The sequence below is a fragment of the Marmota marmota genome, unplaced genomic scaffold, assembly GCF_001458135.2.
Source record: "Marmota marmota marmota unplaced genomic scaffold, marMar, whole genome shotgun sequence".
NCBI classification, from domain to species: domain Eukaryota; kingdom Metazoa; phylum Chordata; class Mammalia; order Rodentia; family Sciuridae; genus Marmota; species Marmota marmota.
Genome location: NW_026000108.1, coordinates 17124956 through 17197044, shown reverse-complemented (window position 1 = coordinate 17197044; position 72089 = coordinate 17124956).

Here is a 72089-nt window from a genome sequence, read left to right as displayed (position 1 = left end):
TATGGATAACAGTCGCCATTTTTATATGCTAAACCACACTTTTCATGCTGCCCAGCAATGCCACACACCCAAGAGAAATAAAACATGTCTACCTAAGGATTTGTACACAAAACATCATAGCAGCCTCACAATAGTGGAACACAAGAAACAGCCAAAATCCACCAGCAACTGAAAGCATCAGCAAATTGTGACATAGTCATACCATGAGATGTTGCTCAGTATTAAAAAGAAACAACTCCTGATACACAGAACTTGGATGAATCTCACAGATGTAATTCTGAGGCAAGGAAACCAGACACTACAAACTTAATTTATCTGAAGTTTAAGAGCCGGAAAAACTAATAATAAGTAGATATGAACAAGGATTGTTCCTGTGTTAGAGCTGGAAGGACTTATTGGAAAGAGACAGTGAACACATTCTGGAAATATGGAAATGTTTTATATTTTGAAAGGGGTGTTAGTTATAAGAGAGGTATTACTTTTTCAAAATTGTACAGTTAATATTTATGCACTTTTATACATGTAAATTTAAACATTTAAAAAACTACAGAACAGCAAAATTAAAGATATTTTTATCTTAATAAGAGTTAATTTTAAAACAGGGTTTTGTGTTACCTTTAAGACATTTTATCATCCCAAGTAAGGAAAAGGACAGCCCCAGGGTGCCACTGTAATTAAAATCATCTCTAGAGTGTTATCCTGGCCACTGTCTTGAGAGGAACTTTGATATAAAGCATGTCCAGGTCATAGAAATGTGGATGACCAATTACCTAAAGATGATGCAAAATTCTGTAAGTAACTGGTTATAGTTTTCTAGGAAAAGAGAAAATGAGAGGAACCACAATATCTATCTTCTGAGACTTGAAGATGTGAAATTTGAAAATACAGACATACTCTGTATACTTCCATGGGATAAAAGTAGCAGACAGGATAAACTTGAATGCCTATGACATTGTACTTTGTGACACAGTCACACTGTAGAGGAACAATTGGCTTCATGAAGTAGAATGTTCTCCATCAGTGAGAGTAGCAAACAGAGGCTTCCGCCATATTTTCTCCCAGATGTTTCACAGACAATGTCTGCATTGGAGGAAAGTGAATCCTCTAAGATACCATGATGATGAGCTGTGAAAGTTTGAAATTTTAGATTTCATGGGTTTTAAATACCAATGGGATTCAAAGGTGAAAGAAGTACATTAATGAACTACATTAATCAGTATGGATAGAACAAAATAGTGCTGTTCCATTAAAATATCACGGCAATGGCTTTCACCAATTGAAACTATTTCTTTAGGAGAACCCCAACTCCCCAGCTCATGCAGCCATATAATCTCCATATACCTGCACATCATTTTAGTCTTTGAAATAACAGATTCATTAAATTAAGCTATCCTATAAACACAGTTTCCATATTTCTTTTTTGCCATTCTTACTGTTCAACCAAAAAAAAAAAAAAAAAAAAAAACTCCTCTGAAATTATTTTCTTCAATGTGTTTATCTCAATAGAATAAATGGAGATACCATAATTTTTCCATCCATGGGAAATTTTCAGAGGAAGTGTCATGTAAGCCCAGTGTGGAGTTATTTTTACAATAAGGTCAAATGTTTTTTCCATTGCATGTTGGAATTACTAGGTCCAATGAGGTCCCTGCTTACAACAAGTTGTATGTGATAGAGAAGTATTTTTGTAATACGGGAGACCTTAAGATTGATTTTTGTGTACAACTCTATTCACAAAGCATACTCATTCTATAGTCTTCCTCATATAGTCTTCTTTCATTTCCTATTCTTCAATGAAGTCAATTTAGTTGTTAGAAGCTTCTTAACCAGCAGTACATTGTTTAAATGAAAGAACACGTGTGAAAACCACTTCAGATACTACTTTCACAAATGTAAGATATTTGAAATGAGTGGTGATATAGTTTATGTATCTGTGAAGACAGAATTTCCTCCATTAGTAGGTGTAATTCAGTGTTTACTAACTATGTATGAGCTCCACAGATCACTTTAGAAATTATGAAATTTCTTTGCACATGAACCTTTAAAATTTTTTTTCAATGTTTAATTTTTTTTTGTTTTGAATATTTAAAGAAAAGAGTCATAGAAATATTTTAAGCTAACATGAGTGAGTGGAAGATTTTTCAGATTCCACTTAAAATGAAGCATTCTTTAGCCTGTGTATTTGCCTTAAACATTTAGCAAATCTGAAATTATAAAATGACCTCTATAAAACCATTGGCTCTGAAAATAAAAACAAGAAAATTTCACTGGAACCTGGTAGAGATTAGATTTGAAGTAAAGAACTTATAGAGTGGCATATATTGGATAAACCTGTGAAAAGAAATAAAGAAATGTAATTTTAAGCCTTATTTTGTGACAGGGCATATTTTCCATGGAGAGATTTTTTTTTTCTGGTGGAAGTCAAGGTGAGCTTAATGAAATTGTAGATCCTTCTAAAATCAATGGGCCTAGGCATATAATTTCAAGCCTTTTTTCTTTGAAAAGTTGCCTGCCCTTGTTATCATGCTTTTGTGAAATCTTAGTGGTGCTGGTGATAAATCTTTATGTGCTTGGTAGTGTAAAACAGACCTCTAGATATACTGAGGAAGAGTGTTCTCAACATCCACTCCACTGTTTCAAACGGGATTTCCAGAGGATATAGCAATTCCATCACGGAAACACAACAGGTTAAAATATATATATATATTAATCTCCATTAAAAGCCTCAAACAAAGGAGTCTCTCAATATATTCAAAGCAGTTGTGATTATACACACTTCGAAATTGCACTGATTTATTTTCCACCATTATGGAATTTGTAATGATGACTTGGTTGGTAAATCTGGAAAAAGTTTTCTAAGTAATTAAGTAGTATAAAGTAGATTGCTGGGTTAAATCAAGTGTAGCAGTTAGTTTTGAAATATTAATACAGAGGCAAAAGTTTGTCCAAGTTGAAAGGCATCTAGCACTCAATACGCTCAAACTACCTTGTATTCCTTCCAGTGTTTGTAGTTCTCAATGAAAGCAGTCGTTGTCAATATTCCCATTATTTTCCATTTCAAATTCTTTAGCAAATCCCATCCATTTTATATACTAATCATCTCTCATGCCTATGTCTCCCTTCTCCACTACCAGATCATACTTTTGACCAAATTACCATCAATGCTTTGTCTGTATTTCTACAAAAAATTTTACCTTCCTCCCCCAATTCTTTTTCCTTGCCACAGCTAGAAATAGATTTTCCAAAGGTCACCCCAACCTATACCTTTTAAATCCTTTTATAGCTTTCTATTAGTCTTAAGATAATGATAGACTTACGTGAAGTCACATCCAAGACCAACCTTATGTAGAATAGCTCTGTCTACATCTTCTTCTCTTAGCTAGGACTACTTCCTATCCAGCTCTTGAGAGGAAAACTCACTTCCTCCACTCCCCTCTTCCAGATCCTGCACTTGGGGCAATATTGCTGGCTTCTTATGCACTCCTTCTGCCAGAGAGTAGGTAGAGTTCACCCCATAAGAGCCGCTCTGGGGGGTTCCCTCTTCCTTCCATATCTTTTCTTTCCACTTTACTCAATTCTGAGTAGAATTTAAAATAACAATTAAGATAATAATAAAAAATCAATTTGATGTTATTTCTTTAAAATCTATACACCAAAATCTGCACACTCAGATTTTGCTCAGGTGGATTATCCTGAGGTTTAGATGGGAAAAGGAAAAGAAGAAAGAGGTGGTACTATACTATTAGAGAATTCACTTGTCCTGAACCTCGGCCAGTCATCCAACAGGGTGATGAGCAGGAGGAAGGAAGCTCATATTTTGATATCCATCTGCTGCCTCTGTCTCTCTTGATTGGTTCTGAGTTTGCTTAAGGAAGAGACAACAGTTCAATGTGGACCAGCTAACATGGCAGCAGGTTTTCTTTATTCTCATTACTCCGGCTTCCTCTCTCCTACTACACATTGTTTCTAAGCTCTTATTTCTACCCTGGTCATATCCCCTTCTCATCCCTTCTCAAATCACAGTTCAAAGTTCTTCTCTTTGTCACTGAGGTAAATATTCCCTTTATAAGCTTCTCTCAGCGAATGGTGAGTTGATAAATTTTCCATAACAATCTGGGTTATATACTTTTTTTTTCACTGTTCTAGAAACTTTTCAAAGGCAAAGAATTTGTAGTTTTGTTCTCCACTGAATCCCCACTACCTAGCACAGTGCCCATAATTATTTTTTGGATTGGCTGAATGAATAAATGCATGCATTTTAAAATAACAATTAAGATAATAATAAAAAGTCAATTTGATGTTATTTCTTCAAAATCTATACACCATGAAATTAATGAAATAAGGGGAATTCAAAAGTTGGAAGGAACTCTGGGAAGCTTTAAATTCAGCAAATACTTTGATTCAGACTCTCTCTCCTTAGCATAGCTCCCTATACACACACAATTTCATATTCTACTTCATGTTAATAATTAAATATGATGAATGCCAAAAGAGAGGGCTACAGAGTACTTCATCAATTGATTCATAAAATATTTGTTAAGTGCCTATCTTACATTTGGACAAATTGCTTACCTTCTGACAGATCATTTTTATTCCCTTAAATGTGGAGACAATGTCTGTATCACCTTACAACCTTTAGTATTCAAGTAGATAAAATATGTGAAATTGCCTACATATCATCCAAACTTCAGGGGCACTCAGTGATGTTTTATTATTGTTCTTATAGACATTTAATGCAACTGTATTTGATTATTACAATGAGAAGTCAATAAAAGAATTATTTTCATTATATCAAAAACTCTAGAGAATTTAGGGGACTTGTCTAATGCCACCTGTTTTGGTTTAGATGAGTTGTCTTGCAAAAGCTCATGTGTGAGACAAGACCAGAAAGTCTAAGAAGTGACAAGACTGGGTTGTGAGAGCCTCAATCTAATTAATGCATCGATCCTCTGATAGGGATGAACTGGATGATAACTGTATGCAGGTAGGGTGTGGCTGGAGGAGGTGGGTCATTGGGGTGTGCCTTTGGGGTATATATTTTGTCCCTGTTGAATGGAGTCTCTGTCTGCTCCTGGTTCCATGTCCTCAGCCACTTTCTTCTGCCACACTCCTCTGCTATGATGTTCTGCCTCATCTAGGGCACAGAGCAATGGAGTTGGCTGTCGATGGACTGAAACCTCTGAAACTGTGAGCCCCGAATAAACTTTTCCTCCTCCAAAATTGTTCTTGTCAGGATTTTTGTTCACAGCAAGTGAAAAGCTGATAAAAACACCACCCAAGTATTAGCAACTAAACCCAGGACGGGGAAAACAAAAGAAAAAACAAAAAACAGTCCTCCTGATTTCTGCTCCTCTATATAGTTATATATAATAAGGGATATTGTGGTCAGATCTTAAAATGGTCCAACCTAATTCTTATCAGTGTTCAGAACAGAGAGAGAAAAACAAGAGAGAAAAAGAGAGATTGCTGTCTAGTAACTATGGAGATAACCTTTGGGCCTGATGGTCTATTTTGACATTTACAATCAGCTGGGCTAACACTTTTTTCTGGGTTTCAAAGATTTGCAAGTAAAATAACCTCTACAATTTAAACAAAGCAAAACAAATAAATGAAAACAATAACTACTGCATGTCACCGTTTCAGAAACAGAAGATTAAGGGTAAGAAACTGCAATTTACTGACATATTTTGCCTTTAATTATTTCTTTTTTACTGATCTCTTGAAATATTCTCCACTCGTATTTCCGGCTATTTTGTTTCAAGAGTGTATTTCCTGACTCTTCCATCTGAATGATCTCGCCTCTCCAGATACTCCCTACACACATATTGCAATTACCACCCGCCCACTTCCACCACTGCATTGCTCAGATGTCTTGTTTGGTTCTTGTCACCGACCACAATTTTTGTTGGCATTTCCTTATCTGTGTCCAAAACAATGAGTCTTCCATGCTTTGTACAAGATTAATTTAAGTACGTTTTATGCAGTACTCACTGCCAGAATATCTGGTTCCTTCCAATCATTAAAAACACAGGAAGAAAGGATAGTCATCTCCAATGGAAAGCATTTAAATGATTACAGTAATTGGAATTCTATTTTCTGTTCCCTTTGTTCTAATCTTATCTACTATTGCTTATCTATCTTTCTCTATTGCTGCCCTCTTTTCTCTAATATTTATTAAGTATGTGCTATGTTCCAGGTTCTTACCTCCTTGGAACTGGAAATTCAAAGATATTAGATGGTAGAAATAGATAAACAATAGTTGATAGAGAACACGCGTATGTGCATATTTTGGTGTGTGTGTGTGTGTGTGTGTGTGTGTGTTTGCCTTGCTCAGAAGATCAGAAACAAAAATAAATATTTACCAAAAATATCAGTGAGAACAGATTATAATAATTTCTTTCTCTAATGACTCAGTATTTATTATGCTGAACCATATGAAATTGCCAATATTTTAGTATTTATGACCACCCAAAGTACAGACCTGTCCTATTGTTTAACATAATAAAATCATTAAAACCATTTTCCAAAAAGTGAAAATTGTAGTCCTCAAACCAAACCCAGTTATTTTGTCATTGTGAACTCAGATAACTGAGTTATTTCACTTTTTAAAAAAGTTAATGAAATTGACTTGTTTGGTCCTCCCAAAGAAGCATTTTAATTTAAGCAAATTTTTCTTTCAATGCTCCTCTACTCACTTATAGATTGTAGCTAATACAAAGCCAAAGGACAATGACTTGCTAATTAGCCACCCCCTTGCCCTCTCCAGGTGCAACAGGATGCAGAGGACCAGAGAACAACATTCTGCCTGCCTATCAGGCTAACACCCCCGACCTCAATGGTGCTGCCTATACCTGTCTCTCTGATTGTGCTCCAAGGCAAGTTTAAACAAACGTTTTTTTTTTGTTTTGGTTTTTGTTTTTTTCCCCACAGTCAGGCAACATTTATCCTAACCAACATTTACCCAAATCGATATATTTTAATTGAAACTAATGGCAGTTAGCTCAAACCAACAGATTTTTTAGTGGCCTACGTACATTAAATCAATATATTTCTCAAAATTGCTATATCGCATGTAAAACAATGCATTTTCATTTTATCCAGGACACATTTTTATTCTACTCTAATCTGCCAACATGAAGAGTCAGACTGAAGTAATGGATTTCTTTCTCTCCTACCAGTCCTAAGATCTAGAATGAAAGAAACGAATTAATCATTCAGATATATGAATTTCATTTCATTAGGTTTAATGTAACAGACTTTATTGAGCACCTACTGTTTGTGAGATACTATGTTTGACATTCTGGAGGGTACAAAGTGATTAAGATAGAGTTCCTGCCCATGGGAGCTCATAATTCAGTGGTGAATACTTCCATGGACAGAATTAATTATAGGAAGACAACAGCTAGGGAATCGCAATGAAGGAAGATGCTCACGGAGACCCAGGGACTCAGGAGGAGGTGTAAAGATGGCATTTAAACTCCTCGTTGAATGATGGATACCTATAGTGGAAAGAACAAGCAAGACAGACTGGACAGACACAGCTGTGTATGAGGAAGGTCATGCCAGCTACTCCAGCCAACACACCCCATATTTTCAGAAGCTTGACAAAATGGAAAATAACTTCTCACTCCCATGGCAGACAGCAGTGGCTGTTCTTCACAAGAAAGCAATTGTCCTTACTCAGTGATGCTTAGATGAAGCATCTTTTCCTGTGATGATTCCAACATCTTGTAAGACTTTGAGACTCTGCATTGGGCAGGTAGAAGGAGAAGGAGCTTGAGAAGGCACACATGCCTCCTCATGGCCTCAGAGAAGAAGTGATAGAAATGACAGTATTTATTTTCTATTGAGGGGATTTGGAGCCTCATGCCTTATCCCAAATGTCTGGAATCTCCCTGGCTTTTTCAGAGAAGACACATTCTCATCATAACTGCATATTATAGAAGCAAAAATATAAATTCAAATAAAAATAGTCATTTTACTACAATCAAAGACACAAGATCAGAAAAACAGGGGATTATAAATGTGGAATGGAGGATATAGGCAAAATATGATAGGAATTAGGGACAGAGTAGAGAATCCTGTATGATTCTAATGTTTCAATTCTGCACATAATGGCAGCTTCTGGATACTTGTGAAGAGAGGATATTTTCATAATTATAAATGTAGACATAACCATTCTCTAATGGCTATTGTAGAAAACCAGTAGTGCCAAGAAGACACAGGAGTGATGAACTACTTGTGGACATTTCGATGGTCATTTCATCTTCTTCAGCTTCTATTTCTCCTTCTATAAAACAAGATGGCTGGTCTAGGCCCTGGATTTTTTATTTTATGTCACTTTCAACGTATTTCTTCTACATTATTATTAAGCCTCCTCTGTGAGCCAGAGATGTTTCCAGGTTTAGAGATACAGGGATAGAAATAAAACATACAAAACATACAACATTTCTCCTCTGATGGAGCTTACATAGCATGAGAGGAGACAGACAGCAAATACAGATATTACATATTATACGTGTAATAAGTATGTATGTTGGTAGCTTCATGTGTCACAGGCTGTACATCTGGCACGGACTTGGCTGGGAAGCCAGCTTCCTTCTCAGTGTTTCTCTCATCCCTGCAGCAGGATAGCTAGGTGGTTTTCACAGCAGAGACAAGGGTGCTAGAGTAGGAGCAGAAATACACAAATCTTTGCTTGCATCAAGTTTGATTTGGTCTCATTGGTCAAGCAAATCATGCAGCAAAGCCCAGACTCAGTGTGAAAAAGCACATAGAGCATGCAATGAGGGGAAGGAAGGGGGAAATGGGGTAGTAATGATGGTGGAAGGAATTAGACATCATTACCCTAAGTACATATGTGAAGACATGAATGGTATAAAGATACTTTGTGTATAATCAGTGACTGAAAAAATGTGCTCTATATGTGTAATATGAAATGAATTGCATTCTACTATTGTATATGACAGATTAGAATAAATAAATAATATAATAATAATAATAATAATAATAATAATAATAATAATAAATCTTGAAGGAAGAAACAGGTATTCTTTTGGTTGTAGATCAGTATCTTTCCTGCTTTCCATCTCATCCAATAGGTGGGGTTATCTATTGTTAGCTGGTTTCTCTGCCCTCAGGATGGTGAAGATAACCAGGGTGGGAGTGCTGTTCCTGGTTGGAGGGCACCTGGAAATGGGGTATGGGGCCCCCTCATCCCTAAAGGGAGACTACACCTCAAGGGTCTCTTTTTGGGTCCACTTGTGTGATGTGAGCAACAGGTCTTCCCTATCCCGCCTGAAGACCTCTCAGGACCTGGTCTCTGTGTTAATCTCTAAACTGTATCACACTAACTCTCTCCCTTACTACTTCCTAATGAGGGACCTTTCTTTCTGGGGCTCTTGAGCATGGCACTTTGTGTTGGGCACTGTCTGTACTGGGTTAGTGGCTGCTGGGGGGGATGGGTGAAGTCAGAAATTGGGTACCTGGCCAGCCGGAGTTTTAAACTGGGAGTTTCCCCGACTAAAGATGGTGATGAAGGTGACCCAAGATGGAGGCAGTTGCTTTTAGCTATGGGGTGTTGGGTCGGGTGGGGGAAGCCGGGCGATGGCCTTGGACAATGAGTTTAGAAATGAGCTCTGTGGTGTGCAGTGTGTGGCTACTGACTGTCTTCAGAGTCTGTGTGAAGTTCCCAGGTGAAGACAGGCTCCTGCTCATAGGGGACTATCACTGCTGCTGCAGAGTCCAGGGGAACCCCATGTTGGTGGATGGGGGTCCACAAGGGAGTGCTGGCCACAGTTCCTGTGCATAGGAAACTCCAGAATGTCCTGTGTGGGAGCAGCATCTGTGATTTCTGCTTGGATGGGTGGCCAAAAGTTCTACACGGGTGGTGACATCAATGGTCCTGCTTGGGCACCTGGTAGTCCTGCATGGCGAGTAGTTGGGAGACCTACTATGATGCTGAGGTCTGGAATCCTGCACGGGGACTGTGGCTATGATTCCTGCATGGGAGCAGGAATGTTACTTGCTGAGAAGCATTATTCTCAGTACTCGAGTCCCAGGTCATCGAGCCACACAGAATGCTGCCTCCCTCTGGCCCGCCATCTTGGATCCCTCCTGATAACGTATTTTTATATCACTTAGGTTATATAAGCTCAAGAAGAACAATTAATGATATAATACTGCAGTCTCCACTTTTGGAAGAATTACTATGTGCTAGGTGCACTGCATACGTTGATTCTAACCCTTATATATATGTTCAGCCCACCTCACTTTAGGATTCACTTCACCTGAAAGGTTGGGCTTAGAATAGGCACCTCATCTTCTTTCTATGGGATTTCAAAAATGTCGCTATGATGTGAGTGAACTGCTTAAAGGCTCTGTTTTTGAACAGGTACACACATTCTTCATTGAGCAAAGTTGGCAACTGCATGCCTAGTTGGGCACCTGATTGTGTACCACAAACACACCAGCATTTCTAGCAGGCGGGGACATAAGAAATGAAATTAACTCTTACTTTGACAAGAGCCCCAATTAACTGGTTGGCTTTCAGCCCACCAATTGAAAGTTGGTCGTCTCTTTGAAAATTCAAGTGCACATATAAGATAATTATCTGTTGGATTGTTTACCTAAAATTACTTGAGAATTTATTATGTGATAATGCTTCTTAAAAATACACCAGGATTACAAAGCTTTGCAGTTCTATTTTCTTTCTGTTGAATTCCCAAGGCATAATGTGTGGTATTTACATTGACCATAGTATATACATTTTATTTATTTATGAAAAGTATTAAATTTTCTAAAAATGAGAAAAAATGCTTAATTCTCACACCTCAGTGCATTACCCACTTTGCTAAATGCAGCGTTCCCCCCACATTCTGTCTCCCAATGGGGTTGATTTGTTATGATCAGTTAGGAAGGAGCTCCCTTCCTAGTTCTTGTTTTGAGTTGATTGGGTTTTGTGTTTGTTCTTGTGGTTATTCAGGTTTATGAGCCCAACAGTACTTAATTTTCAAGGTTTAAGAAGTAGATAATGCTAAGTAAGCTTCCTGCAGGCCACTAAGAACCTCAGCATAACCAAGGACCTGAATTTGATGCATTGGCTTGATTCCTTGATATGAATCTCAAAATTCTAATACTGGTTATGGAGTATAAGTTTAGAATTTTTAGAATTGGTCACTATATAAAATTCTTGTACTTTTTACATAAACGTGGAAGTACTATGCTACATCTGAACATTGAAGGCTACACTCTGGAACCAAGTGTCTGCTCTTACTCTACTGATCACTTACTGACCATGCAATTGAGGAAAAAAAACTACTGAGCCTGTTCAACTTCATTTTTCTCTTTCATGTATAATAATAACCTTTAGCTTATAAATTATTTGGATAATCAAACATAAAACATAATAAGGAATCTACAATGTTACTCAATAGTTTTAAAATGTTGGAATTAACCTGTATGGCCATATGACATATGTTTAATGATTACATATTAAGATTTATATGCTATGCTAAATATAATAACATATATAATTGAGTGGAATTTTTCCTTTTTCCTGGATTTAGTGCATGAGACCCAAAGCTGAAATCAAAGTAATGCTGAGTTCCCTACATTCTAAAAGAGAACTTTCAACAAGTATACCCTACAACTCCTGCCATGTATTACTTAAATATAATAAAACTGGCCATATTACCAGCTGTCAAAAACAGAATGGTCCATAATATAAAACAATAAGATGGTGAAGAAGAAATTTGAGAATGCCCAACCTGCTAGGGAATGAAGAGTTTATGATTAGAAAGGAAGTGCTCTTCCACACTTCAAAACTAAGTCATGGTGTTAGGAGAAGAACTCCACGTGGAGGTTGGCAATGCCTGCAAGAAAGCAGACTTGAATCTATGCCCTGTTAAATAATTGATGGACCTCAGAATCCACCAACATGCAAGTCAAAGAGTTGGTAGAAAAGACAGCTTGTGCCTTGCAAAGGTTGGGAGCTTCCATGAACCTACAGCTAGGGATCTGGTTATTGTCTGGACACTTTTGAATACAAGAGCCTTGCTTGTGACAACAAGAAAAAGGAGCTTACAACATAATAAGCCCATGAAGAAGATGGGGCAATTTCCTACCTCAACCCAGTTTCCTGCAGTCCTAAAAGGGCCTTGATATGGAAATCAGCTACTTCTGCTTTCATAGACTCAAATGCTTTGAGGTAGAAGCAGGTATTCTGGACTGACCAGGTTTTAAAAACTAAGAGAATGTGTTGGAGACATGGGCCTCAGATAAGAGCGGACTACCTAACAGAGATTAATGCTAAGCATGGCTGTGACAAAAGTGGATAGTCTCCCAATGGAGACCAAAAAAATTGACAGACACCATCAACGAGGGATGGAATAGACCAAACCAGAGTGGCAATAGGGATACTTCCCTGCAAACATTGAGAAGGTGGTCTCTTTCTCATTCTCTCCCTTCATTCAATAAAAGAGGTTTTAAAAAGGAGAAGATGTTAAAATAGGATGGAGCAGGGCAGTAATGGCCCTTCCCAGCCTCAGTGCTCTTTCAGCCATGTCTTAAGTACGAGATGATGTAGGTAATTTTATTATCTCCATTTGATTGCTGAGCCAATGAAACCCATTTGAGTTTGAGTAACTAACACAAGTGATTAAACTAAGAAACGAAAGCTAGCAGATTGTAGTTCCAATCCACTCTGGCGCTAGTCTCTGCAACTCTGAAACTTGAATTCAAAATTTTAATGTAGACTGAAGTTTTAATAACCCAAAATATACAGACTTTCAGCAAAGGAAACGGGAAATAACTTTGACAAGAGCAGGTTTGAAGACAGAGACTATAAAAAAATGAAATCTTCTCAAGCTTATACCTCACAAAGTTAAAACTACTCAATAAAGTCTCAATAAGACTAATTTTAAAGGCTAAAAGTATACATGTATATATTATACATTTATCAAACATATTTAGAATTGAAGGCTCATAAAGATCATCTAATAAATTTTCACTAGAAATAACAACTATTGCAATGTGTACAATTTGCATAATACATATGAAAATTCTAGGCTAGTATTAGAGATACATATTGGTAATAATTGAAATTATTGATAATAATATATTGGATTTATTTTTGTTTCCTAGGTGTTCACCATGAGGTTTTGTTATTGAAAAAAGACAGAGAGGATAAACATAGATGCATCCTCTTAAGGAAACTGCTGCTCATTCTTTATATTTATGTCATTACAATGGAAATGGTAGATGCTTGATCACAAGGGATGTTTAATATTAGATTGAAGAAAATATTAAAAAGTACAGCAAACTGTCTAAAACAAGTCTGTACTGGCACTGGGGAGGGTACTGGTGACATGCTAGGCCTTCTCCATATCTAATTTTGATAATATGATTGATGATGTGATTTCTCATAAGTGGTGGAAAGAAACAACATCAAAACTAATCACATTATGCTGGCATTTGGAAGTCTAAATAAAAGGTATGTGAACTCATTACAGGAAGATATTTTTTCATTTGAAATTTAAATTTGCCAGCCCATCCATATTTGTCTGGAAAAACTTGTGAATTTGTTTGTAGATGAAAATGACCAGAGTTGAGTAATCAGTTCCAACTGATTACTGTTTATAACAGGCAGCCAAGGGACTTCCTGGAAGCTACGGTTATGCCTTTATAAATTTCAAGAACAGGGAGGATAAAGTAAAACCCTCAGTCTCCATAACCATGTTTCTCTGCCCCTTCAAGGAAGAAATGCCCCCCCTCAGATGCTAATGGAACTCCTCTTTGCAAATTTAGCTTCCATGATGGCTTGATTTTTCTTTAAAATGGAAATGTTTAGAAGTTTTAACATGAGAGGATAGAATGCTTTTATTTTGTAGACTTTTCAATGATGCGATCCTGGCTGTGCAGCAGTCTCTACCAAGGGGGAAATTAGCTTTAATATAAAAACATGCACTAGGAGAGCTCAAGAAGTCTATCATTTTTCCAATATGCAGTATTGAAGCCCCACAGTTACAAACCCTACACTTAAGCTATCAAGAAATTTAGGCTATTTGAAATGTTACAAATGTGCAAGAGATACCCATTATCCTAGATGGGCAATACGATTTATGGAAGATATAATAAATAGAGGGAAATTTAGCATGTTTGTTCAATATAGAGTAGGTAATTGAAGTACAGGATCCAAAGTAAAACCATAAACAATAATTAGATAGTGAAAATGTGGAGAGTTGACCGTGACCTACATAATAATACAGCTGAGCATCAGCAAAGACAGAAGCTGGCTTGCAGTTGGAAGCAGATTATAAAGGGAATGTATGCTTAATAAACATCTGGAGAAACTGTGATAATATCTGAAGAAGAATCTTCTGAAGAATGGAGCTCTCTAATCTTAACCTTACAATCTTCATTTGTGGAGGAACATATGATTACATAGATGTTATTATGTACATCTGGAGTGGAGTTAGTCTGATGTCTCTAACACTCAGCATTGAGCAAATTGAAATAAAAATGTGCTGCATTGCTTAGTACATCTAGTATATCACTAAGAGTTTGCAAGTTAAAAGTTTTCTCCAAGATTGTACTATGTAAGTTCTGGTGTGCAAATAACAGAAATAGATTCTGTGAATTTTAAACAAAAATACAAGTTACTGAGGGATTTGAGGTGCTCACAGCATTACCAAAGGGGTAAAGGGCTGGGCTGGAAACTGAACAGGGCAGGGTAACAGGAACAACCTGGATAATTTATCACCATTTCATCTGCGATATCTATTTTTCTAACCAGTATGTACCATATGCTTCAGAATCGATGTACCAGGAGAAAATATCTGATGGCTCATGTTGAATTATGTGTGTCCCCCAGTTTTTCTGGGATGAAGAGGGGTGGAATATGTTCTTTGGGATTATGTGCCTTTGAGTGTGTAAAAGATTTCGCACTGTATAAGAGACACTTGGCTACACTCTAGGATGCAGAAGCATTAAGCTTAGGATGCAAAAATTCTGCCTTTAAAAAATTTTTTATACATGAATTCTTTCAGGCATGAGAGAAAGAAGTACAAGACAGGTCCTGAAAAGATAGATACTATATTCTCATTTTTTATATCACGAAAGAGAAGCATAGAAATGTAGAGCAATGTGCCATGTTTCATGACTTAAAAGAAGTGAATATCATGAGTTGTGAGTAGTGTACAATGAGACAATTAAGGGGTCATAATTTATTGATCAGATGGGAACATTTTGAGAGCTAAAGGGGGCACTATTATTATTTATGTCAAGACAACAGGCTTAAATAGAAAAATCATTGGCATATGAGAACACAATAGACCTGGGAATGAAAGCATTATATAAAGGACAGTACGTTCCGGTTTTTCACACCAAAATCAAAAGCACCTCTAACAGTGCTGCCAATAGCACATTCCCTTGAAATGTGTTTGGTATGACCAAGGAACCAAATTTTTCAATGTATTTAATTTTAAGTAATGTAGATTTAATTAGCCACAATAGCCTAGTGACTACCAGTGAAGATAGCTTAGAACTAGACTGTGAATGTAACTTGCAGGCTGCTGGACTTGCATAGCTCTGGATGTCAATAAACTACAAAGAGTTTAACTCAGAACTCTGGCAAGACAAAGAGGTTAGTGGTTGTCATAGGCTGAAAGGGATACAATTGATAAGGGAAAATATATGCACAAAACATTGCCAGTGTTACATGGTAAGTTTCTGATATTGATTTCAAATTCCACTTTAGGAATTGTGAAACTCTGGATGTCCCTGTTTTTGTGCTGCGGTGTTGTGAGCCCTTTTGCTGCTGCTGTTGCTGCCCCTAATCCATGACTGATGACTGAGCCTCTGCTCTGGAGGCCTTGATGTTCCCACCCAGTGTGGTGTGAAATGCTGGCTATTTGCCTTACCCTGGGAATGATCTCTATCAATATGATGCTAAGGTCCTTAGCTCCTTTTCTTATCTATCTGCTTCTCTGTGTGTCCACCCTGCATCTTTTGGATAAAGGACTTTTATACCTCATTGCCTCAGTTCTTGTGGGAGGAGTTAGCTGAGCTCCATCAAATGGGTCACCCATTGAGCTAAGGTTTTAGATATCATTAGGCACTATAACAGTGTGGTTGGAATAGATTCTCAATGTTAAACAGAATTCATTTAAAAAGCAATTTAATCAACTACTAACTGAATAATCAGGAAATGTATTTAACCTCCTTAAGTCTTGGTTTCCTTATGTATTATATAAGCTTGAAAAATTCCTTTCCTGGTTGAGTTATCATGGGACTGTGCATGTAAAGCACCAAGCATAGTTAATAAGCTATAATAAGCATTAACTCAATCAGCTAAATTATTGTGAGTTGGTTAGAGACACATGCAACGGGGCTTATAATTTGGCAGGACAAACTTCAGGAGAGGGGTTCCTGACTTTGTGGTAATATATACTATAACTGGGGAAGTATTCAGTTCTGAAAGAAGATGTTAAGGGGGATTAGGGAAGAATTCCTGGAAACAGACAAAACATTTCTGAAATTCTGTGGGTTTGACTTGAGAACTTTGCATGCAGTCAGTTCCCAGGAAGTTAAGTTTCACATTCACAACTGAATCTACATGTTTTCCTTTTTTGTTTTGGCCTTTTTTTCCTTTGTAATTTGCATGTTTGTTGATTGTTTAGTCATCTTCAGAAGTATGTTCTTATATAAAGAGCCAAAATTGCATAATCATTAACTATACTGTCATTTATTTATATATTTATTGAGCAAGGATTTATGGAGTATGTAAGACATGACCAATACTACATTAGTTACTAAGATAGACATTGGTGAATAAATCTTATAAAGCTCCTGTCTTCTTGTTGCTTATAATCTAGCACTTAGCTGATTATCTACATTCCTAATTAGTGTGAGCAACCTTCTTAGGCCCATGTGAAGTTATACTTTTTATGCAAATCACATCATCTGTGTGTAAGGCAGTAGTTACCAAACTGTAGTGAAGGGCTAATTTTTTAACCCATTGCACTTGTATTAATATGTAGTTTTCACTACATTCAAATCACTATATAAGAGAGACAACACTAAAATCAATCAGCAACCTGTGTAGTAAACCAAGTCTACTATCCACTGGCTTAGATGTCACAGCAATTGCAAATTGCCAGAAGAGTTTCCAGAAACTTTTCGTTTGTGTACTAGTATTGGTGTATGGAAAACTCCTATCTAGATCATATGGTGAGGGAGAGTGGAATGGGCTACAATAACCAAGAATAAATCTATTATGTTTATAAAAGCTGATATAGAGAAGGAGGAGGAAGGGGAGGAGTTAGCATTCCTTCCTTGCATTCCCATTGCAATGTTCTGTGTACTCGATACATGGTATCTCATTGGGACCTGTTCTAACAGAGGTTGTTATGAACCACGCATTACAAGTAAAATGGTCCATTATTCAGCTCCCTGGAACCTCACCCAGCAAATCCAGATGGAAACACTATGCAATTATTATGGTTTGGATGTGAGGTGTCCCCCAAAAGCTCACGTGTGAGATAATGAAAGAATGTTTAGAGGAGAAATGATTGGGTTGTAGAGTCTTAACCCAATCAGTGAATTAATCCCCTAATAAGAATTAACCAACTAAAGTGGTAGGGTGTGGCTGGAGGAGGTGGGAATTGGGGTTGTGACTTTGGGGCATATATTTGTATCTGGCAAGTAGAGACCTTTCTCTTTACCTCCTTATCATCATGTGAGCTGCTTCCCTCTGCTACACTCTTCCACCATGATGTCCTGCCTTACCTTGAGCCCTGACGAATGGAGTTTGCTGTCTATGGACTGAGACCTCTGAAACCACCAGCCCCTAAATAAACCTTTCTTCTTCTACAGTTTTTCTGGTCAGGCCCTTTCATCACAGTGGCAAAAAAAAAGCTGCCTAAAACAGCAGCTTTTGAGGGTAAGGTTGAGGAAAGAAGTTCTTAAGCTCCATTATGAATGAATCAGACAGGAAAATAAATGGGAAATATATACCTTTCTAATTAGAAGTGGGGTGAAAAATCAAAGATAACAGGAGCTATTGGATAGTAATTTAAGATCCCGAAAGAGAAAATCAGCTAATCATTTCCCTGGGGAAGGTTAATATTGCTGTTGTAGTACTCGATTACTCCCTACTTCTGCTGATGTAGATTACCAACATCATCAATTCAGATCACATCCTGTTAGCTATCTTTCAGAAAGGAAAGATGAATTTAACAAACCAATGTGTTTTAGTAAGTTCTCCATCACTATGACAAAATACCTAAAAGAAATTAACTTAGAGGAGAAGAGGCCCACTTTAGCTCCCAGTTTCAGAGGTTTCGGTCCATGGATGGCCCAGTTACTTTGGGTGGATGTTGAGGGTGAGCAGCATAGCCATGGGAACAGCGGTGGAGGAGGCTGCTCACCTCATGGCAGACATGGAGCAGAGAAAGAGCTTGCTTTTATAACAAAGTTCCCTCCACCCAAACCCACGACACGGTGAATTCGTGAATGGGTTGATCCATTTATGAGATCAAAGCCCTCACCATCTCATCACCTCTAAAACACCCCATTTCTGAACACTGTTACATTAGGAATTAAGCCCTCAAAACATAAAGTTTTAGGAGACATTTTAGATAGAAACCATAACAGATAGAGGTGAAATGATAAGATTATGAGAGCTGTGACCTAATCGGTCCATCCTAGTTTGAATGGATGAAATTGGTGGTAATTGTAGGTGGGGTGTTCCTAGAGGTCACTGAGGGCATGTCCTTGAAGATTTTATCTTCTTCATGGCTCCTTTCCCCGTACCTCTGTTTCCTGGATGAATAAAATAACTTTACCTCACCATGCCCGTTGGCCAGGATGCTCTGCCTCTTCTTGGGTTCAGAGTAGTAGAACTGGTCAACCATGAATTCAACCTCTAAAACCATAAGCTAAAATAAACTTTTCTTCCACTAAGTTGTTACTTTCAGTTGTGGTCATGGCAATGAAAATCTGACTAACCCAGAAATTGGTACTGAGAATGGGGTAGTTGCTTTAACTGACCTGACCACATGGTTCAGAAATCTTTGGAACTGATTTGCAGAAGGAATTTGGAAAAGTTTGAAGGTGCAGGTGGGACAACCCTTAGAATACTGTAAGAAAAGTTTAATAGCTAATTCTGTTGGGAACTCAAAAGATCAAAATGCCAGTAATATTATGGATAATAAAGACTGGGCTCATGAGATTTCAGAGGGAAACAGAATTCGTCAGGTATTTTGGTCACAATGACAAAAAGCTGACTAACATATATCAGATGTCTTACAATTTTTTTTTCCTTTATAAAACTAAGATGAAATGAGTACATAATTTTATTGAGATTAATCAGGAAAAGATCACAACATTTAATTTGCACAGGAATATTTGTATATGTCCACTATTTTACAATTGCTAACATTTATTTTTGATAATTTCACACTTTAGAAAATAATACCTTACTTTTTAAAAAAATTTGGAAAATAAAGAAAAGTAAAATCTCAAATTATGCATAATTCCCACATTCAAACTCAAATACTAAAATTAGCTTGTGGTATAGTCAGCTCTATTCTTTCCATAACACCAGTTCTGTGCTGGAAATAACAAGGCCTGCATAACACTTCTAGTAATAAGTTTCTTTGGCAAATTGGGATTCAAACATTGTAGCAGAACTTTGAATAGCAAGCCCTTTGTTGACTCAACCACTACAAAGTTTGACTATATTTGGTCTTGTGAATAAAACCCTGATATTCACAAAAGAGAAAAATTATCTGGAGCTTTTTAGCTCAGCAAGAATCAATTCTTAAGCCATATCTGAATTCCTGTAAATTCAGAATTAGTGAGGTCCAAGTTAATACGGTTTGATTGTATCCCAGGCTATTGATAAAATTGCAATGCCGCAGATTCAATGCAGTGACTCCCACTGAAGTTAGATTCATTGCTACTTCAACAGGGTTGAAGAGGGCAGATTCTTCCTGGTACCCAACATCAGCGCTTTTTAATTACACTATTATGTGGTATAAGGTGGACCTATAAGATGACCTACCAGAGGAAGTCAGCACTTTTTGAGTGAGCACCAGCATATTTTTTTACTTCTCTCTGCAACCCCCTATTCACTTTCAAATGGATCAGGTTTCCTTTCTTTGGATCTGTAACTTTTGTCCATTAGAGTTTCCCCAAAGACTACTTTGTCAAACAAAGCAAAACACTTTAGAAAAGACTAAGTTCTTTGCAGAGTTATAGCCTGTGCTTTGTTTATGTATTGTGAACACTTACTGAGTTAACGCTCCCCAAAGAAAAATAGAGGGAGAAATCAGAAAAATGTTTTCAGTAATTGCTACTTGGTTTGATCTCCTGGTATTTTGTGGCGTTTTATGCAGCATTAATGTTATCACCTGAGAGTCTAAGGACACAAATGAACTTCTAAATACAGGTCCACCATCAGATATAAGGGAGCAATTTCAAACCTCTGAGGGAATCAAGTGAGTTGACATTTAAATGCTGCTTTTGGAGGAATATGACTTGTGTGTGTGTGTGTACGCGCGTGTGTGCACATGCACGCACACACGTATGCGTATACAACTTATCACAAATACTATGGATAAAGATCCAATACTTCTCTGTTAGACAGAACTTTCTAATCAAGTTACTTTTTTTCTGTCGAATCAACCAATTAACTTTCAGTATCCTTCTAATACATGTTTGTAATTTATGTAAATTTGGGAGCTACTGAGAAGCCTTTTAACTTCATTTAATTTAGCCTAAAAATTGTTATTTGGAATCTCTAAAGGTTGATTATTTCCACTCAAGAATATTTGGGAGAGTGACAGAGGAGACAAAGTCATGGACAAGTTTGTGTCATTTATGACCTTGGTTGGTGGCTCACTACCTCTACTGTCCTAGGCCCAACTCTTCTCCTAGGCCTGAAACCTAGTATTTACCAATGGGCATTAAAAATGCCCATTTGCTTAATGAGGATATAAGTGCATCCCAGTATCAGTAACCTTCAATACCACTGTCTTTTTATCCTGTATCATATCTTTAGTTTGCTGTGCCTTTACTCTTAGATATGCAAAGTGCATGCCTCTAGGCTATTATTGCTCCAGGCAGATTCTGTCTACTTGGAGTTGGTTTCTAGTGCTGGAGTGGTGAGGCCAAGTATCTGAGTCAGCCGCAGGGATGCCTACTAACATGGGCCCAGCGAGCTGCTGCACTGTTGATAGGAAGAAATACAAAGGAATCAATCAAGAAACTAGTGTTTGAGTTAATCCATCTGAATTCCCACTGAGTCACTTGCTATCCTACTTGGTTAACCTCTCTCACTCTCAGTTTTCTAAGCCATCTAATGAGATCAAAGTACCTATTTTGTGGGATTGCCATAATAATCAAAAGATAGGGTTGTTAGGAACTGAGTGTGGAGTTGTACCTTAAGATCATTGAAGAAAAGAGGCTAACTTCCTGACAATTTCAAAAAGGAGATAAAAGAAGAGTACACACACCGACTCTGAACTTTAAAAGTTCCTCCATATACTTATTAGAAGAAGCTGACTATCCATTGGGTGTGCTCTGGGATTTCACATTCATATTCCTCATGCCCTTGGATATAACAGAACATGTATGAATAGCAAATGATACTAGTAAGTGAGATGAGGATCATTACTATGTAGTGAGTAATTTCTAAGGACCAGACGCTGTCCTGGGATTCCATCATGCACTATCTTACTTAATCATGCAAATATTAACAAGAGTAGCCAGTATTTAATGAGTGCTCACGGGGCTGGGGATGTGGCTCAAGCGGTAGCGCACTCGACTGGCATGTGTGCGGCCCGGGTTCGATCCTCAGCACCACATACAAACAAAGATGTTGTGTCCGCCGAAAACTGAAAAAAATAAATATTCAAAAAAATTCTCTCTCTCTCTCTTATTAAAAAAAAGATACTTTAATAAGTGCTCACAATGTGCTAGGCACTATTGCAAGTGTCTCATTGATAACTCAAAAAAATCCTCTGAGGTAAATAAATTTGTATATGCACTTTGCCAAGTGTGAGAAAAGAGGTGCAGATGGGCTAAATCATTTGTGAGGCCTTGTACTGCTAATAAAACCAAACCCAGGGTAAGAAGCTGGACAATCTGATTCAAATATTTTACTTCAATGCTTATATTCAGTGGAGAACAATCTATTTCCACACCACACCAGTCTTTTATTTGAACATTAATAAGTTTCCCTATAAAAAATATATATGTAAAACAACTGGTTGGGTAGATTCAAAGTGTGCAAGGAAGTATTTGTGTCATTTATGTCAAAAGTTGGAGTCCAGTTTAGGTGGATGTAAAAGTGGTCACAAAAAAAGTAGTAATTGTTGGCTACGTGTGATCTCTGAACTGAATGCTTGGTTTCTGATTCAGCTCTGCTACTTCTTTGTAGTCAATTCTCTTTAACGTCAGCTTCCTCATCTTAAAATGAGCTTTATTAGTACTTTATTATTAATCTCTCTGAGATTATAATTCATGTGCTTAGTTGAGATTAGTTCATGTGCTTAAACATTTAAAATAACACAGACATAATAAGCAATGGATAAATCAGTTAATATTATGATTATTTGACTTCATGAATCAAAATGTGGAAGTTTTTGGGGAAACAGTTTAACTTCCTAAGAAAATCTTATTGAAAGTATTGTCCAAAGTTGGACGTACAAGCAGCAAGCTCCTCATCACTGGGGATGTCCCATTAACCTGGACAGGATATGGATCCTAACAGGTCTGTTTAGTCATTGTTTCTGTCAGATTAGCTTGCTAGCCACCAAATTTTAACATTTTGTACTTTGTAATCTTTATCAACTATGACTGCCCTTATACTAGTTGGTTTATAAGAATGAGTAAGTAAAGGCGTTAGAAAAGTGAAGTGTATTAGATAAAGCAAAGCTTTATGACTTATGACCTTGTGACTTAGAAACTTTAGGATGTTCTTCAGGTGTTTTGAACCTTACCAAGAGAAAGAGAGTCAGAGCAAGACTGAGATAGGAAGAGAGACAAGCTGCTGGTATATATAGTACATTAAAATTACTCAACCTATAAAGAACTGTGAATTAGGGTCATATTTAATATGAGAAAGAGGCAGCCAATGAAGGCCTAGAGTATGTCCAAGCTGATCTAGAGCCAAGCAAGCTGAGAATCAGGACATTGCTTTGAAGGAGGGGTCGGGTCAAACAGAGGGGGAAAATCTACAGGGAGCACCAGCTGGTTCTGCAGAAACCTCCCTGAGACTTGCTGCTGCATCTGTCTCCCTTTCTTGAGAAACAACCGCATCTAGATTTCTTAGTCACAGCACAACAAAGAGAATGTGGATAAAATAAATAACACCCCCACCCCACATTTCAGCTCTCTGGCTACAATACTATAGAAGCCACCATTCTTAAAGAGTGTCATCTTTTATTTATTAGCATCCTGAAACATCCTGGAAGTAACTGAATTATGCGATCAATGTTAATGCTAATCAAAGTTATCAACGTCGAGTGTTCTCTTCTCCACATGGCGTGGCCCTTGCTGTTCCCATGATGCCAATTGCATGATTTGTACATAGCCCTAATTTGCTGATTACACTGATCTTCTTGGTTCCTGCTATTCTGAGTTTTTACCCCCTTGCTATTTTTGGTTTTAGTTCAGCATTGATATTAGGGAAATGCCATTAGAAAGAACAAGGTATTAAAATAAAATCCAGCCAGAAAAATTTTTAGAAATTAAAATATGTGAACCTTTTGAGCAGCTGAGTCAATAACCATTATGTATTTAGTACATAATCAGATAAAGAGAAAATTGATTTTTAAAATCTATACGTTTATTTTACTTATATATGTCAGTCAAAATTTAACTAGACTCAGTAAATCACATGCCAAACATAAGAAATTACTTATAATAAATGCATTTTGTCTTATTTTGTTCATTCTCAGATGGTGAGTACAAATTTATACATACATATGTAGGACTTTCAGTGCATAATATCCTATTTCTTAGACAGAAGGGAGCTTGTGGAATCAGACTAGGAGATTATTCAAAGGGTGTTAGAAGGGAAGGAAAGCTAATGCATATAATTAATGCAAACTCTTTCATTGCAGCAATGCAGGAAGCATATCTTCTATTCCCTTTTATTATCCCAAAGCAGGACACATATCTTCTATTCCTTTTTAGTATCCCAAATGGAATGAGATAACAAAAGAAAATTTTCTCTGCCATTTATTGTACTGTGTGATCTTGGACACTTTATTTTACATCTCCAAACACCACGGCCCTTCTAACAGAAATATCTTGTTAAAAAGGAAAATGTAGACCAGCTAAATTTAATGAAGTTTACTAGAGAAAAAAAATAAAAGTTCTAGAACCCGGAAGCATTCCAGACCAGAGATGGTTCAGAATGCCTCCCCTTACAAGTAGGTCAGCTATTTTTATAACCAGAAAGATGGGAAGACAGGGATTACCTAGTTGGTGCAAGTCAGCATTTGCCTTATTTGGGAATATTTTCACAATATTCTGTCTGGGATTGGATGGTGGTTCAGCTGCCCTGATTGACTGAAGCTCAGTTACTTAGTTACAAGGGAATCCTCCAACTTAGGTCACAGTTTGTTTATACCTCAAATTAGGGTACATTCACTAAGGAAAGAGGCCCCTTCCAGACAAACTTTATCAGACAAGTTTTGACCAAATGCAGCAATTTGTCTATTTCCCAGATGTTGGTGAGGTTGGAACAAATATGGCAAATGGGAACTCCCCTACTACGGGGCTGGGCAGAGCAAAGAGCTCACAAATGGGTCTCTTTTCCTTTTCTGTTTATGGCAGTCAACTTCTCCTCATTTTCTCACTGTTGCCATTCATGATGACTCGACTTCAGCCAATCAAAGACATCAGTTGGGTTGGGAGAAAGAAAGGTTAGACACATTCTAGGCGCAGCCTATCACAGTGAAGGGTTGTATATGCTTTGGGATATTTGTTTGTTGACACTTTCGAGATAGCTGTGGGTTGGAGAGACCTCTACCATGGTATTCTGCATAACTTTTAAAAATAATTTTCTTACTGTTTTCTAATGTAAGGTTAATACTTGCTTTATATTGTGATTATAGATAAAATATGACAAATATAAACAAATTAAAAATTAATCATAATTCCACAGTTCATTGTTAATGTTCTGATATATTTTTCTAGTCTACTGACATGCCTGTATGACCATACCTATCTACATATACATATATATATGAACACAATATATGAACATATACATAAATATACATATGTAATTTACCCATATGCAAACATATACAGGTGTGCATATTACTACCTATACATATATGGTAAATATATCCACACATATATGCAAATGGATTAGTATGTAAAATATGTTTACATAAATGGTGGACATACTGTATATGTATAACCTATGAGATCACTTCCCATTTTTTCCCTATTATCAATAATACTATAACTTAGATACTGTAATATTTCATCTTCACTTATATTATAATTTTGAAGTGAATTTCAAAAAATAAACTCACTGCGTCTGAGGCCATCTAATATTTAGTGATTACGTATTCAAGTGGCGCATTTTCCAGTATTTATTTGGACTAATTGGTGGTAATGACATATCTGAGGTTTAATGTTTTGAATAAAAACTATGTTCCATGAGCATGGACATTTAAAATGTATTGCTTTTTAAAAGAGTTTTTTTTTTTTACATTCCAATTTGCATGAGCCCCACCAAGCTGAGCTGAGAAAATAAAATCTACCAGGGTTATCTTGTAGCTCTCTTTCTGCTTGCAAGCACACGAACCACAGGTTTATCATGGAGGTTTAGTCAATAGAACATAATGTAACAAATATTAAATCTGTAGATTACTTACAAAATTGAAAGTCTCACCAAATAACATTGTTTCTGGCGCATATCCGTGTCCCAGGTTCTCCAGTCTCCTCCAGTCTCACCTGTGGAGAGAAAGAGGTCTGTCCTTAGGCCTCATGTGAAGCTCTCCTCTTCCTCTGAGAGGTAAAGGTGAGCTTGCTGCAGAGGGGGAGTGCACACGAAGCTTTACACTGGCTCCCCTCACTGGGCCTCGCTGGCTCTTACCTTAGAGCACTTTGTGGTAACAGGCAAAACTGGGGACACAGAGAAACGTGTAGAAGGAACTGCTGTTTGGTTCTACTGGTCTACAACCAGGCTGAACTTTTGGAGGACAAAAAAGCCTGAAAGCTTTCTCCTACTTCATCCTCTTAACAGAAAAAAGGAAGGGAGGATGGTCTTGATGGGATATTTACAAGATAGAAACTAGGTTGCATTGAAATAAGAGGGATGTACCCATCATGGCTCATAGCACCTAGGAAGCAGAGAGAGAGGCAGGCAGGGACAGTGAGCCATATTCCTCTCTGACTGTGGCATACCTATGGCACTGAGATTCATCTTGGGACAGCACACAATGAATAAGGCTGGCAAGTGAGGGCCACCGAGGGGCCAAGGGCCATAGGGACCAACTCCACTGCAGTGCTTGGGGTGTTTCAGGGTGCTTAAGCTGCAGCGAGAAGCCATAGAAAGTGAGTGATCCCCCAGCCCTTGCAGAGCAAAGCAGTAGCTACAGGCAGACACGGCAGTTCTGCCACAGGTCCCCTGGGAACACACCAGTATTCAGTCAGTCAATCACGAGAGATGTGTTCCTGAATGCAATTAAAGACCACAAGCCCAGGATGTAGACCCACTTGTTATAAACTAGAGAAGATTTGAGGTTATTCTATAACATCACTTTCTTTCATTCATTCTTTATTGAGAGAGATACGGGTGAATTTCTATTCAGTGTAAGAGGAATTACACGCAGCCCCATCTATCCTCAAGGGAGCGTGCCTCCTATGTAGGCCACTTGAGAAGGTAGAACTGCTGCCTGGGAATTACATGGAGTCTGACTTCACTTCAGTGTGACAATATAAGATCTAAAGGTGGAGAGGTTCAATCGTGACCTGGAAAGTGGTGATTATCCACACAGTACTCTTTAGGTGAATTCTGATACTCAGTATGTATTCTGCCTCTTTTCTTTCAATAAAATGATACATTTTTATAGGGGGGAAAAAAACCTGAACCTTTTACTTCCCCTCCTGCTCTTAGCTCTGAGGCTCACCTTACTCCTCTGGCATATTTCTTTTGTACAGTCCAGACTTTCCCAAGAATGACTCCATATGTGACACACAATTTTAGCAGGAATCTAAATTGATCTAGTTTGTGGTGCATAAATATCAAATCAAATAGAAAAACAGAAGCTTCTCAATTCTCTCTTAGTCCTTTAAGTATGGAAGAAATTCTAGGTTTAGTCCTGTCCATCTTTAATATATCTTGAATTATTACCTATGTTCCTGTGCTCAAAACTTTTTTAGGAAAGCCATATGGAAAGCACAGTTGTATATTCATTGCATTTAATATGGCTATTTTCTTTGTAAATGGATTTCACTTATCTTAGCAATAGAAACCTTGCCTTTTGGTAAAACATGGGTTAAGCCAAAAATCATCTACATCAAGAACAACATTAAGTCCTAACACAGTTTGGATAGGACAGTGGTCTAATGATTCCTGCACCCCAGGCAACACTAAACTCCTGTCTTTGCCCTGGAACATGGGAATGTCGGGATGGGCAGATGAGCTTGCTGGTATTCTTTGCCTCTTCTGTTCTCCTAATTAGATGAGCTTTCCTCTCTTCTTACTGATGCAGGTTTCTTATGTATTTTCACAATGGCCTGTAACTATCTCTAGAGAGCTTGGTCTATTGTATTTAACTTCCTGTTTAGTCTAGTCTATTCCTCAAGAATGTAAATTCTTTGCAAAAAAAAAAAAAAAAGCCATAGATCTTGAATAGCTATTTTTCTAGTTAAATATATATAGTAAATACTAGATTTTCAAAAACTTTCATCACGTACATAAAATTGTCCACAGGTAGAATCATGATTTGCATACGCCTTTCTAGGAACTTGTTTTCCCTCTTGAATTTTCTTGCGCTAGTTTGCCACTTATTTCTCACTTAGATACCTTCAGAAAACAAGCCCTATATTATAATATGCTTATTTCAGGTTATACATTGGGAAAGTGCTTTGGTGCTTCCACAATATCTAGGTTTTCTATTTTGTTTGTTCTTAGTGCTTAAGTTATTAAAGGCTACAGACTATGTGACAGTTTCCTTGTCATCAAGTAAAATGTTAGAGCCAGTTAAACACATCATAAGTCCATTTTGTTGCATATGTCTTACTCTTTGAACAAGTCAGACCCTTTGATTTTGCTAATCTAAGAAGCAAACAACTATACTATGAATTTTTTAAAAAAATCTGGGATTTAACTCTGCCATTGAGGACATTTATTTACTAGTATTATCATTGGAATTAACATTTCATATAAAAATAAATGAAAAATATTATCCTCATTTTGGAGGAGTACCCCTATTTACTCAATTCAACTGTGATTGAGTTCTTACTGAGTTTATGCTGAATTTAGATTATGCTGCTCTTCCTATGCCTGAGAAGACCAAAGATTTTAATACCCCTGCCATGTCTGTCTTGCCTCCTACTAAGTCCCTGAACTTAGGGTCTTAATGCTTGACTTATTCAACTCCTTCTAAATTTGACCTCTTTCATAATACATTTCTTTACCAATTCTTTTGGAAGAGTGCTCTAATGCCACAGGACAGTGACTGACTCTTTACTATGGACCCAAATAGACCAAAGGAGGCCAAACCACCACAAGCATATCAGCTCATCTGCCAGAGTCCTCCCCAAAGTAAATATTACCCATATTTCTTATTTCAGATGTGGCAATTCATCTTTAAATAAATGTTTTTTGTGATTTTAAAGGCTTTTTCTTTCTTTTCTCAGAACCCTGCTTGTTTTATTTCTCCTTATATGTCCTAAGATGAGAGCATATTTCTCATGGGAAACAACTCAAGAGTGATGATAGCACAGAAACATCTTTAAAGTACCGGGAGAAAAAAAAAACTGTCAACTTGGAATTTTATATCCAGTGAAAATGCCTTTGAAAAAAACAAAGCCAAGAGTTCTGGTTTCAGTTCTAGCGTGTGAAGAGCTTAGAAGTCATCACTCTCATCCTTACACAACAAGAAAATAGCTAAACAAATTGAGAATCAGCAACTTTCCTTTGAGGCATCAGAGACTTGAAGTGACAGTGTGAAGTGTCACCCCCCCAAAGTGGAGAGACAGGAAAGACAAAATCACAGCCCAAATCATCCAACCTGTAAGAGAAGCCAGTATCACCACAAGGCTGTAAAGTGGTAGAAACACTCCAGGTTAGTTTGAATACCTTTGGAAGGCTGTGGCCTAAAGTGAGAATGAGAGCCTGCTAGGACTGAAGTCTCTGATCTCTGCCCCGACACACAGGTCCATGGACTTCGGCTCCAGATCTCCCACCAGGCTCTCAAGCTGAAGATCCAAGAGACCTTCCCGCGAGTATCAAAAGGTAAACATCTGAAACACCTAGAACATTCACTGAAAAAAGTCTTGCTTGCAAGGAAACTGCCTTGCCAGAGACTTACCAACCTGGAGGAAAAGCAAGTAACCCATTCTTTCCTCCTCTAGCTTTCCAACTGGAAAAGAGGAAGGGAAAAGCCCCCAAACCACTTCTGAAAGTCATAACACAGAGTTTCAGATCAAGAAAGAAGTTAAAATTTAACCACAATATTATAGATTGCTTATATTCCTCCAGTTCTAACCACTGTATCAATAAGTTTCCCATATGAAAACAATGGATTATCTAAGACAAAGACTGCATTTAAGGAGCTGTTCTTAGAGAAATCCAGAGACAATAAGGAAGGGAAAACAGTGAATAGGGACCTTGGAGGAAACCAAATCTTCTGGCACTCTACTTCTAGCTAGATTAATTTACAACTCTTACTAAAAAATCTCTTAACCTCAGCTCTTATTACTCAATACATCAATATATTGATTAATCCTCCATTTTAAATATTGATATAATAAATATATCAATTTATACTCCACATATCAAGTACAAATGCAAAACAACAAAAAAATGAAAAAAAATCATCATAAACCCCACACCAAGATAAATGATATTTAAATGATATTTAAATATCATTTATATTTGAATGCTGAAAATCAAAGGCAAAGATAAAAATCTTGAAAGAAACCAGAAGAAAAATGCCTTTCCTGTAGAGAAACAGGGTAAGAATCATAGTTAAATTTTCATCAGAAATTATGCAAACAAGAAGAGATTGGAGGGAATCAAAGTAAAATATAGAAAACCAACCTGGAATTCTATAAACAGTGACATTGTAATTCAAAAGTACAGAAGAAATAAGGACTTTCTCAAACAAGAGTTGAGAAAACTCATTGTCACAACTAAGGTCCTACAAGATGTTAAATTCTTTAGAGAGAAGAGAAATAATATAGATCTGGAACCAAGAGCTTTAAAACATAAAAGCTTTAATATGAAGAGAAGAGCCATGATAAAATTAAAAAAAAACAATAAAAGAAAAATATTCTATTTTTCTCATTTTTTATCTAGTACATAATTGTTCAAAGGAATGATAAAAAATATATTGATGATTGTAACATATGGATAGGTCAGATGCACTATAGGAATGTTATAAGGGATAGAAGCGGGAAATTGGATATGCACTCTCCCTTAGATTAGCTGTAAAGGTATATTGCAAACGCTAAGGAAGCCACTAAAAACGTTAAAAAGAAGAACATTGACATGCTAAAAGAAGAGGATAAAATAATCCAGCTGAGTTAAAACCACAAAGGACAGAAAAAAGGAGAAAATCTTTAAGAGACACGTACAATGAATATATAACAATCACATGCATGATAGATACCAATCAGACTATGTCAATAATGATTTTACATGTGCATGTGCTAAATACAAGACAGATAATTAAACTTGATACAAAAAGTAAAAGAGGTCCAAATAGGTTGTCTATAAGAAACTTAAATGTAAAAGCACAGATAGATTAAAATTAAAGAAAAGTGAAAGAATATATTCATGCTAATAAAAATAAAAATAAAAATTGGAAGTAGGTACATTAACTTCAGACAAAGTTGTCTTCAGAACACGGAAAATTGTTCAAAGATAAAGATGGGGAAAATACAGTAATGAAAGGATCCATTCTCTAAGAAAACATGGCAGCCCTCAACATATATGTACCTACAAATAAGTCATCGAAAAGAAGAGGCAAAAGCTGAGAGAGAAACAATGATAAACAGATCTTTTATTTAAGCTACAAATTTTGACACTCATTTTTAAATAATTGATACATAAAATGAGCAAAAATTCAGCAAGGGTATAGTAGAAATTAACACCACCACTAATCAACAGAATCTATTTGACATTTATAGAATAATTAACAACAGTGGAATACACGTCTTTCTCAAACTCAAATAGAACATTCATTGAGATAGACAACATTTGGGCCATTAAAAAAATATTTTATTTTAAACTAATAGGATATTACCATACTACCAAAAAATTAAATTGGAAATCAAAAACAGAGAGCTAGAAAATCCTAAAACATTTGGTGTTTAAATAACACAATTCTAAGGAAAACCTGGGTCAAAAACAAGAACAAAAGTCTTAAAAGAAATGTTGAACAATTTTGAACTATGTTAAGTAAAAATAAAATATATCAAGTTTTATGGTATATACTCAAAGCACTGCTGAGAGGGAAATTTATAACATTGACTGCGTATTTCAGAAAAGAAGATCTAAAGGTCAATCTGGAGCTGGGATTGTGGCTCAGTGGTAGAGCGCTCGCCTAGCACATGTGAGACCCTGGGTTTGATCCTCAGCACGACATAAAAATAAATAAAAAAATAAAGGTCAACAATCTAAAGTCACAATTAAGGAAACTAAAGGAAGAAGAGCTATTTAATCTTACTGCAAATAACAGAAAATAATTAATAAAAAGTAGAGCAGCAATCAATGCTAAAATCAGAAAATAATAAAACCCAGAAAATAAAAAAAAATTTTAAACATCAATAAAATTAACAAATGTTTAGCTAGGCTAATAAATAAAAAAGACAAATGGCAGAAATTATTCATATTATAATGAAAAATGAATAACATATTATTATGGAGCCCAGGATCATTAAGAGGACAATAGAGAAATACTGCAAGCAACCCTAGGATCACTAATTTAATTACTTAGTTAAAACTAACCAATTACTTAAAAAATACAAACTCCCAAAACATGCAAAAGGATAAATAGATTATCTTAATGAGTATACAGTTATTAAATACATTGAAATAATTAAGAATCTTTTAAAACAGGCAGTATTTCTTTCTTTTTTAAAAATATTTTTAACATGTATTTTTTAGTTGTATTTGGATACAAAACTTTAATTTATTTATTTTTATGTGGTGCTGAGAATTGAACCCAAGGCTTCACCTATGCTAGGTGAGCACTCTACCGCTGAGCCACAACCCCCAGCCCCTAAAATAGGCAGTATTTCATTGGTAAATTCTACCAAATATTTAAAAAGAAGCAATACCAATTCTTCCCTGTATCTCTGAGGAAATTGAAATAGATATTCATTTCTTAGCTTCTTTATGATTCTAGCATTATACTATTACCTAAATTGAGATAAAGACATTACAAGAAAGGAAAACTACATGACATCTCTTATGATCAGATCATAACAAAAATTCTCATCAAAATATTAGCAAATCGAACCCAACACTGTATAAAAAGGATTATATGAAATGACCAAGTGGGATTTATTCCAGTTATGCAAGGGTAGTTCCACATTTGAAAATCAATTTATGTAATCCACCATATCAACAGGCTAAAGAACAAAAAAATCATATACTCATATCAATTGATGCAGAAAATTTATTGGAAAAAATCCATCACACATTTAGAATATTTTCAGAAAACTAAGAATAGAGTTATTTCCTTAACTTCATAAGAAACATCTACAAAATATCTAACAGATGACTTGGTAATAAATACCTGGATACATTTCCTCTAATTCAGGAAGAAGGCAAGAATGTCCCTCTCTCCTGTGTTATTCAACATTGCTTTGGTGGTTCTACCTAGTGCAATACCATAAGGAATGCTGATGCAGGCACACAGAGTATAAAGGACAAAGCAAAATCATTGTTACAGGGGACAGCAAGAAATAAAATCAATAATCAATAAATGGGATGATATCAAACTAAAAAGCATTTTCACAGAAAAGGAAACACATCAACAGTGTGAAGTTAGAATCTACACAATGGAAGAAAATCTTTGCCACCTGCAACTCAGAGCATTAATCTCCAAGATTTATATAGAGAGCTCAAAAAATTTAACACCCAAAATCAAATAACCCAATCAATAAGTGGATCAAAGAACTGAACAGGCACTTCACAGAGGAAGAAATATGAATGGTCAAAAAGTTATGAAAAAAAATGTTCAACATCTCTAACAATTAGAGAAATGCAAATAAAACTACACTGAATTTGCATCTCACTCCAGACAGAATGGAATTATCAAGAATACAAGTAACGAAGTTGGCAAAATGGTTCACTCATACATTGCTGATGGGACTGCAAATTGGTGCAACCACTCTGCAAAGCAGGATGGAGATTACTCAGGAAACTTGGAATGGAACCACCATTTTATCCAGTTATTCTACTCCTTGGTATGTATCCAAAGGACTTTTAAAATCAGCGTAATATAGTTACACAGCCACATCAATGTTTATAACATCTCAATTCATAATAGCTAAGCTATGGAACCAACCTAGCAGCCCTTTAACAGATGAATTGGTGAACAAAATGTAGTATATATACACAAAGGACTGTTACTCAGCCATAAAGAAGAATGAAATGATGACATTTATGGGTAAATGGATGGAACTGGAGACTATCATTCTAAGTGAAATAAGCCAATCCCAAAGAACCAAAGGCCAAATGTTCTCTCTGACATGTGGATGATGATGCAGAATAAGGGGCAGGGGGAAGAATATAAATTCACTGGATTAGACAAAAGGGGAATGAAGGGAAGGGAGAGGGGATGAGAATAGGAAAGACAGTAGAATGAATTGGATATATCTGTCCAGTGTTCGATGAGTAGACAACCAGTGTAACTCCACATCATGTACAACTTCAAGAAAAAAGACAATAGAAAGACAATGAAAAATTAAGGTACTGCTATAAATCCTCACAGGAATTACATAGCTCAATAGATGAATGGAAGAAGATGGATCTGAACAGCCAGATTTTCCTATTGTTAGAGTGGAATTCTACAGATTATCAAAAAGAGGAAGCCAAAATAACCCAAGCTTCCACAGGTTAGAGTTGAACTAACACTATGAACTCATGTTTTATTTAATACAGAGACCAATGTCTACTAATAAGAACATGTAAATGAAAACACCCACCTTTATGAGCCAGAAGATGAAATGTTATTAAGATATTAATTTTTTCCATATTGATCTACAGCTCTGAGGTACTCATGATCAATTCTACCACATTTGTTTTTGTTTTGTTTCATTTTCAAATTGAAAAGGTTATTTTAACAGGAAAAAAAAGAAAGAAAATGGGAATTCTCACTACTTGATTTTTAGAATTTAAGGTGAAATAAGAAAGAAACCTACATTTTTTTTTCACCAATAACATGATTATCCACATGGAAAAATCACAGAGGACAAATCTGCAAAGGAAACTGAGCTCTACGTCTTCAGCCATTGTGGAAATACAAATTAAAAACACAACACAGTGTCACTGCCATGTATTAAAATGGCTAAAAATTAAAGATGGAAAATACTAAATGTTGGTATTGATGTGGAAAACTAGAACTTCTCATAATTTGCTTCTGAAATGCCAAAGTACATACACACTACTCTAGAAACTAGTGTGACAAACTTTTATAAAACCGTATCAATACTCATCATAAAATTGAATAAAATTACTCTTGGATATTTGGCAAAAAAAAAAAACTAAAAATTCTCATTGAACACAGAAATAGTTACAAATGTTTATATCGGTTTTATTAGTAAACACCAAACACTGGAAATAATGCCAATGTGTACCACCTTGTGAAGGAGTTTGCAGGTTGTAATATATCCACATATTGGAACAGTACCCAGCAATGAAAAAAAAAGGATCATCTGGTAGCATAGGCAAAAACATGAATGGATTTTAATGGGTCCTGCATCTCAAAGAAGCTGCACATGAAATACTGGAACAGATGAATAGACCAGGGCAGTACCAGAAGGAGAGTCACCAGAATCTGGGAGCCCAGAGAGAGGAGAAGAGTTGCTTGAGAAGAAATCCGCCAGAGATGAAAATATTTTGCTTAACCTGATAATTATATAACTGTATTTGTCTAAATTTATCAACCTGTACATGCAAAAGTGTGAATTTTATTGTTAATAAAATATACATCAAGAAACCTAATTTTAAAAACTAACTGAACAAACTAACAGGGATCTTGTGTTATTCCTGACTTCAGGGAGAATGATTCTAACAGCTCGTCACTAGACATAATGGTGGTTGTCAGTTTGAGACAGACACCCTCTGTCATCTTGGGACATATTCTTTATCTCCTATTCCTAATTGACTAACATTTTAATCAATATTTGATGTTGAATTATTTTGAAGAACTTTTCTGTTTATCATGAGTCATTCCTCTGCTTTGATCAATTGTTGTGATGAATTATTGCTTGGTTTCCTAATATGGAATCATTAATGCCATCCTGAAATGAAATCCTATTTGGTCAGAGTGTGTTATGTTTTAATAAGCAGTTACATTTTATTTGCTGATATTCTGCAGCTGCAGATGTAGTGATGCTCAGCCTCTTTTTTATAATCCATTTTCCTCATTTTTGGTGTAAGATTTTGCTTGATTCATAATTGAAAGGGAAAAGCTTTTCATCAATTTGTGTAATCTGAAATAGTTAAACTAAAATCAGTCTTAAAGAACTCAACCTATATGATTTGGGGAGAATGTCCCTTTGATAATTATTTTTTTGATAACTTTTTTTTTCTGTTCTTTGGTGTTGAGGTTGTTTTTAAGCATTCTCATAAAGCATTATTTTTATAATAAATTCTATTCTGAATAATTTTCGATTTCATAGATATTCTAAAATGTATACAATTTAAAAAATTTTAAAAATATCCTCCATATTTGTATTGCTTTTTTTTAAACTTTCTAATATAGTAGAGGTGCATTAGATCTTTTGACATCACTCTCTTTGCCAAATCTTTCTTTAGTGACAGGACCCCAGAAAGTCCAACACAATTTGGAATCTCCTGGAAAAATGTTTCAACATGAACTTGTCTTAGAACAACACCCAAACACGTGAATGACAGCTTCCAGATGGGAACATAAAACAGGTATTACATGGGACATGTGGCCTTTCAGTGTCACTTAATTTCATTAATATTCCTTCTTTTTTCTGTCCATATCTGCTTTTTAGCTCCTTTTAATGCTGATATTGAATTTGGAAATCCCATTTTTATTCTACCCTCTCCTCTGGAATAATCTTAAAATATTTGAAAATAATTATTGGTCTTGTCTTTTATAAAATTACATATGACACATATTAAATGACATTCTTCTGCATTCAGATACTTGCTTTTTCTCCTTCATTTAATTATTTATTCAATAATACACATGGATATATTTAGTTTAAAATTCAGTATTACTTAATTTATCTGGTTTGCTCACATATCCCAGCTCTGGCCATTGAGAGCTGTTTCAGTGTCTCCTGTGTCCTTGACATGGTTTCATCATTGAATCATTTTGTTTGCTTTGTTTTGTTTTATCATCATCATCATCATCATCATTATTTTAGTATTCATTCCTTATCTCTGGCAAGACAAGATGCTTCAGGCCTGAGTCCAGAATCAGCCATTTCTTCAAGATGCCGCAGTTCCTTTCACTGAAGAATGATCTGTAGGGTAAAAGATCTGGACTCTAGTGTGCTTATTGACATCTGGGTGTTGTGGCTTCCAGTGTGTTTCAGCTGTCAGAACAGGGAAACGTGTACACTAACCTGTGGAGACAGACATATCCTAAACCCCTTGTTTTTTCTTTTTCTTAATTCACAGATATTATGTGGATAATTGACTCTCAAGAAAGTAGACCACAACTCCCCATATCCTGAGTTGGACTGTAAATAAGGATTTCCTTCAAAAGAGTATAGTATTGAATGAGTGAAATAATAAAGTAACTCTAGAGTGCAGAAACCTGACAATCACTATGTTAGCTAGGTGACTAAAGATGATATCAACAGTGTAATTCTTGTGGATAGGATGTGCCTTTGATGTGATGTGAAAATGGCGGTTTACTCTATGTTTTTCCTCCCCAGGACACAAAACTTCAATCTAATTTTGAGAAAAATATCACACAAATCCCATATGAAGGACATTCTATGACATATGTGACCAGTGTCCCTTAAGGTAATCAGAACCAAGGAAAATCACAGAAAGAAACTGTCACTGTCAATAGCAGTCTAAGGAAACGTTAAAATTAAACATGCAGTAGCTCCTAGGATGAGATCCTAGAACAACAAAAAGGGCATTAGGCAGAATCCAAGAAAATATGAATAAAATGTGAACCTTAATTATAATATACATTACTTTTTCTTTAATTAGAACAAATATACCATTAAATATATAAGACTTTAATAATAAAGGAAATCATGCAGGTTATCTGTGAATTATCTGTACTATCTTAACATTTCTCTACATTATAAACACACAACTGTTCTAAAATAAAAACTTTATATCTAATCACTATCCCTTGACTATTAAAGCAAATGTACTTTCTTATATTATCTTCTACTTTGTTCTTGTAATCTAATGATCATGATTATTATTTAACATTTTAAAGTATCTCTGAATTGCCTCTTTGAAGAATATATTTTCATATCTGCAATTTAAATCTCACATTAAAAGTGCTTGTCCGGGAAACTTTTATTAGCTTATTGTTCAGTGCTATTTAGCTAATATCATATCTTGAGGAAGCTGGTTAATTTTTTAAAACAATTGATCATATATCAGAAATACAATTTAAGCACAAAATTGCCAAAATCAAACTTTCTAATACCCACCTTATTAAAGGCACTGAAACTTATTTCTGTTTCTTAAGGTAGGAGTTTCTGTATTATTATAAAAGTACTAAAGATATACTAAGTTCAAAACAGAAATTTTATCAGTGATGTAATCTGAAGTATTTAAAACTGAGAGAGAGAGAGAGAGAGAATATAATCTTTGTTATGTAATCCAGTGGTATTTGTTGCTATGATTGTATAGCCCTCAGAAATGTCTCCTGTATACCAATGGTGATGTCACTTACTGAGACTAGGGATACAAGAAGGGGGCAGACTTATGGTGGATGTAGTGTTAGACATTTTGTATTTCCTGTGGAGATGTTCAATAAAGAATTAGAGACACTGGTATGGCCATGCACACATTTCCCAGCTTGAAGATTAAAAAATGAAAGTGATTCCTTAGAAAATGGTAGTTGTAGCTTTGAGAGATTTTAGATCAGGAAGGAAAGAAAACTTAGGGGGTAGGAAAACTGACACGTATCGACATTTAAGTGTGAAGGAAAGAAGACAAAGTAGGAGAAACCAAAGCACTAAGAGGAGACATAGAGACTGTGTGTGACAGGAGCAGAGAAGGAGAAATCAGTGAGATAGCAAGCTACAGTGTCAAAGGATGCAGCCAGAGAAGAGTGATGGGTGGGCAGAAGACACTTAGGGGTCACCTCCTAGAAGCTTTTCATATAATGCCTATTTTATCCTTCCCAATTCCCACTTAGATAAACTTATCCTCATCCTTCAGCAGAAGAAAAAAACTCTAGAGCTCAAACACACTAAGGAAACTACCAACAGTCATTGTCTTCATCTATTTAATGCTGCTCTAAGAGACTACCCAAATTTGGTAATTAATAAATAAATTTATTTGGCTTCTTTTCATATCATAACTTGACAGGAGGTGTCATATAGCCAAAGAAAATGCACAAGAGAGCAAGAGGGGGTCACAACAACACACCCACTCCCACGATAATGTTCACAAATCTATCTATTGACAAATCCATTCATGAGTGGGGAGGAGCTCTCATGACCTAGCCACCCTTTCAAAGTCCCATTTCCCAATACTGGGATGAAGTTTCCAACACATTATCTCTGGAGACCCATTCAAATACTAGCAGTCACAGTGCTGAGAAGGTTAAAAATTGAAACTGAAACCCTGGTCTGTGAACACAAAGTCCCCATTCCTCTTTCTCTATGCCACATGGATGTTTCAGATAACAAGGTCCTTAAGAGCACATGTTTGTAGAAAATTGAGGCAGTTATTGGAAGTGAGAACATGGAAATTATGAGGCAAATTATTTTTTTGAAAAAGAAGACTCAATAATAAATTGTGGAACAGGAAGGTAAAATGAGAACACTTTGGAAAGACTGAAAACCTCAAGAGAAAGAATTAATAGACAAGAAGTGGAAGAGGCAGAAGAGGTGAAGAGAGTAAAGAATGGTCCCTGACATAGCAGGAGAAGCTAAGATAGAGACAGGGAGTTGTTTGTCTTCAGAAAAAAGATAACTTAAAATGGAGGGAACAGTGAAGAGGTACCATGCATGTTGTTTTACTGTTTTCAAGCAGAAAGTGAGAAGTGTGAGTATATCCCTACCATGTGACAATTGGTATTGCTGTTTTTCGCTGTGACATAGGTGATGATCCTTTGGGGAGCCAGGAAGGGATACAGAAAATGGTGATACATGTAGAATATTTGTGAAACTGGAGAAGAACTTAGCTTGCTATTCTGAAAGCCTATTGAAGGTTGTAGGACACAATCTTTTGCAAGGGAGTGGACAAGCCAGAGCAGCAGAGTGGATTTGGAAATCAACTAGATGAACATACTATTTAGCAAGATGGTGTAGTTTGGGATCTATCAAAGAATCCAAAGGAAAGAGACAAATACTATCAGAGATGGTGAATTGCCAGTTTCCAAAACAGCATTCTATGGATCATGAACCTATATTATTATTATTATTATTATTATTATTATTATTATCTCACCAGAAGTTTGGCTAAAGCTGTTTTAAATCTTGGTTATTAAGAAGAATTTTTAACAATAATTATTATTATTATTGGTACTGGGGATTGAACTTAGGGGGACTTGACCACTGAGCCACATCCCCAGTACATTTTTGTATTTTATTCAGAGATAGGATCTCACTGAGTTGTTTAGTGCCTGTTGCTAGGCTGGCTTTGAACTCGCAATGTTCCTGTCTCAATCTCCTGAGCTGCTGGGATTACAGGTGTGTGCCACTGTGACCAGCTTAAGAATAATTATGAAGAATAAATTTTAGTATACTTTCTGCAAAGAAACGTGCATTTTTACTAACCACATTCTTTTTTTTTTAAAGAGAGAGAGAGAGGGCGGGGGGGAGAATTTTAATACTTATTTTTTTTTTTTTTTTAGTTTTTGGCAGACACAACATCTTTGTTTTGTATGTGGTGCTGAGGATTGAACCTGGGCCGCACGCTTGCCTGGCGAGCGCACTACCGCTTGAGCCACATCCCCAGTCCTAACCACATTCTTCTAAACGTATCTTACTACATACCATTATAACTTCCTCAAGGTAGCACCTACTAACATACCTGAACTCTGATGGTCTGTATAACAACATAATTTGGTAACTGAAGGTGAAAGGAAAGCAGAAAAGTAAAAAAAAAAAAAAAACAAAAAAAATCATGAGCAGATAAAAGCCAAAGGAGAAGTATTTGGAATTAAATTTCCAGAACTAGAAAATATATACATATGTATACAAACTGCAAGCTAGATACTGAGTGTCCATGATTAGGCAGCATGAGTGAATTGCAGTTGAAAATCATTTGAATTGAAAAGACCAAGACCCAAAGGGATAGATCATTGGGTGATTCACCCACATCATTGGGTAATTCACCCAAAGGGATAGATCATTGGGTAATTCAACCACAGAATTTGATGTGAGAAAAATGGCCAGCTGCCCAAATAGTGGTGGAATGTTGGGATTCACATTGACATTGGTGGAGGAAAACACCGGAGTAGAAGAGGCAGAACTGGTTGTTTGGATTTTGTAAGAAGCAAATGTTAAAAAAAGCAATAATTTAGTGGCGTCCTTACCAATGATGAAAAATTACTGGTCTTTGGAATCTGTTTCTGGGGATCTAGGTGTATGAGTGCTCTCTCTTTGGATGCATGGTGAGCAAGGGAAGAGACAGCCCCAACAGGAAGTTGCAAATTTTGTTCTGTTGATAAGGTTTCCAAAAGAAATTATTTTATTATGGTTCAGTTATGTCCTCCCAACATTTATATGCTGAGGTCCTAACCATGGTAACCTCAGAATGCAACTTTATTTGGAGAGAGAGTGTTTGTAGGGGTAAAATGAGGTGATGGAAGTGGATTCTTATCAATTATGACCGGGGTTCTTGTGAAAAGGGAAATATGAACACAAAGATACATTAGAGGGGAGAGGATATGAAGAGAAACAGGGAGAAGACCAGACCACCATCTAAATGACAAGGAGAGAGGCCTAGGACACACCCTTCATTCACAGTTCCCAGAAGAAACAACCCTGCTGTCAGCCTGATTTTGAAATTCTTGTTTCCAGAGCAGTGGGACAACATCTGGTTGAGTTACTCAATGTGTGGTTCTTTGTAACAGCAGCCTAGCAAACTAACAGATGCATTCAGTCAGAAGGCTGATGATGAATGGAAAGTGATTTGTTTTTAATTTTTGTTGTTGTTGTTGTTGTTATGGAATAGGTTTTGTAAGACCAAAGCAATAGATCTACAAGAGAGAGGATACTGGGATCTGGTTTCCTGTCCTCTAGAAAGTTGTAGCCTACCTTAGAGCATCAAGGCCCTAGATGGGTTGGTCATTGTTGCTTCATTATTATTAAGAGAATGGAATTTACCTCCCAGTGCTCTTTCCCTTTAATCAATGTGCTCTCAAATATCATGCCATCATAGGGGGGCACAGGTGACCTAAATGCTGTAATACAATCTGCACTCATATGTTAATAAGCCTTGATGAAAACTAATCTTTGGCAAGTTAGCTGCTGTTTTTCTTTTCAGAGGAAGGGTGGGGAATGCCTCTCCTCTGTGGGAGACATTCCCTTCACATTCTTTTCCCATACTGAATTTACTCGCTCACTATCTAAGGCACTTACTGCATAAAGATTCATGTTTGGTGGGAATAAGTTTTTCATTGCACATGACACCTTGAATGGTAATACAGGAACCTACGATGCTCTGATGTGCACAGAACTTGAAATTTTAGTGAATCAGTCCACTGGGGTTGGAATTTTTCTATATACTCTAAAATATTTCTGTTCCTAGAAGACAGCAGGAGGAAGAACTGCTGTTGGAATCAGAGTCAGGTGTAGTATGATTTTTTTTTAATATATATAAAAACGAATACTGTGCAGACTGAGGTGGCTTCTTTTCCATCTGTCAGCACATCCTTTACAACCATGCATAAACCTTATTATCACACTCAGAGTGTCACTGCAAAAATCATCCCAGACCTCAGAAACAGTCTTTCTGCTGCTTTGAGTGGAATTCAAACTTCAGGGTAGTTAATGTAAAAACAACCAACCTAGTAGAGGGGAATGCAATAGACATTTTCTATTCACAGAAAAATTGCTAAAACTCCTTCATTTTATCATATGTACAAGGGTAAATATTTTGCATTGAGTAAAATAGTTTCTGATGACACACATTTGGCCTTGATAAAATTTTTCCACTGTATTCACATATATTAACCTTTGATGAAAAGACCAGAGAATGAAAAGGCATGAGATGGATATGGCATAATTTCAGAGACTTTTTTTTTTTTAACATTAACCTTTGAGTTCTGAACTGCGGTAGTTGTGTGTTTGGGGTGCATTTGGATAGAGACATTACTGCCATCCTGTTCATATTTATGGGCCTGACCTTTGTATTATAGTAGCCTGCTTTGAAGCACAGTTATTTTTAATTGCTTTATGTGTCCATAGAGACTGTTCTGTGCCTCCGTCAGTTATATACAGTACCCTGGCACATATGTTTGCTCAATGAATCTTTCAATGACTGGATATTTATAACCACATCTTAATACAAGAGGAGGAATTGTTGCATTTTGGGGTGGCATGTGTGTTGTGTGTTTGTGTAAAAATGTGTTTTATTGTCAACGTTGCTATATACTTAATGAGGTGACAGGAAGAATTAAAAGTGACAGATTGTTTTGGCTGCACTGGAGCCATCTGAGATATGGTCTCCTATAATGCGGCTCCATAAACCCAGGCTGTGTGAAGCCCTCAGTGTATGATTCATGGTTGCAGCAGGGCTACTCACAGAGGTTTAACGAGGGAGATGGTCAGAGGCTGGGCAGCAGAAGGCTGAAATTGCTGTCAGAAGACAATGAGAAGTGCTGTGTGCCCAAACTGCATCTGAAATTTGCAAGGGTGATTGTATCCAACAGCATATTCTCTAGTGACTGATGGGGAGCTGGACAGAATGATTGCAGAAAATATTCATCTCAGGACAATTCACATAGAAAAAAAGGCTGCCCTGTCCTTTCTTCCTTAAGAAAGCATGCCTGTGGAGCTTCTCTGAGTGGGTTACTGGATTGTCATGAACACTAAGCAATCCTCACTGATGATGAATGCAGCTGAGGTGCTGCTGGTTAAAATGTGGGCCCAGAAGGAGCAGCTTCATCATCTCCTGGAACTTGTTAGGAATGCAAACTCTCTGACCCACTCCTGACATCCTAAATCAGAAATTCTAAGGAAAGGAAGAGAAGAATCTATATTTTAATCAGCTTTCCAGAAAGATGTTCTGCACATCAAAATGCTATAGCCCTTAGTGGATGATACAGTACAGTAAGAAATGAGAAAAGAAAAGCAATTATACTTCTCAGAGACTCCATTGTATTTAAGGTAAAACTTTGGTTAATGAAAACCAACTAAGTGGATTCTTAAAGACAATCTCTGTTCTTACTCTACCATGTATTATCTTGGGCCTTCAGTGAGTCACTTAACCTACTAAGATTTAGACTCCCTGTTGATAAAATGAGATCAATAATGGTATCTACCTCATAAAATTTATGAGACTTAAATGGAATAATAGATTCAATTATACTTTATAAACAGTGAACTACAGACAAATGCTAGTTGTACTTAATATTGAAGAGTCCTTATTGTGCACTCCATTTGAAGACAGATCACAATCAAACAAGTTTACAACAGGACTGGGGTAATGCCAGCTATTCTATATGTATTAAATTCTCATCATGTGCCAGACACTGAGTTAAGCATAGGGCATACATTATCCCCTTTAACCCATTTAATTCTCAAAGCAACAATATTAAGTAGGTTGTAAAATGGCACCACCATAATTTTTTGAAAGAGCAAAGTGGATGAAATGAGTTAAGCAATTTGTTGAAGGAAACCAAGCTTACTAGTCACATCTCCATGATTCACATTCAGAGCTGTCTGACTCGATTGCTTCCCTAGTTCTACATGATTCCTTCCTTGGGAGAAAAAAAACCATTTTAAGAGTGTCTCCAGCCTCATAATTTTACTTATCTCTTGTTCTACAGTTCCATGAGTACTGGGCAATTGCAGTTGGAAGGATGCCATGAGTTACAGCAAGATAACTTGAAATTAGAATATAAAGGTAATAATAACACAGGCTAGTGAATACATGCCCCAAACCCCAAATCCCATGTTGTAAGCTAAAACTTCAGGTATAGTTTTTAGGAAGTGGAGGTTTTAGGAAGAGATTCAGTCATTAGGGCTCTTCCCATATGAATGGGATTAAGGTTAAAGAAAGGCCAGGTGGAGCCAAATAAACCCTGTTTTGTACTTCTGCAACTCCCTTCCATGGGAGGACACAGTGTTGGTCCTCTTCAGAAGACATGGCACTCAAGGTGTCATCTTGGCTGCAGAGACCACACCCTCCCTAGACATCGAAGTTGCCGGTCCCTTCATCATAGACTTCCCAGACCCCAGGACTGAGAAAAAACATTTTTTTTAATAAATTACCCAGTCTCAGACATTTTGTTATAGCAGCAATAATCTAAAAGTAAAAGTTTTAAATGTGGGCACTCTTCTCTGAGTAGTAACTTAAAAAAATAATATAAGGTACTTTTCAAAAATTTTAATAGCAAAGGTAAATAACAAGTGGAATTATCTTACAGCCTCACAGAGGGATGAGTGTCCAGTTCTAAAGTATCCTAGTGATGCTGGGTCTCAATGTCTTCTATAAATAGTATCCCACCACACATCTTATTGTGGAATCTCCATAAGAACCACTGCACAATTTAAGATACCTAACTTGACTCATCAGATGTATAGGCATAAAATGAAAGATCAAGAAATACCTACAGCAGAGACATTTCAGACGTCAAGAGCTTAACCATTCTTGAAGGAAGTTCCCAGACCTTGACAATGCAAGCTGCTCTCTGGTTGGATTTCTCACTGGCAGGGCAAATAAGAGTTTGGTGTGTTTAGAGACTTGCACTCTAGGTTCAACATGGCTGATAAGTCCCTCTCTTTCTTTGCCTCTGTGTGTGTTGGGGTGTCAAGAGCAGGATCATTCTCTCTTTCCTTTAAATGCTACCAAGTGGTCTCTGTAGAATAGATACTGGCAAAAATAAATAAATAAATAAGTAAAAAGGACAGGGGAGAAACAGAACAGCAGAAAGGCACAATAACCACCTCTGTCCTGGAAAGAGGCACTGTGCCACACAATGGTGTGGCCATTCCGATGCCCAGGGCGGAACAGAGCGCCCTGAACATTGCATCACTCACATCCTGCAATGTGAAAAGGGCTGTCCTAGTTTCAGTTGTTTTCTTTTTTTTCTTCCATTCAAAAGGAGTGAATGAAACAAAAAGCCAAGTCTTTCAACCCCTGCTCCCTTTGCAGGCTGTTGAGGAAGTGACATTTCCACCCTTGCTCCTATTCTGGGATTGTGTGGAGCCTGCGGAAGCATTCCTCCCTGTGAGACAATTTGTTCCCGTAAGACAAAGTCTTGGGGACCCCAGATTCATTTGCAGCCTGTCCTTAGACTTTCTTAGAAGTTCCAGATGAATGTCACATAGTCACCTGGTCAGTATTGCTGGAGTCTTGATCTAATGGAAGCCATGAGTGACCTGAGGCATCAATACACTTTCTCCAAAACAAACCTGAGAGTGTCACCTTTCCAGGCTTACTGCCTTACTTTTTGATAGGTCAGACACAATATAAGCCACCACTGAGTAACATAATTAATGAAGGGGAGGCAATTTTTATGGTGCAGTATAGACAATAAATCCAGTGAACTACAGAAAGTATTTAACTTTCTGAGTTTCAATTTCTCAAGGTGTGATTAGAATAATAAAACCTAATTCATGTGGGTATTTGTAAAATTTAAGTTAGATGAAATGTTAAACTACATCTCCCTTCACTCGTGTGGCCAGACACATTTAAGTGCTGACTGTGCTCCAACCCTATGTGTAAGACATGGCCACTTTAATATGAAAATGTTGAAGACCTTGAAGTCCACAACAAAAACAAAGATTCTCAAATTCAAGTTCTCTATAAACTTGGCTAAAAATAATGATTCTACCTTTATTTCTACTTATCTCTAAATAAAATTTAGCAATTATAAAAAATTTATGAATGAATACAATAAACCATAGGAATATTTTATCACAAGTAGATATCTTAGGTTTCACATCAAAGTGACTGAAGATATCTTAAAAAATTGTTTTTACCCATCATTGCTTCCAAATTACAATAGTTAGTGGACTTGCTGGTAGAGTTTCTTACTTATTGCTTTAATAAATAACTCATATGTACATATGGAATACTACCTCATATATATTCTCAATATATTTGGTAACTATTTCATTGAAATGTATTTTCTTTGTAATCATTTGTATTTTGTTTGATTGTTTAAATATTAATGGATTTATTGGCTTCATGAAATTCTCGAAGGGGTTTGCACTATGAAAGATTAAGAATCCTGGCTTCCGAAGAGATAACTAAAATTGTTTTAAAAAATACAATACTGTATACTTAATGTTATCACAGCAGTAGAGTTAATGTTATTGTAGGGATATTATGGGATCTTAGCCTGGGACGGTACACGTGTGTGTGTGCGTGTGTGGGGTGGGGGATGTCTAGTGGAGATTTGGTAAAAGCATCCCTGGGTGGTTAGTCTTGGAATACTTACAAGGTATTTAAATTTCTGATAAACTTTAAAGAAGAAATTAGAATTAACCAAGCTGAAATAGATGTCCACGTGAAGGGAAAGGGACAAATATCATGCAACATACCCAAAGGCATTTATGTTAGAGGGTCAGCTGCGCCTGGAGTCTGTATAACAAGAGTTCAGGGTCTGCTTGGGAGAGATGGGAGATAAATAAGGTCAGGGAGGTAGGCAAGCACCAGACCAGGACAATTTGGGTGCCTTGCTAAAGAGTTTGACCATTCTCCTGGATGTGGTGGAGAGTCACTGGGGTGTTTTCAGCAGAGGGATGTATCATCAGGGTTGTTTTAGAAAGATTGAAGTTATGGGGGAGGCAATTTTTATGGTGCAGTATAGACAATAAATCCAGTGAACTACAGAAAGTATTTAACTACAGAAAGTATTTAACCAGGGTGCAGCAACTGTAGGGAGAATAGGAGGAAGGATTTACAAGTCTGTGGCCGTAACACAGGCAAGAAACTGAGGGCCTGACCCATAGTCACGGCAGTGTGAACTTACTTTGCAATGTATAAAATGCTGATATGGAGTGGAAAGAAGGAATGAAGAAAAGAGGGAGGGGCAAAAAAGAAGTAGAACCAAGAAGAGAAACGGAGGGGAGGAAGACAGGAATGAGTCTGGCTAAGTAGAATGGGGCATCATTGTTATTAAGTGCAACCACAATGGTTAGTGTACCTGGGAGTCTGATAGAATTACTAGCACACAGGTCTCAGTCAGTCAGCTGGTGGCTGCTGACTGGTTCAAATGAAAACTAAGCAGAACCTTTCTTCAGTGGTCCTGATGGCCACGGCCAGGGTAAACTCAGTCAAAGGAAGCCATTGCCAAGTATACAAACTGCAAAAGGCTCCTGGGAAGGTGGGACAATCTCTTCTCTGACAGTCAGCAGCAGCTAGGTTTCCTTCCACGTTTCCAGAGACGGAGTGCACACAGGCACGTGTGCTTACACTCTCTCTCCTGGAGTTTTGTAGGTAAGAAGCATCATATAGAATGTTTTGCATATTGGATTCAGTATGAGAGAGTTACAGAAACACATCTAAGCAAACAGTTTGACCTAGAAGAAGCAAATCCATACAGAGGCAGTCCTGCAAAATGTGGATACATCAAATGCCAACGGCAGTCAGGCCCAGTATATCTAAGAACGGCTTCAAAAGAACCGCTGTTCTCATGGAGCTCAATTATCAGTTGCCTTTAGTTCTTTCTGTCTTTATTCTGTTATTAGTATTAATTATTGATGTGATGAAGGAATGAACTATTGGACAACACTCAAAATTTCTAAGAATTTTGAGCTTATTGACACTTGTTCATTTGTATCATTTTATTCCAAAGAGATGATAATCTTTCTTTATCCTGGTGAATTCTTGAATAATTGAAAGATTCTCCAGGAAAAAAAAATGTCTGTCTTTAGAAAATGTCTAAAGTCAAAAATGCTGATGTGGAGTTCCCATTCAAAAGATGTGATTGCATAAGTGAATGAAGTTCATGTTGTTCTAGAAGGGATTTGATTTGAACAACTCTTAACCCTGAACTCCAAAAACTCTATTCAAAGTTTGCAACTCTGTAAATCCAAATCTAATTTTCACTGGACTAATTTTGATATAATGGAGGGGTGGAAGGATGTAGATTGTGCCAACTAAAACAGGGTAAGTAAAGGAAACTATTACTATGAAAATTCATGTGGCAAAATGACATCAGAAGAGCATAGCATTATTTTTTTTAAGACGTCATCATAAAGAGCTGTTGGGGATAAAGCTTATATGAAGGGTGTTATTTCCCTATTAAGTAGATTAACATTTAAATCCATGTGTTAAGCAGTTTTGGTTGTGCTTCTCAAGCTAAAGCCTGCTATATTCATGTAACCACGATTTAGGTTACAAAAACTGTATGCAAGTTCTATACACGCAACCCTTTCCATTTTGAGTAACTGGGTTTGTACGAACATCTGCCTGCCCAGACAGAAAGAAAAGCTCTGATTTTCCACAGTTGTTTTTTTTTAATAAAGCCAGAAGCATTTTTTCAATGCATTCCAAAAGTCCCTTAATGATACTTTACTTGTTCAATCTCCTGAAGGTTAGTACATAATTAATGAGGTGGCGCGATTTCTCTAGAATTAGTTTTCATCTAAATAAAGGTGCCTGATGTTTATCTGTACCCTTTGTACTCATTGTTGCCATGAATATACCGAGCTTCCTGTTGGTACAGGGGACTATCGATTTGCTGACTAATCTTTTTATCTGATCATTATAGATTGTAACTCTCAGTCTATAACCTTTACACACACTGCTATTGTGGTTAAATAAAACACAATACAAAATAATTAACATGTTCCCATATCAATAATCCTCTTCCAAGCCAAACCTGAAGACTTCCATTTGATAACTGGACATTTGTATTTTTAGAGGAACGTATAAATAGAAGATGAATATACAATCTTTATATCCTTAATATAAATTACTCAGGAAGAAATAGTTTGTAGCCTTGGGAAAATCACAAGCATCTTCAATTGGATTGCTTCTGTCACTGTATGGACACAGTCTTGTTTGATGTCCTCCTACCATTTGTCTTGTATCGAGTCTTTTATCTAAATCCAAAGCAATGCAGTCATCAGGGCTGCGATTCAATAATGGCTCCACAGGAGCTGTCATCCACAGTTTGCCATTCATCTTGTAAAAGGCTTTGAGTTTTCAAAGTACCAACTAAGGTTGGCATTTCAATGCCACGGACAGATCGCTTCAAGTTCTTTTGTGTTCACAAGAAAGGGAGTGAAATTGAGAATGGGGGGAGAGTAAATGGGTAACCTACTACTCTACCTGACTACTAGCAGTCACCCCAAGCTACCCAAGGGAGCAAAGGCACACACTGACCTGACACACTCTGCAAAGGGACATTGCCAAGAATAAGAAAGGCATTCAGCAGTTCTTACTTCACACTGAGCTCCACTGCTTTAATTAAGAGGCAACAAATTTCTGAAAATGGACCAGAAAAGAGACAGGATTTAAAAAAAAAATACAAGACATGGTGATGAACAGAATTCCTTGGAACATTTTCAGGATCCAGGCATTTTAACAGTAGAGCATCTTAAGGAGTTTAGAGGTGTGTAACTGAAGCTGAAGGTGTGAATTGGCAGGCTTCAGGGTCGTGCGTGGGCTGCTGTCCTTGCCTGTGAGCAGACTGGCTGAGGCTACGTTATTGCCCCTGATTGTTGAGTCTTTTGTTGGGAAAATGAGCATTTTCCTATTTGATTCAGACTCGATTTCCTAGTTCTTCTATGTTTGTTCTCTATATTTGAAGAACTAGCCTCAAAAAGGTGGGATACAATTCCTGGGACCGTAAAGGGATTGAAGTCTACACGATCCACCAGACCCGTGAATCTCAATGACACTATTTGATACTCTGAGTATAGAGGATGGTGGAGACACTAACACAGGACTAAAGTCATATTGATTCATTATGGCTCTGTCTCTCAGCTTGTACTTTTAGAATGTGACTGGCTGAGAGAAGGATAACAAAACAGAGTTGAGAGGAGTAATGGAGACCTAGGTGATAAACCCAGGTCTTATTCTGATTAACTGCACAACCTCAGGCTTGGAGTCACATATCTAGCTGACGAGGGATTTAGAACAAAAGATTTCAATGATATTCTTCATCCCAAACACAGTGATTCTGTGAGCGTAAGAGATGATAACAATGTTTTCTGCTCAGGTCATGGGTCCACTTACTCATCTGTGCTTCATCAAAATATCACAACTATGTATTGAGCTCCTTCTATTTGTTATGTCCTGTGTTAGCAGGATTAATAGAATGGGTTGTAAGAACATACTTTGTTGCTTCTTTCATAGAATTTGCAGTTGAGTGAAGAAAACAGTTTATCAATGACACCAAATCTAAACTTATAATTGTAACAAATCCTAAAATGATAGTGAATCCATGATGTTGTGAATATGTGCTTGTTTTAGTCAACTTTTCCACTGCTATGACTAAAAGATCTGACCAGAGCAATTGAAGAGAAGGAAAGGTTCATTCGAGGGTTCCAGAGGTCTCAGTCCATAGACAGCCAGCTCTATTCCTCAGGTTCTAGGTGAGGCTGAACATCATGGCAGAAGAGTGTGGTGGAGGAAAGCAGCTCACATGAGGGTCAGAAAGCAGAGATATATATACCCCAAAGGCCTGCCTTCAATGACCCACCTCCTCCAGCCAGGCCCTACCCACCTTCAGTCCCCACTCAATTAATCCCATCAAGGGATTCATTCACCAACTGTGTTAAGGCTCTCAAAACCAAATCATTTCTCCTCTGAATGTTCTTGCATTGTCTCACACATGAGCTTTTGGGAGACAGTTCACATCCAAACCATAACAGTACTAACAGGTAGAACTGACCTGGTTAAAAATGTCAAGGGGAGCCTGGGGTTGTGGCTCAGCGGTAGAGTGTTTGCCTACCACCTGTGAAGCCCTGGGTTCGATCCTCAGCACCACATATAAATAAATAAATAAAGGAATTGTGTCCAACTATAACTAAAAAGTAAATATTCTTAAAAAATGTCAAGGAAAGTTTCTCTGAGAATGTAATAACCCAGCTGAGGTCTGAAGACTGATGAGATGACCTTGTTTGCCAGGGACAGTCTAACTCTCATCCTGAAATGAATGAACAGTCATTGAGATTTTAAACAAAAGTTTAAATGATCAGATTGTTTGTCTCAGATTTTACAATAAAAAGGAAAGAGTGTGGAAGGAAAGCAAAAGAGAAGTAAAATAAGCTTACCTTGCAAGACAAGTGAAATTAACTTGAAGCAGGGATGCTAGGAGATATAATGCTGCTTGAGCTTGCAATATCAAGAATCGGGACAGGACATAGCAGAGCCCTGTGTCATTGCTCCCTCAAGCCTATCTCTCAGGGTTGGGTCCTAAATTTAAAAGCACCATTTCTTTGCAGTTCAAGACAAGTTATAGAGGTGTCTGTCAATTCACAAATGTTAGTTTAAAGAAATGTAAATTAACTTCAAAGAAAAAATATATTTCTCTTCTACTCATGCATCATTTAACAACTGGTTGCCATGGGAGCAGATGTTAATAACTGTGGCACTAATAAAATATTCTGGTGCATCCCAAAGCTGAATTGTTAGAATGGTTGGGCCAAAACGAACATCCCATTGAATTTCGCCAGTCCTGCAGTATGCCCATAATCTGTTAAATGCTATTTTGTGAGCCTGCTTCTCAGAAAGGTCACAGGCAAGTTGAAAATCCTGATTGATCATTTTAAAGGCTGTTCATGGTGACTGACATATTACTAAAAAGGAAGTATTTCCAAGCAGATCCATAAAGTTTCCTCAGACTAACTTCTAGGTGGTCTGTCACATTCACAGTTAAAGCAGAGAAGATAATTTAATTTGGTTTGAAACCTCCTTTACAATTTTCACTTTTCCAAGGCATCTCAGTATTCCCAAATAAATTTCACGGGATTCCTTCTTCAACTTTTATAACAACTTGTGCCTGAAAACCTTATTCCCCTTAGAATCTCCTATTCAATTCATATCATATTTCAACGTCACAAATTTCCCTTCTCAAAAATTTTTTATTCTATTGAAAATTCTTCTCTGAATTTCTACTTTATTTCTAAATTTTGGATTTTATTAGCTGTAGAAAAAATTATCTTTATATCCCTATATTGAATTATTTTAGTTTATATATGTATGAAATATATTAAATTACAGACACACACACACACAGACACACACACACACACACACACACACACCAAAGAAAGAGAGAGAAAGAGAGAGAGAGAAGAGAGAGCAATATCAAGTAGATTGAGACATTGGAGCAATCATTTACTTTTCACATGCTCACTCTGACATCTCCTGAGAAAAAATTATCCAAAAAAATAGACAATATATACTTGACAATATTATAATAGGTAATAGATAATCAATTATTAAAATAATACCTACTAAAAAGTGTTCCAAATCCTTTCAGAAAATTTGAAAAATTTTTTATGTTGAAGGTGAATATAAAAAGTCCAGTTGTAGTGATATTTTCAAGAAAACTGGTTGATCTGTGTTACTTTTTCTACACGACGTCAAAGCTACTGGTTGCTTTCCATATAAGAATTAATAAAATCAAGAATTAATAAGGTGATCAAGAAAAAAAAAAACAAAACAGAGTAGGAGTTTAAAAAATTGGAGCCAGAATACTCTGCTACCACTAAGGACATTCATGTAGTGAATACAGGCTTTGCTAAAATTAATGTTTTGGGCAATGATGAACAGAGTTTATGGGGTTGCTAGATATTTATGTAACTGAAGTGTCAGCTCAACTTTGCCTTCTAAGAACCATCAAATTAGAGTTTTCATGATTTTCTGTGAAAGCTCCAAGACAAAGAAGAGCATGGAACCTCAAATTCACCAAAGGTTTGGAAAACCACTGGAGAGTTCCAATGGTGTGTGGAAGAGAACATCAGCAGAGCAGAGTGGTCTCACCCTGGGCTAGTTGTAAGGCACTGCATGACCTGGTCCCTGCCTCTGTTTCCAATTTTATCTGGCAAAACTCAGCCTGGCTCCAGCCTCACTGGGTTTCTTTCTGACTTCAAACATGCAGAACCCATGAACAGTCTGATTCTCCCCTCTGCTTGGACTGTTATTTGCATAAATCTTTGCATGGGTGACTCTTTCTTGTTATTCAGTTGAATGGAAAGATGACCTTCTCAGACCTTTACTGACCACCACCCATCAATGTTTTCCCATCAACTCTCTATCACCAACATTTAGTTTCTTCATAGAGCAGTGTGTGTGTGTGTGTGCACACGCATGCACACGTGCGCATGTGTGTGTGTATGTGTGTGTATGTGTGTGTGTGATTATGACCTGTGACCATATCTGATCCAATGGAATCACTCACATTCTTTTCCCTGGAGTTTGAAATACTAACCTCTCTTACACACTTCTCTGCTTTGGCCAATCCATCAATAGCAACCATTAATACATATCACATCTTCCACATTTTGCAGATGGATCAGATATCATCAAGTGCATCCCCTTTAAACGCAGAAATCTCACATTTGGCCCATAGTAGACCTGGCAAGACCCTCCTTTCATTTTAAATATAAGTGAAGTAACCCAACCTCACATCTTTTAGGATTTTTTGAAGTTTAAAACATGAGAATTCCTCCTAGGCATCTGGCTCTTTTTCTCCTTGACTCCTTTTTACACCCCGAGTGAGAGAGGGGCCAATGGGTTCTCTGGACATGCTGTAAGTTCTATTTAATGTTCTACCTCAGGTCTCACATTAGAACCTGATATATGCTGCTTTAGATCTTGACCTAAATATTCGTTTTAATAATAAAGTACTTTTAAAATTATTTCTAATTAATATAGTTTATTCCTCAGAAAAATTTCTGTCTTAGATTTCAGTTTTGTTTATTTGCTTAGATGCTTCAAGCAACAGGATAAAAACTGGAGGAAGGCATGAGACATGGATGACACATGGAATGGGAAAGAAAAGAAAGAAGAACAACAAAAGCAAACTTGTGCTTCCTGCTTCAAAGGAAATTCAGGAGCCTGCTTATTTTGGGAGAGGAGGCAGGAATCGAATTCATGATCAAGTCATCAGCCTTGAACATTTTGTTCTGGGAACCTCTTTAAACTCTAAAAATCAGCAAAGTTCCCATAAAGCTATGCTTGTATGAATCACATCTGTCAATATTTACTATAGAAGGAAATAAGGATGCAATCTGTTAAGCATCAATGTAATGACATAGTCACATTTCATGAACCTTCTAGAAAACCTCACAATTCATTCACGATAAAAAAAAAATGATAAGAGTTTTGACCTAATAGTTCTCTTGAAAGAATCTTAGGGACTCATGGGCACTCCCAGACTATATTTCAAAAATGCAAAACTAAGTGCTTAGTACCTAGTTTTTCTTTATTCTATAGGGGTTTTTAAAAAAAATTAAATCACAACTACTCACTGGCAAACTTTAATCTCAGATAACTGCTTGTAAATAGAAATCTTTCCAGAACTCTCAAGTTTATAGGCTAGAACAAAGACTCAAACTGATAAAAATAAATAAATAAAGCTAAACTTTCTGACTTTAAATAACTTGAATAATATATCTGAATCCATTAGTCTTTCCTATTATACTTTATTCATTAGTTCTGAAGAAAAATAATAAACATAACAGTTTTGTCCATTCATATTGGCATATAATCTATATTTATTGATAGATTAAAAACTACAATATTGATTTTTTTTCAATAGATCTGAAAAGACCTGCAACATAAAATGAACTTTAGATTACATCCAACAGCACTTTGAAGATAGTGATAATGTAACAGCTGTGTTTTACCAACAGCTCCAAACTTTTATAATTTCCCCTCCTAAGGCATAGCCTGACTGGTTTTTGGATCTGAAATGTTCTCCTAAAGTCTTGTGTGTTGAAGATTGGTCCCCAGCTGGAAGGGACATTGGGAGATGGTAGAAACTTATGTAGAATCCTTAGGAGGTGATACCTAGTTGCATTGAAAGTATACTTTGGATTTTGTTATTCACTTTTTTCCCTATATTGTAGTTATCCCCTACATACTTTAAAAAATAAGAATGCTTTCCCTGAGGATACTAATAAGGAGAAGGTAATGACTTTCTTATATTTAATTTTTTAAGGGCTTCTATTGCTTTTTAGATGTTTTGAAGAAAAAAATTGAGATTAAAGGCATCATCAATTAAAAAACGACCACTGGGTTTCCACTGAAAAATATTTAACCTATTATTTTTGGTCTCTTGAATGGTTTTAATATAACTACTATAAAGGTCAACAAACATAGGAGTTTCTGATATTTTTATCTGATGGTAAAAGTACTGTGTTCTAATGAAAAACCTCTAAAATAGGAAAACTGCATAACCAAATACAGTTTTAAAACTTCTTAATCCCACCTTCTGGAGATAAAATGTTGGAATTAGATTTTATTTAATTCATCATTAATATTCTTTTAAATTTCAACATTGGCCACATCTACTTTTCTGTTTAACTCTCTCTTCTGTTTTTAATTGAATTTATTCCATGATTTTTCTCTGTTTAGTTTGCCATTGTTAGTTTTCTTCAAATATGCTGAATTTTTTTTAACATTCTTTACTGTTTTATTGTTTTCTTTTACTTTTAAAAGCCTGCATTTCAAGCAGTTTGAATTTATATTGTTTGTCCAATATCATTAGTGAAATTTCTTGAGGGTTTAATCTCATTTTTTTTGTAGTAAATTCTCTCATTCATAGTAGGTGGTTTTCTACATTTTGGATTGCAAATTTATCTTTAGAGAAGTCTATTCATGGAACTGCCATGTGATCTATGTCGAAGGTACTTTTCTCCAGAGTTGTTTTGAGATTATAAGGATATTGCCTTCCTGGGACAACTCTTTATATAAATTTAATGCACCATTCAATCGCACAATGATCATTAATTGAATGCAAAGACTCTCTTCTCATGACTTGAGATGGAACAGTGGACAAAACAGGTAAAATACCTGTCTTCAAAGAACTTATAGTCTATCTTGGGGAGAAAAAACAACAAATAAATAAGCAAAATATATAATATTATACAGACTAATGGTTCTGAGGAAATAAAAGAAAGAAGACATGAAAATTGAGTGTTGGGGAATGAAATCTTGGAAAGATTACTCCAAGAAAGTTCTAAGAGAAAAGTTTATAGCACTTAGTTCCAAATTTAAAAAAATAAATAAAAAGATACCAAATAATTTAATGTTATACCTCAAGGCCCTAGAAAAAAAGAACTAACACAAAAATCAGTAGAAGATAGGAAATAATTAAAATCAGAGCCCAAATTAAAAAAATTGAAAAAAAATTACAAAGGGTCAATGAAAACAAAGAGTTGGCTCTTTGAAAGAATAAAAAAGATTGATGAAACCTTAGAAAAACTAACCAAAAAAGAGAGAAGACTAAAATTAACAAAGTTAGAGATGAAAAAGAAAATATCACTACAGACTGCTGACATTCAGAAGATTGTTAGAAACTGTTTTTGATAATTCAATTCAAATAGGCTAAAAAATCTCAAAGACATTGACAAATTCCTGTAGACTATGACCTACCCAAATTGAACCATGAAGACATAGAAAACTTAAAACAGAATATCAAGTAATGAAATTGAAGCAATTATTAAAAGCTTTCCACCAAAGAAAAGTACCAGACCAGATGTATTTTCAACAAAGTTCTACCAGACCTTTAAAGAAAAACTAATGCCAATCCTTCTTAAATTATTAAATGAAATAGAAAAGGAAGAAACACAGATGAATTCATGCTATAAAGCCAGTTTCACCCTAATACCAAAACCAGAAAGAGATAATCAAGAAAAGAAATCTTCAGACCAACATTCCCTATGAACATAGATAGAAAATTTGTCAATAAAACATTGGCAAACTGCTTTTGAAAACATAAGAAAATAATGCACCATGATCAAGTGGGTTTTATATCTTGGATGCAAGGTTGGTTTAACATATGCAAACATAAAAAGAAATCAAAAAACAAATAATCCAATTAAGAAATGGGCAAAAGAACTAAACAGCCACTTCTCAAAAGAAATAGAAACAGACAATAAATATATGAAAAAATGTTCAATATATCTAGCAATCAGAGAAATGCAAATCCAAATTAATTGAGATTTCATCTCACTCCAGACAAAATGACAATAATCAAAAATACAAATAATAATAAATGTTGGTGTATATCTGGGGGGAAAAGTGCTCTCACACATTATTGGTGGGACTGCAAATTAGCACAGCCACTATGGAAATCAGTATGGAAATTTCTTCAAAAACTAGGAATGGAACCAATATATGACCCAGTTATTCCATTCCTGATAGAGTCAAAAGATTTAAAGACAGCATACTATAGGTATGCAACCAACAATGTTTACAGCACCTCAATTCACAATAGCCAAACTTTAGAACCAACCTAGGATCCTGTCAACAGATGAATGGAAAAACAGAATATGGTATACGTACACAATGGAGTATTACTCAGCCATAAATAATAATGAAATTATGGCATTTGCCAGTAAATGGATGGAACTGAAGACCACCTTGCTAAATGAGATAAACCAGATCCATAAAGCCACGGGTTGAGCTAGACCAAAATAAGGTAGGGAGAGGGAGAAAACCTCTGGGAGTCCATGAAAATAAAAGAGAGATTGGTATGGTAGAGAGAGGAGTTGGAGGGGAGGTTGGAGAAATGAGGAAAGGGAAGAACCGTGGAATAAATCTGCCAACTTTCCTATGTACATATATGAATATACCACAGTGAATTTCACCTTTATGTATATACACAAGGCACTCAATTATATAAAAAAAACATAAATAAATAGCAGAAAGATCAGTAGAGTAGAAGAAAGGAAACAGGGGAAGGTAGGAAGGTAGAAAAGAGTATGCTGGGCACTGAATTAGAGCAAGTTATACCCTATGCTTAACATAATTATGTCAAAATGTACCCTAATATTGTGTAAAACTAAAATGATGCAAAAAAGATTATTCTAAATTTAGAGAATCTTTTACCTATTGACTAGAATAAATTTGAAAATAAAATTATCTAACGGCAAGCCATGACTTAACATTTTCAGGGAGACATTTCCCATCTAGAGTCTAAGCCAATGCGTTTTCAGTTCATTTCCTTTTGCTAGTGGGTGATTTTTTAAAAACAGATTACCCTTCAAGGATCATATCTTTAATTGGGGAGGGAAAGGGAGGCCTCAATTCTAATTTCATAAATTGAAATGATCATAGGTCTGTACTCCTACCACTGAAAGTCCCTTAAGCCAAAACCCTCTTAGTTGCTGCATTGGTTTGTATTTCATTACTATAATAAAATACCTGAGAAGGTGGGTAACTTTAAAAAGAAAAGAGTCTATTTAACTTTCAGTCCTGGAGGTTCAAGGGCATGGTACTGACAGCAGCTCAGCTCCGGAGAAGACTTATGGTGGATGGTATCATCAAGGAGAATCTTTTGAAGGAGAAGGAAATCACATTACAAGACTGGAAGCCAAACAGACACTTGGGGCCCCAAATCCCTTCAAAGGATATGCCCTAAAGTTGACCTAAAACCCAGCCCACAATTTTTGAACCTTTAAGGGACAAGCTCAAAATATATGTATACCATAAAGTTGCTAATACAAGCCCCTTCAAGCAGCCCAGACTTCAACTTGGTCCATGATAATTATTCAAGTTTTACTGTTTGGGTTTTTTTTTGACTCTGTAGACTCAACATATTTATTTTGCATGAAGTAGGCTATAGATGAAATAATGACTCAGGAAAGCTCATTCTGCCTGAATGAAGAAATAGGTTGAGTGAGTAAAGTTTGCACGCTAACGTAGGGGCTTGTATATTCATCATTTCCAAAGACTAAAACCCTCCTCATATAGAATTGTTCCCGAAAGAGTTTTGATGTAAATGAGAAAATGAGGGGAAAGTTTCCCACTTTTCTCTGGTAGTGGGAGAAGGAACTATTTGCAATGCCCCACACCAACTACGGGCAGCTGCAATGGAGTAGAAATAACACAGAGGCCGTGTAATCAGCAGGAGTATTTGAGATGCAGTCCTGCTCCAAGTCTCCCTTGGCTTCTACAGAGAATCACATGTATCCCACAAGTTCCCACATGGCCAGAGGGGTGGAGATGGTGGTTAAACTTAACAGGGGACTCCCATAGTGCTGCTACATTGACATTTTGGATGAATAACTCAAGACTAGTGATAGATTCAACAATGAAATTGACATAGAGGTCTCATCTCAGAGGATAACAGTACCAGTTGTACCAAAAGCCAGGCGACAGGGAAAGTGAGCTCCTCATTCACCATTACACTTATAAATAGAACAGATGGCCAAGTTCACCAAGAGCAGACACAACCAAGAGGCCATCAAGGATAACAGGTAATCCCCACCACAGAGCTCAGGGAAGTAAGAGGAAGAGAGGAGACTCCTGAATTAGAGTCTTGATTTAAGATGGAAGTTCTCAAATTCACAAGGTGGACAAGACTTCGTTTTTAGTTACTAAGAGAAATGGGGGCTCAAGAATATTTATTTCAGTTGAATAAAAATAAAAGAGAATTCTTTGCACTTGCATTTGTAGAATATTGTGATAGGGAATTTTATATACTCCTTGCATGATAATATAAAAATCTTTCTCCAGATGAACCTACAAATGGTAAAATGCTAGTCAATAATGGAGCAGACTGAATGCAGGGTACCCATGTACCAGCATTCATTTGAACATCATACATTCAACTTCAAATACACTATGTATTTTTGTATCTATATATTTTTTTATGATTTGTCACTTCCTCCTTTGTCACCACACTAACCCCAAGGACAAAGTCTGTGAAAGCAGGGATCTTTGTCTAGTTTGTTTATTATTGTATGGAAATGTCTGGCATATATAATATGCTCAATAACTATTTGTTGGTTGAATGAATGATTAGAAAAAAAATGAATTAATTGATCAAAATCTCCAGGAAGCTCTCCAGAGTACCAATGTCTGTTCCCAGCTCCACAGTATCTCTTAATCTGGAGAGACATTTTATGGAAATGTAGTTGGGAGGAAAAATTTAATGCATTCCTGGCAATAAATCTCTACATGAGGTAACCTCTTAGCCTGCCTTTGTTTTCATTTCTATCTTAATGAAATATTTGTGATTTCTACATTTACATAGATCAGAGAAAATACTGCATCAGGTATGACAAATTTTAAAGGTAATTGCCTGAATTTTGACCATTTTTTCATGCTTCTAGGAGGTTTTTTTTTTCTTTTTGCTGAGATATTTTCATATCTTCTCTTGGAATATTCACAGGTATCTCAAAATTAACATGTCTTACAAAGAATTCTTCATTTCCATCTCCTGTAAAAAGTAATTACTATTTCATAGAAAACCTAACACTTTACAACAGTTATCACAATTTTCAATTATGCTCAGATCTGTTTTATTATTATGTTATTTTATTATTGCAAGATCATTCAACCTAAGACCTACTCTTAAATTTGTAAGTATATAATACATTATTGTTGGTTACAGATACAATGTTGCACGACATTTTGCTAACACCTATTCATCCTGCTTGACTGAAATTTCACGCCTGTTGATTAGTAACTCCTTATTTCCATCTGTCTTCAGTCCACAGTGTGCTCTCTTTGTCTGTATGAATCTGACTATTTTAGATACCTCATGTAAGTGTTATTGTGCAGTATTTCTTTTTCTGTGAGTGTTTTTGCATAGTGCAATATCCTCAAGTTCCATTGATGATGAGATGAGGAAACTGAGATTCAGAGAGACCATTTCACCTACCAAGTCCACACAGTGTACAAGTAGCAGAGCTATGCACTGTGTCATCTATATTATTTGTTTTTCTTTCTTCCACATGCCTTTCATAGCATTCTTAACAACTTTTAATTCAACATTTCAATACTGGTACAGAAGGATGTTTATTCCCAGTTATAATTCAGTATTAACTCAGACTATTATTATTTTATCTGACCAGTAATCCCATGGGATCTTTATCCTAAACTGCAAGCTTGAATCTAAAGTAACCTAAGATATTCTAGAACTCTCATAGTAGGTGACTGTTATTGCTTGGATATGTGTGAGATAAAACCTCATGTGTGAGATAATTCAGAAATTTTAGATGTGAAGTGATTGAGAGTAGTAACCTAATCTGTGCATTAATTCATTTTTAATACTTTTATTTTATTTGTTTATTTTTATGTGGTGCTGAGGATTGAACCTAGTGCCTCACACATATAAGGCAAGGGCTCTACCACTGAGCTACAACCCTAACCTGCATTAATTCATTTGAATGTAAATGCTTACTCTTTGCCTTCACATAGCGGATATGTGTAACCTGCTTTTGCTTTTCAACAGGGAAAATAGCTAAGAGTTTGCCTTGAATCTCAGATTTTGGTCTTGGACATTTGGGCAAAGCTAGAACTCTTAAAGACTGTAGAAATGACTAAATGCATTTTGCATTATGTTTGGAGGGGGGGTCAAGGTTAGAATATTACAGTTTGAATATGGGGTGTCCCCTGAAAACTCATGTCTCAGACAAGGCAGAAAAGTTCGGAGATGCAATAATTAGATTATTAGAGCTGTAACCTAATTAGTGGATTAACCGTTTTATGGATAATTTGAACAAATTGATGGGTTATGGTAACTGTAGGCCTATAGGGTATGGCCAGAGGAATTGGGTTATAGGGGCGTGCCTTTGGGGTTTATATTTTGTTCCTGGTGAGCAGAGCTCTCTTTCTCTGCTTCATGGCTGTTGGGAACTGAGCAGAGCTTCCCTCTGCCTCACCCTTTCACCATTGTATTCTGCATCAGCTTGAGCCCAGAGTTGTGGAGTCTGCCTTCCATGAATTAAGCTTCTGACACTGTGAGCCAAAATATACGTTTCCTCCTCCAAGTTGTTCTTGTCAGGTATTTCGATCACAGGGATGAAAAGCTGACTAACACAGTGACTCAAAGCCCCAGCCAGAGATTCACTTCCTTTGACTTCCTTTTGGTGTATATTGGTTTGCTTAATGGAAAATTTCAAAGACGCTTGACTATTTTTTTCAGTGTATTAAAAAACTGGAAAGTAGAAGGGGAGTATAACATGGCATGAGTCAGGTGATAAAAGAGAGGGCTGATGCCTGGAAGTAAGTGAAAGGAATAAAATGAAAACAAATAAAATTGTTAGAAGCCCAGGACAGAGTGCATGGGCTAGAAAAGGTGTGCCCAGATGTGGAGAAAAGTTTAAATGCATCCAAATACACTTAAGAAGCCTGAGACATGAATGGTTGATTTTATGATTTTACTGAAAGTAATCTATAAAATCTGTTACTTGAAAAATTCACCTTTTAAAAAAATAAGTGTTTATCTTTAAACATGATAGACCAATGGTGGGGCTTATTGCCTCCTGCTCTTACCCTATTCACAGTGACATCTGACAGTCTCCAGGTGGACGTGACCGTCTTCCCAACCTTGTCTGCTTTCAAATACTCTTTATCATTCACTAACTCAGTCACCAACATCAGTGACATCATTTCTCCAGACTTCAGCCATCATCAAAGCCAGTGTGTTATTGATTCTGTTTCCATTTTCTCCTTCAGAGGCTCTGGGCCAGCAGAATACACCTGTATCTAATGTCTGCCATGTGGGACTCCTTAGAATCCATTCCCCCTGTTCTTTGTCCAGTGCACAAACTTTTGTTCAGGTATTGACCCTTCCACCTCAGAGCCCACATGTTTCAGGAGAGCTATTTTTTTTCCAGTTTCTACAAGTGGATTTTGTGAAAATTCAGCCATCTGGATACAGTAAATTTACTTTAGGAATGAGTATCTGACTTAAAATTCAGTGAAAATGAAGTCTAAAACTTTTCTTGTTTCCATGGTGAGAGAGAGACACACAACACCCTCTTGCCTTCAAGTGTGCAAAGGGTATAGTTCTTGCAGTACAGGTGGTCATCTCAGATCCATAAGGAAATATCATTATGGAGCATGAATTTAGGACTGAGAAAATGGACTGGGGATATAGTCAGACAGTGCTTGCTTCACATGTGCAAGGCTTTGGGGTCTATCCCCAGTACCAAATAAGTACAGAAAAAAAAAATAAATGATGAAGTAAGTATTTTAGTTAGCTTTTTAATCTCAGAGACCCTAAAGACCCAACAAGTACAACTTAGAGGAGGAAACAGTTTATTTTGGCTCACTTATCAGAGATTTAGTTCATAGTTGACTAAGTGCATAGCTCTGGGGCCAAGATGAAGCATTAGATCACATTAGATCACAACTTTCATAATTTAATCATTTATCTCTGAATATTCTTGTATTGCTTCACACAAGAGTTTTTTGGGGATCACCAAATATCCAAACCAGAATAGTAAGGGAAGAAAAGCAAAGAGGGAATCCAGGTCTTGGTCATTTTTTTCAGCATCTAGGATAAGACTTCACAAAAGAGAGTGAATATATTCTATTTCATTTAAATGATACAATGTTAGGACTTTTGTTATGCGTGACCAAAAAAAAAATTTGAACTAATATAGTCAGTTGACCTTGGCCCAGTTCAATGTATCTTGCACACCGTTGCTGGAATAAGTCTCTCACAACACATTCCTCCCTTTCCTTGTGGATCATAATGACTCCTTGAGGCTCCATAGAGAGCCACTTCCTTACCTCATCAATTTTGCAGATATTGGATTCTCTCATCTCTCTTTCTTTATCTCTCTGAAGTTCTTTCCTTATAAAAATGTCAGCTCAGAAAAAAAGAAATATTTTTTATTTTGGTCTGACTCCTATATATCCTATTATGCTTCTTAGTATATGGGGCTTATTATATTATTATGTATATTTGTATATTATATGTAATAATTGATCTTGAGACAGATCTTGGTCATAGAATATAATGTTTCAGTTAGATAGGAGGAGAAAATATAGTATAAAAGGTTTTGAAGCACGTTCATGTATATATTTATATTTCATTTGATAATCTCACACATTTCTACAAGCATTTTATTCATACAAGTATAATAGAAAGAACAAATGTGTCAGAATTAACAGGGTTTTCATCACTTTTGTCATGCAATCACTTTATTATCTTAGGTAAATCACATACCCACACAAATGGAAACTTTCCATATTGTTTAAAAATGTAATTGACATAGTATTTGATCAAATATATCACTTTATATTCTATATTTGTTTGCTAGTGCGTAAACATCAATTTAATTTTTAAAGTTTTAAAATTAATTTTCAATAATCATTGCACATTCCTAGAGTTTTTATCAAGAAAATATTTATTAATTTATAAAAGTAATGCATATATATTAGAAACACATACTCATGTTAGTATTACATGTAAGAATTTAGAATGTATGTATTAAAACATGTTGAAAATTTAGAAGAAAATAAATTTTATCATTCATAGAATAACATTACAATATTTTGGAAAATGTACTGCTGTTCTTTTTTATTATTTATCTTATTTTGGTAAGAATCCATCATAAGATGTACCCTCTTAAATTGTTAGGTGTACAATATAATGTTATTGCCTATAGCTACAACATTGCAAGCAGATCTCTAGAGTTTATTCACCTTGCTTAACTGAAATTTTATGACTGCTAACTTGTAACTTCCCATGTTACTTCTATTTTTAAACAGATGTTCTTATACATTGATTCTAATAATTTGATTTTACACAATATTTTATAATTTCCAGCAATGTTACCTATCCCCAGCATTCAGTTAAAATCCTAAGACTGTCTTCTCTTTGCTGACAAAAAAAAACAACAACAACACTATTTTAAAAAGAAAAACAATTTCCTTCTCATAATTCTTATAAAAGCATTTAATATCAGGTAATTTTTTTCTTTCCCGAGTCACAAGCACTAGATAATAGTAGACTCTCTCCATAACTTTTTTAGATAGATTTTAGTTGTCTTTGACATCTGATTCCCCTCTCATTCTAATTCTTAGTCATTCTGCACCTAAGTGAAGTCATGAGATAAGGTCTGGCCAGCACTGTGGTCAGATGTGATGGGATACTTCTGAGCATACAAAAGAGCTCATCAAAACCCCTCCAGCTGTCCCTTCCTCTATCATGTTGACTGAGTAGACTGTATTCCAGGTGATGTTGGACTAGGATGATGGAACTTTTATCAGGTTGGATAGCTGCCACTGGAAGTGGAGACAGTTCTCCACAGTGGAGACTCCAAGAGACAACTAAGCATAAAATTGTGAAGAGAAATTTACTATTTACCTAAATATCTAGACTGAAAATATATGCAACATCCTTGGAAGAATTGGAAAAAGGAATGGTTGCATTGTGAAAGTCTACCCTATAAGGTTGTAAGACTTGCAGCATAATTTGTCTGAATGAGAAGTAAATTTTGCTGAGGTAAGCCACTGAGATTTTGGATTTTTTTCCCCTACAGAATAATCGTGGATATCCTAATACAGTCCTATTTTAAGAAAATTCTACCTTGTATAGCCAATTCAAATTGTCTCAGCATGAGGAATCCCAAACCAAGTTCCTTCATATGCAGGTAATTTAATTCTTTATATTACACCTCAAAATGGAGAAAATACATCAATTTTCTCTATTCTCATATCCATAGACTACACTTCAGCCCTCTGTATTCTTATTTGCAATATTTTATTTATTTATATTATACTTTTCCTTTTGAAGTGTACTTTAATAATATATGAATAATTCTTACTGTTCTAGCTTGGAAAAAGAACAACTGTAATGGCTATAAGTATAGTCTATGACTCTAAATTTCTATTCAACAAAATTTCTAAAAATACAAGCATTCTATCTCCTTCTCTTCTTCAGGCAGACTCCCAAGTATTTCACACGATTTCCTTGGCAGATACTCAAGTTTTGATAAAGCTGCTAGTGCCAGCCTCATCCCTACCTGCTATCCTGAATCTGCTACTTTTCTGCCTTGTGACTTGACCTTGGCGTTGCTGCTAGAATGTGACCTTGCATAACTACTCACACTGTTGTCACTCCTTCTGTCAGCCAAACACTTCTTGCCAAGAAAATCAAGGCCCCTCTACCCCATAGTATTATCAAGAATGGTAAGAGAAAGCACAACGCAATGTTTTGAGACAACACACAAAGTAGGAGAATCCTTAATGTCCTTTCACTTGTAATGACTTTTGATCTTAAGACTAGGAATATAGATTAATTCTAACCCCCATTGGATAGAGTGGCATAGACTTTTGACCATATTATGCTTCTCATTATGGATTACTTCCAAGACCACGGCAGAAATGAGCCTGCACTAGTGGACCTAGTTTTGAGAATGAGACTGGGGATCACACAGATGTGGGAGAATTCAAGTGGGGGGAAAAAAGGGAAATGAAGTATAGTACTTCAAATAAAATGAGTTTGAGACGACTGTGATGAATATGAAATTGGGAACACTAGTTAGTGGTGATGAAAAATAAGAAAAATGTTTTCAAATATTAAAACTGTGTATCTTCAACAGTCAGTGATGTTAGTGAGGTTGTGGGTGGGTAACAAGAATATTCTCTGTATCTGATTAATTACAAAGAACAGACCTATCTGAAAATATGGTCAATGAAATACTAGAAAAAGATTATGCTATGTGGTATCAAGAAGTACTGAATCATCTTTGAAAATAGATAGCTGAGCTTGCAACTTCAAACAAGTGTCTCTGGAGGGAAAAGTAATAAAGCAAGCGGCGACCAGGGGACAAGGAGGGAGATGGAGCTGTGCATATGACGGCACAGGTGAAGCATTTGTAAACCAGAGACGTGTGCTTTATTGACTTTGGGCCACTCAAGGTAAGGATTCAGAATTGGAAGTGAATGGCCATGAGGTCAGTGAAAGTGTGTGTGTGTGTGTGTGTGTGTGTGTGTGTGTGTGTGTTGGGGGAGAGGGGAACAAAACTGCCTGAATGCAAAGGCAGAACAAGATAAGGAAACATCTTGGGTTAAAACCCCAACATAGGTGAGCACAGTTTTCTCAGTTGGTTAAAACCTAGCTGTTATTTAAGACTGTCTGAAATCGTTCTTCTCACCTATGTTTTAGTCAACATCACCGTGATCAAAACACCCAACAAGAACATCTTAGAGGAAAAGGGTGCTTAGTTTTAGAAGCCTCAGTCCATGGATGGCTGACTCCATGACTCTGGACCCAGGATGAGGCAGACCATCATGAGGGAAGGAAATGGTGGAGGGAGGATGCTTCTCTCATGGCAGCAAGGATGCTGCCCACCATCTCCATTCGTGCCCTTCCTGCTTACAGTTACTATGCAGTCCATCAATTTAAACTAGGATAGACTGATTAGGTTACAGATTTCAAAATCCAATCATTTAACCTCTGAATATTCCTGCATTCACAGGAGCTCTTGGGGACACCTTATATTCAAACCGTAACAACTATGTATATGACCTAAAAGTAACTCAAAATCATCTCAAGTTTGTAGAATCCTGGAGTGCCAGGCACAGTAACACCCAAATAAATTCTGTCAAAATGTATTATATTATAATTCTTGCAGAATTTATAAAGATTATGCCCTACCATTTGAACAAGAATTTATAATCCAATTTCAATAACACAGAAAGAAATAGGCCACCGGAAGGAGTTAGAATAACAAGCAAGCAGTAGAATTATACTTCCCGGGATTTCTGATGCTTAAATTCTCAGTAGTGACATTTAAATATGTTTTCTAAAGATTCCAAAAGTAAAATTGAAACATGACAGAAAGTAGATTATAAAAAAATCATAACCTTAAAAAATAGAAATTTTCAAAACAAAATATGCTCATTGAAAAAAATCTCAGTAAAGACATTATATATAATATTAGTCACAGCTGAAGAGAGAATTAGGAAACTGGGAAAAAAAGATACGAAAATATTAAAATTCTAGTGCAAAGAATCAGACATGTCAAATATCAAAGATAGATTTAAAAATATGTATGGAATTCCCAAATAATGGAAAAGAAAGACAGATTGAGACAAAATTTGAAGGGTTAAAAACGGGGCAATGTTCAGAATTTGTGAAAGACTCTAATTCTCAGTGTGGGAGACTAGTCAGTCACCATTGGCAAGCAGATACACTATTTCTCTGCCTTCCTTGCATGTCACAAGCCACATGACTAGGTCTCAATAACATAATGACAATGAAAGAGATGGTCATTTTCTACCTAATATAGTTAAGAATAGATTTTCCTTCCACATTCTCAGTTGCCACCCCCCTCTGCTTTTTAACAATATAATAAATACATTTGTTCATGGAAAAACTGATGGAAAAAGGATTCTTGAGCAAATGCTTATACAATAGTATCCCAGGTTAGCCACTAACCAAGAACTTTATACATGAGCAATAAATAAAATTTTTAATTTACTAATCCAATGACTTTTGGTGTTATTTGTGAAAACAGATGTGATTAGTTATCATGAATAAAATATTAGGATTCAAAAACCACAGTAAATCTAAAGTATAAAACAGATGAAATGCTTATTTATATCAGACCAAGACAATAATCACAATGAAAGTAAAAAAAAAGAAAAGAAAATCTTAATCAGAAACAAAGTTCTATATATCCTTCTTTCTTAACCAATTCAGGCTTCTTTAATAGAATATTTTATACTAGTGACATATAAACAAAAGAAATTCATTTTCTCACAGTATTGAAGGTTCTGAGGTCCAAGATAAAGCACCAGCATATCTGGAGTCTAGTGAGAGCCCACCTCCCCATTATTGTCACTGTGCCCTCCTGGGGCATGCAAGGGAGCTCTCAGGAGCCTGTTTCATAAGGGCACAAATCCCATTCATGGTAGCTCCACCATAAGGACCCAATTATCTCTCAAAGTCCCCACTTCCTAGTGGCATCATATTGGGGAGTAGAATTCCAACATATGAATGGGGCAGGACCACAGCCATCCAATCTATAGCACCTTCTTTAATATATCACACAAAGATAACTACTTTTTCTATCCCCACCACAAATACCCAAGTCCAAGTATCCATAATCCTTCCATGACACTTTGCAATGGCCTTCTAAGTTGTCTGCCTGCTTCTATTCTTTCTCCATATCCAAATCTCCCCATGCTCAACAGAAAGAATGATCCTTAATAGGGGGAAACCCATCATTGCCACACTCCTGCTGTGATGCCTGAGTGCAGTCACACTTCTCCTGGGATATGGTCCAGAGTCTGAGCCACAACTTCAAAGGCTTTCATCAGCATGCATCCTGCCTACTGTCCCTGCTTCAGGCCTTGCTATGCTCCCAATTTCCAGTCAAGCAAAACTTTTTTTTTCTTTGTAAAGGGTCATTTTCTCAATTCTACATGTTCTAACATTCTGTTCATTTACTTGGAATAGTTTCCCTTCACCTACATTTCAGATTCCTCTTCACCAGAAATTTCCCCAGAAAACTAACATTAATTTTAGTTTTTGAGCTTCTACTTTTGACATCCAGAGCTCTCCCAGAGTAGGTAAGATTTACTTCTACTTTTGAGGTGTTTGCCACACTAATTTATTACTACTCCAAGATTCAGTCTTAATTCATGTTTTAGGGATTGAGTTTAAAAGTTCTTGGTGGCTATACAGTGAAGACATTTGTGAGTATACAGTGGCCGCTTACTAAATATTGATAGAATGAGTTTAAATGAGCAAATAAGAGGGTGAATGAATATATTTTGAGGCTCTTAATTTTAATTACAGAAGAGAGTATTTTCAGCATGTTATCTGGGAATTTTTTTGTATTTCAATTGTCCATTGTTAGGATATGTTATTGTTATTGCAATTAGCAAAGTTTGTTATTTTGCTTCTGTTTAATATTTCATTATTAAGTGAAATTCATCTCTCTCTCTCTCTCTCTCTCTCTCTCTCGTTCTCTCTCTCTTGTTTCTCTTGTTACTGGGCATTTGGTTTTTCTAATTCACTTTCTTGAACAACACTTCTTGTGGACATGCTTTCTGGTGTCCTCTATGGCAAACGTGGGTCTTTGTGTAAGAGTAGAACCTTCAGAGATCCCTTAAGATCTTATTTTGTAGCTTCCTTTTATTTCTAATACTAAAAAGTATTCAAAATTGAAATAACTACATTAAAATTGTTTTTGAAATCCTCAACAATTAATCGAACTTTGACATGATAGACTTCCTTCTTTGGGCAAGAAATTGGACCCTTCATTTCTTCCCCAATTGTAATTTAGCACCACGTTGAGTGTTAAAGACATGCTGGAACAAGGTCAGCATAACTGCTGCTGTCTTGGAGGGAAAAAAAGTAACCCAAAAATCACTTACTAATGTGGTTAATGTCATGAAGAAGTGTAGAAAGATGTAGAACAAATAGCAGAAAGATTTCCTCTGGTCAGAAGATGGCAATGAGGTAAGAAAAATCTCCCTACAGAAAGTGATCAGCAAAGCTTAAACCTGAATTATGCATAATTTCTCCTAAGAGAAAAGAGATCAAGAGTATGATGGAAGAGGTCTTCCCAATAAGAATGTAGTGTGTGAAAGGATTGCTTTAGAGTTATGCCTATATTTTTTCCTCTCCCAAGGCTTAAACAGAATGCTGGGACAGAAGGCAGAATTGAGTGCATGGAACAGCCACTTTGATGTTCTTTCAAACTTCCTTCCCCCAGCCAGGTCTCTGTTTTGCCAAAGGAACTCAAATATAAATCAATTTATGATGACCGACCCTGCACATTGATTTTATCAGTCATAAACATGTGTAGCCTCCCAAGGGGACTTTCTGTAACAATTAAAACAAAAACTACTGAGCATTTTTGAGGAAGGAAACTAAATTTCAGGAACAGTGTGGGGAGGCAGACATTGCTGGGGATTGATATGCGATGGTGAACTTGGCACCTTTACTGTATCAATCAGATGAAAGGATAATAATGCCTTGGAAGGGTTTTCTCTAATTAACATTGTATTTCAATATTTCAAATTACTTATGTATTTTCTCTTTTCTCTGAGTCTAATCCTATGGTTTACATTTTTGAATTGTCTTCAACTCTGTATGCAAAGAAATTAAAAAGTATGTGAACTTATTATTGAAAATTTTCTTGGCCCTGATATCAGACAAAAACAATCATTGACAAGTTTTTTTTTTTAATGTCTGCTAAATATTTATTGCTATTTTATGTTTTGAAATAAACCGGACAAATATTAAGTAATAAACCAAACAAACCACATTTGAGACCCCAACATATTCCCTTTGTTGAACATGTGGATATATTCATGCCACATAAATGCATACATAATTAATTATAGATTAATATATGTACCTTTTCATTTATATTATTTATATACGATACTTTCTTTC